At 29.3% G+C, this 60,948-nt stretch overlaps 6 protein-coding genes and 2 non-coding genes across 11 annotated transcripts; 7 read left to right on the top strand and 1 right to left on the bottom strand.

The window, feature by feature from the left end:
- Positions 1-3,474: 3,474 nt before the first annotated feature.
- Positions 3,475-10,814, bottom strand: LOC115708998 (beta-adaptin-like protein A). The gene is made up of 11 exons (XM_030637018.2): positions 10,603-10,814; positions 9,759-10,275; positions 9,005-9,129; positions 7,895-8,093; positions 7,280-7,508; positions 6,964-7,130; positions 6,541-6,750; positions 6,060-6,170; positions 5,753-5,929; positions 4,318-4,773; positions 3,475-4,216 (listed from the first exon to the last, which is right to left on the bottom strand). Exons 1-11 carry the CDS (start codon positions 10,653-10,655, stop codon positions 3,917-3,919), a joined length of 2,544 nt encoding a protein of 847 aa, XP_030492878.2. The 5' UTR covers positions 10,656-10,814; the 3' UTR covers positions 3,475-3,916.
- Positions 10,815-11,942: 1,128 nt separating this feature from the next.
- Positions 11,943-15,391, top strand: LOC115708999 (tRNA (cytosine(38)-C(5))-methyltransferase 2). The gene is made up of 10 exons (XM_030637019.2): positions 11,943-12,102; positions 12,198-12,308; positions 13,119-13,212; positions 13,334-13,452; positions 13,539-13,661; positions 13,760-14,081; positions 14,203-14,297; positions 14,438-14,503; positions 14,617-14,681; positions 14,778-15,391. Exons 1-10 carry the CDS (start codon positions 12,025-12,027, stop codon positions 14,854-14,856), a joined length of 1,152 nt encoding a protein of 383 aa, XP_030492879.2. The 5' UTR covers positions 11,943-12,024; the 3' UTR covers positions 14,857-15,391.
- Positions 15,392-16,772: 1,381 nt separating this feature from the next.
- Positions 16,773-20,814, top strand: LOC115711671 (N-acetylglucosaminyl-phosphatidylinositol biosynthetic protein gpi1). 2 transcript variants are annotated; one of them, XM_061111499.1, is made up of 9 exons: positions 16,773-17,189; positions 17,647-18,009; positions 18,134-18,274; positions 18,359-18,444; positions 18,636-18,770; positions 19,163-19,657; positions 19,740-20,155; positions 20,304-20,397; positions 20,508-20,814. In XM_061111499.1, the coding sequence occupies exons 1-9, from the start codon at positions 17,013-17,015 to the stop codon at positions 20,617-20,619; spliced, it is 2,019 nt and encodes a 672-aa protein (XP_060967482.1). In that variant the 5' UTR covers positions 16,773-17,012; the 3' UTR covers positions 20,620-20,814. The 2 variants fall into 2 exon arrangements, with proteins under 2 accessions (XP_060967482.1, XP_030495906.2); XM_030640046.2 differs by having other exon boundaries at positions 16,774-17,189; positions 18,549-18,770.
- Positions 20,815-23,360: 2,546 nt separating this feature from the next.
- LOC115711432 (pentatricopeptide repeat-containing protein At4g32450, mitochondrial) lies at positions 23,361-28,501 on the top strand. 3 transcript variants are annotated; one of them, XM_061111502.1, is made up of 4 exons: positions 23,361-25,835; positions 26,350-26,418; positions 26,522-27,544; positions 27,668-28,501. In XM_061111502.1, exon 1 carries the CDS (start codon positions 23,622-23,624, stop codon positions 25,821-25,823), a length of 2,202 nt encoding a protein of 733 aa, XP_060967485.1. In that variant the 5' UTR covers positions 23,361-23,621; the 3' UTR covers positions 25,824-25,835; positions 26,350-26,418; positions 26,522-27,544; positions 27,668-28,501. The 3 variants fall into 3 exon arrangements, with proteins under 3 accessions (XP_060967485.1, XP_030495631.2, XP_060967484.1); XM_030639771.2 differs by having other exon boundaries at positions 26,517-27,544; XM_061111501.1 differs by having other exon boundaries at positions 26,517-27,544; positions 27,650-28,501.
- Positions 27,337-27,547, top strand: LOC115711843 (small nucleolar RNA U3). Its single transcript, XR_004010712.2, has one exon. It is a non-coding gene; the product is annotated as a small nucleolar RNA U3 (small nucleolar RNA).
- On the top strand, positions 28,276-28,487 carry LOC115711846 (small nucleolar RNA U3). The gene has a single exon (XR_004010714.2). It is a non-coding gene; the product is annotated as a small nucleolar RNA U3 (small nucleolar RNA).
- A 2,737-nt stretch (positions 28,502-31,238) lies between the features above and the next one.
- On the top strand, positions 31,239-32,850 carry LOC115710205 (gibberellin-regulated protein 6-like). Its single transcript, XM_030638551.2, has 4 exons — positions 31,239-31,401; positions 31,504-31,572; positions 31,692-31,725; positions 32,428-32,850. The coding sequence occupies exons 1-4, from the start codon at positions 31,342-31,344 to the stop codon at positions 32,607-32,609; spliced, it is 345 nt and encodes a 114-aa protein (XP_030494411.2). The 5' UTR covers positions 31,239-31,341; the 3' UTR covers positions 32,610-32,850.
- A 3,873-nt stretch (positions 32,851-36,723) lies between these two features.
- Positions 36,724-38,401, top strand: LOC115708842 (uncharacterized). Its single transcript, XM_030636861.2, has 2 exons — positions 36,724-36,827; positions 37,777-38,401. The coding sequence occupies exon 2, from the start codon at positions 37,788-37,790 to the stop codon at positions 38,100-38,102; it is 315 nt and encodes a 104-aa protein (XP_030492721.1). The 5' UTR covers positions 36,724-36,827; positions 37,777-37,787; the 3' UTR covers positions 38,103-38,401.
- The last annotated feature ends 22,547 nt before the right edge of the window (positions 38,402-60,948 follow it).

Genomic DNA, 60,948 nt, shown 5'->3' with positions numbered 1-60,948 from the left:
CCAACCTATTGAAAAAACTTCTAATTGAAATCTCCATAACCGATCTCTTAAAATAAAAAAATTAATGGTAAAATAAATAGAATTCAATAGCTGTTAAGAGTAATTTATTATTAACCCTAGATAATTAAGAAAATATTGTAGCTTTGTAAATATTTATATATAATATATAGTTAGAGGTTTCAATGGTTACTTTCAAAATGTAACTATGATAATACATTTTTCTATAATGAGTTGTAATAGGTGATTATTAAAAAAAAATTCTATTTATAAAATTAAATTAATAATTAATTATGCAATATTTAACCTAAATTATTATTTTTTATTCAACATATTAAATAAAATTTTCTTAGCAATTAATATTTATTTTTAGGTCTCTTGATATTTATATTTTTTTAGTTTTTTTTTTCCTTTTCTTTTTGTCTATGTGTCTACATAATATAAAATATTAAAATTAGTGAATTTCAATTACAGAACCTCAAACTATCGGCAATGGTTGTGGGACTTAAATTAAAGGAAAATGTTAATACAATTGTAACAAAGTGAATATTCAGTCTTTTTTGTTCAAAATTCATATTATTGAATAGAACTTTTTTTTTTTCAAATTATTAATAACTTTTAATGTTATTTATTTCACTAGTGTTTTAAAGTTTCTAAAGGGAATAATTTCTTTGTGATGCTATTTCATTATGAATGAAATATAAATTAATGGAGATATTTGGAATGGACTATGGAGTGATAGTCAAGCCATATTTGTCTTTGCTGTAAATCAAATTAAATGGTACAATACGGGCTGGCATAGTTTTTGAAAAAGTTAAAAGCTCCTTGGCACATTGACAAATTTATTTGGCACTTAACAGCTAAAAATTAACGGAAGGAGTATTGATCAAAACGATTATGGAGATTAAGAAGTTTAGCCATAATTTTTCTAATATAATGGTTAAACCATACTAAATTTAAAAGTCTAAGAGTTTTGACCACAAATTACTCGTTTTATATATTAGGCTAAATACTAATTTGATACATTGGGTAGTAATATAACATTATACATCACTCCTACATGTATAATTTAAACTAAAAATGTATATTTTTAAAGATATAACTTACAATAAAATACTAAAATTAAATTAAATGTTTAATAATCTAAATTATTATAAAAGAATTGTCACTAATCTATTTTCTTTTTATTTTTTCACTTAACCAAAAAAAAACGATTTAGTTATTTAAGAAATCTCCGAAAACACATAATATATATTACAATCAAACATGTGAATTCATAAAAAAAAAAAATTACATATTAATATAATGAAAAATAAAAGTATTCTTCTTTGTTAAATTGACAAATTAATAAAGAAGAATAAATATAATCTAGACAATGTCTAAATTATTATGATATTTATTAATATTCTTCTCAATAACCCAATCTTTAACCTTATCATAAAATTCATCAACTAACAAAAATAAACCCGAGACGAAAAATAAAGTAGCTGAGATTATGAAAAGAACAGCGAAAATCACTTGATGACTTAGCTCCAATCCACCATTATTGAAAGCTTTAATCACCATTGTTACTAACAAAAATGTCAAACCCCAACACATGATTATGTACGTTAGAACAACTAGCAAGTAGTTCTCTAACCGACCCAAACGACTATTTCGCGCTTTTACCATTTTGCTCACGAATGTCATCAACTTATCGAAAAGGTCGGGATCGTTTTCTTCTTCATTTGTTGAAAAATCCATTACAAAGTACTCCAAAACAAATACAATAATTAATTAAATTATGTGAGATTTAATATTAAATTATACTATTATCGATGTTAGGTTATATTAGGTTATAGATGGCTTATAATAATATTATGAAGTAAATATATAAAGAGTTGTAGTTGTCTTAATTGAATTAGAATTAGGATTCTAATTTGAACGAAAATTAACTCTACTTTCTCTATATTATATATCATTTTATTAAAAGATAATCCTATTTTATTTTTAAATTTGAAAAAAATAGGTTTTTTTCTCAATTTTATTGATATTTCATTTTAAATTAAGTTTATTTAAATTGAAAGAATACTACGTTTGAGATTTTCTCAAATGAATAAATAAATAAAAATGATTAGATATGGCTTTTATATACTAAATTAGATTAATTATATGAAATTAATACATAAAATCTGTATTATATTAATTAAAATTTAAATATTTTCTCATTAAAATGACCAAAAGATATTTTAGTGGAGTCAGAATTCGTATCACTAGATTAAAAAATTAAAGAAAAAGAAATTGCCGACATTAAATTTTGGAGATACATATTAATATATTAGATTAATTAAATCTAAATAAAAGGCAGTGATCAAAATTCAAAATTAGAAGAAAAGCAACAAAAATATATATTATTAATTTCTTCCAAAGATAATATTCCGTAATTAATACAACTCATTAATATTTATAATCGATAAACATATAATATGTATAAAAAAATTTATTCACAAATCATATAATAATAATTAAGTCTATAAAAAGTAAAATAACATCAAATTTGATCCGATCACAATTGTATTTCTAATATTTAACGGTCGTTTCGATTGTAATTGAATCAGTCGGTATTGGCCACATATCCGATCACATATTGTCCTTCAGTCGGTATTGTAATAAATAAATAAAAGGATGGATTCAATTTAATTCAATACATATTGAATTTAAAATATTGGATGGATCCGATCCGATCCAAAAATACTAGTCTAAAATATTGAATAAATTCAAATTGAACCAATAAATATATATGAAATACATCCAATGGATAGAACCGATCCAATCCAACATCCAATGGATGTTAGATCGATTGGATGACTGAAATCAATTGGATCGGATCGGATGGTAAAATCTAACATCCAATATATAATTGGATCGGATCTGGATGGGCCTAAAAATATTGAATGTGATCCAATGAACACCCCTATCTCTAAGTGTACTTTCCAAATTTTAATTAAAAAAGAAAATTAAAACAAAATCATTTTTATTATTATTGTTCTAATTATATATTTATTTAATTATTTTAATAATATTTTATAGTTTAAATTTTTAATTTAATAAATAATAAAAAAGTAATAATACTTTTAATTAAAATACTATCAAAAGAAATTTAATAAAATAGTAAAAACTACTTACTAAATATACTCCTTTAACTAGAGAGAGCTCACTCATTATTTTAGTTAAGGAGTATATTTAGTAATTATGATTGAAGATGCTCTTAAAAAACAGAAATATTAGGTAAGAGCATAAAATACAATATGTTCAGATAATATATGCTATTATTTATATATATATATATATTTAAAAATGCTATTATATTTTATTTTTCTTACTTTATATTAACCATTTTTTTTACATAAAGTTGTTTATTTAATTAAATTATTATACATTATCTAAACAAATTAACATGTAACTTTTAACATAGTATAACAAAATAAATCAAAATAATAACAAAAAAAAAATATACTTTTCTTTTTATTTGTCAATTCATTATTTAAAAATGAATTGCAATGACGATTCCTTCAATTCACAAATCGAGCTCATTCAGACAACCTTGCCAACTTGGGAAGTAGGGTTAAAAAAAAACACAAACACACGCCACCGAATCTTCGCGATCATGAAGTACCGAAAACTATAGTGAAGTGAAGATAAATTAAACAGTTGATTCATGTTTGAAGATGAATCAGTGGATGTTGAAAGAGAGAAGAGTACAAATTATAATGTGGGGAAAAAAAATTAAGGAACCCTAATCTACATAAACTTATTGTACACCAATCTACAGCCATCCAATCGAAAAAGAAAAGAAAAATTGTTGTGTCTACAGTTTACGCGCCTCTTTTTACTCGATTTGATTTTTCGAAATTAATCATCAAAGAACACCGAAGGATGCTTATCCCCGAGTTTGAGAACCGAAGTTGGAGAGTGCTGTTTGGAACAAGGACGAAAATTGCTGAGATGCAGTTTGGTCGTCGGCTTTGATCTTGATTTGAGCTTTGGAAGATGATGTGTTGATTAAACACTCCACAAGGAATGTAGAAGATTCTTCAGCCTTTTGTGCGTAGAAGAAGAACTTCAAGTTCGGGGATTGGCCACCGGATGCAATGCAGTGGATGGAACTGTTTTGCATGTGTCGAGGAAGCGTTTGAGGTGTTGTCAAGGCTCTAACTCCTTCAGAGCTTAAGGAATACTCCTGAAACCAGATTAAGATATTAGGCACGTTAATACAAATGATTTCAGCTGAGATTTAAAATTAAAATGTAATAATCATAGAACAAGTATGTATGTATGTACCTGAGATATCGATATAGGCAGTTGGCGCCACTTCTGCTGAAAAGTGCTTGGATCAAGAGAAGCTTTCGGGTTGAGTTTCAGAGAAGGTGGTGGAGGTGTCGGTGCAGGTTCAGATACTGCTGTTATACTTAGGCCGAGGAGGTCATCAATTGCGAAGCTGGATGTTGCAGTTACTGACCCAGTGATGCTTGAACTCATCAAGTCTGATTGTCCTTGTGAAGCGGCAATGGAGATCAATGAACTATCGTATGCCGGGGCGCTAAATGTATCATTATTACTAGGAGCTCTAGTTTCTTCCTTCTCTGAGGTACTAAGAAGAAGGTCTTTGTCATTTGCAACAACACTGTGACCCGGAACACCGGTATCTGTAAGTTCTGTTCCAATAGACAGATTTCCAAGCTCATCTGAAACCTCAAATAGACCCCTGTGTTCTCTGTCCGTGAACATATAAGATGGCTGCAAATATATTTATGTATATATATGTATATCCATTAGTATCTCAATTCCAACAAATCTATTGGTATTCAAAACCAGCTCAAAGAACATTCAAGTGTCCGTGATCTGTTGACTAAAGCAGATTAAAGGTGTCTAGACTAATTTGTATATCAGGAGTAAATTAATGTGAAACAAAGATCAAGCGTAAATGACTAATTTACACACTCGGATAGACATCAAATGAAAATATCATTATTTGATTAAGACACTCCGCTCCCGTGAACTATAAGGTGCTAGTTCATTGAGAACGTCACAACGAAAAAAGAAAATTCAACATTATTTTGGCCAAAAGGTCACTGATGCAACCTCCACAAACTCGGTAGCCAAAAACAACAGATGAAATTTCACTTCTAGAAGCTATACTTAACTTTTACTTATTTTATTTAAAATATATAGAAGTTTGATTTATTTAATCACAGAAAAGACCATACAGTGTGATATGTGCAAGAAAAAGATACTAAATATCTATTCTTGGATCAAACATTCTCAATAAGAATATGGTACAGATTCTTTAAAGAAATTAATTTTCCGTGGTGCATCACAAACAACTTTATTAAATCACTAGCAAAGGCAAAAAAAACCAAAAATAGAGGACAGGGTTGTGGCTATTCGCATTATGGCTAGAAAAAGGAACAAGAGAATCTTTGATGGGGTTGAAGATGATGCAAAGAAATTATGGGAAAGGATTAGACATTGGGTAGTGATTTGGATTTTAATGTTAGGGAGCTTGACGATATATTTAGAGAATTGCTACCTATATTTTATGTAGTTTTGTTTTGTTTAGTTTTCTCGTTACGATTTTATCCTAATGTTTGCTTGTACTGATTATTATATTAATACAAGTTTAAATTTGTTTCAGAAGAAAGGCCAGTTATCCAATAAAGGCTGAAATTTAGTTACCAAAATCTTAAATGATCTAAAAGAAGAAACTTAAACTTACTTTCTGGTAAACAACAGACAAACTGTTAAATTCATCAAATATGCGATCTTTTATTTCACTGCTCTGTGTATCAGCAAATACAGAAACAGCTTGCTTTGGAGGGTTCACCACACGTTCTGCTACTGTTATGTTGTGCTGCAAAAGCCTGTAGTAGAATACGGCTCTGTCATGAACATCCTGCAACCAACTGAAACTTTTGATGAAAATTCCCAGGCAAAATGCTTCCACAAAACATGAGTTAATAAAATCGGAAGTCTATAAATCGATAACCTAACATGGAAATGAATTGATATGTAGCAACATGTACCTGGTGAAAATCAGCAAGCCCTGCAGCCAATGCAGCTCCCAAGGCTTTCTGAGTCTCTGGCGACCTTTTGAAAAAGCACTTCATTACTGCTGTTAGAAGATGTAAGCGAACCTGTGCAATTACAATGAAACAATCATGTCATGTATAATAAGGTGGAACATAGCCCAAAAATCGGACGAGGAATCTTGTTCGCGTGACAAATGATAACCACCAAAATCATCTATTTCCCTTTTTTAACTTTCTTATTCTTTTCCCTCTGTGAGATTTAGGCATCAAGGGGAAGATGAGGGAATCAACGAATCTCCACATCACAATAGAAAAGCGTTCCAGCCAATTCATGGTTAACTTTGTTCATTGAAATGTCAAATAAATTTATTGTGGTAACTTAATAAGAACAGTTTAAAAAACAAAAAAGAAAATGAGCAACTGTAAGTCAAGTGTAACCACAAAGTTTTAAAGAGGCCAGAAATTGGTTATTTACCTCAGCAGAGTGCTCCTCATCCCAATTTTCAATTAAACCCTCTAAAACATACGGTGCATCCTGCATGTCCTGGGAATATTCTCCCAACATCCATATGAGAGCTGCCTTGGCCTTGGGTTCTTGAATATTTTTGCTGCTTATATTACCAACAACTGCAATGCAATCATGACTCCATTGTGGATATTTCCTAAGTAGATCTTTTACGAGGACCTGCGTAGAATTCCAAACTTATATCAAATAGGCTAATCACTGATATTGGCAAACATCATGCTTTTATTGTACTTTATTATTATTAATTTTTCCCACTTAATGAAAAATAAAAAAGGTCGTTGACAATGAAAATGTATTCCACAAAATAACGGACGATAAATATTTGAGTTAGATCTCAATCCAGTATCTAACAGGCATAGGCATGAAATTTACCAGAGCTTCAGCAGTCACATAGTCCTTTTCCATCTCCAGAAACTGAAGAAGTCGATCCACTATTGCATTTACATCATACTGCTGAAGTGCTATTTTCCCAACTGCACGAATTGATTCTCTTGCAATAGGAATATCAACATTTGCAGCATATTCACATAATTCCGTCACTGAAATTGGCACAAGAAGGCCATGCATTAGTCATAATAAAAAAATAAAACTAAAAGAATATCTGCACCTATGAGTCTGTGACCAGGGAAAGGTCACCTAACATAACAGGATGCAGATTCTACATGTCATCCAAATGTTGTTTGCTTACCAATTTCATAAGTGTTGCTCTCATTTGCCACTGCAGTCAACATGTCGAGCTTCAATTTTTTTACATAAGTTGGCTCATTGTACTGGCAATAGAAATGCTTGTAATCATTTGAAAATATATATGGTGCTCGCATCACCAAGAGATGCAAGTGGCTTAGAACTGCATAAGATTGCTCTGGACTACCCGAACTCACTAGTGTTAGGAGAGGAGCTTTAATCCGTTCATACACCTAACCAAAAGATATTTTCATTAGTACACATGTTCGTTTTATAAAAGGAACATATTTAGAACAAGACAAGACTGCCATATCACTGAGATAACACTTCTACTAAAGTAAACATCAAAGCAAACCAACCATGATGTCACAGCCACACTTAAATATTTTCCCTAAAACCATATCCTAGTCATAAATGTCTTTTTCAGCCAGTTATCCCATAAGAACTTTTCTAATCCAAACAAAAAATATAGCTAACTTCCAAAAATTGTTTAGCATTCACTGTAGAACTTCTATGACTAAATTCAGCTTGTAATACAAAGCTCAGGCACAAATTCTTACACTCTAAATTACAAGACATGAAATGTAAGAAATTGGTATATATATATATAGGAACCTACCTGTTGATGCACATCAGTCATGGATAAAGTCAAATGTAGAAACACTTTGGTAGTGGCCAAGACAACAGCACCATTTGCATGCTGAAGTCTATCTTCAAGAAGATTCATGATGTCAAATATATCATTGCTATCGGAAGGTATATATTTCGCAACCAACTCGAGTACAAGACATTGAGCCCATTCGCTAAATTCCTTGATTCTGTGTTGTGATAGCAGATATTAAAGCAAGTTGGAGATTTAAAAAAGTGACTAACATGTCAACTCCGCACTTTTTAATTCAAAATTTAGCTACAGGTTACCTTTAACTCAATTACATGGTTTTCATTGGTTTTTGCAAATGTAGTGGCATGCAAATATTTCACAAATTAACATTTCAAAGTTGACCAAAGCATCAACAAATTACAGCTACATATATCCCCCCTTTCCACACATAAAAAACAAGATCCTTCAATATATGCATGTTGTTGAAAATGAGCTCGAACCGACATGTGAAACTAATATGATCAAATCAACATGTAAATTATATCAAGCGGAAAAACCTCAACCACTCCAGATATTATTTGGAAATATTGTTTACAGATGTATATATCCCACTAAAGTCAGGAATGATGCGTGAAAGCTTAAAAATATTCCCTATAATACAGAGTCAATACACTCACTCTAGTAAAAGAGAAGAGTGCCTTTATTGAAACTGCATAATAAAAGAGAATGACTAAGTGGGTGGGATATTACCTATCTAGGTTCGAATCACTATACATTTTCTTCTTTCTTTATAGTCTTATTTACAATTGCTCTCAAGCATATATCTTTACAATAACACATTTCTGCCATCAACATTTTCTTGATGATGAGTTTTGCCGTCAACAACTGCTAAAATCTTTTTCAGCAGGCAAATGTAAACCATAACGACACAAGCGAAGTAAAGCATATATTGCATGATTATCCAAATGTGACAGCCTAATAAGCACATAGAAATTAAGCCAAATTTCCACAGTTCAACGTAACACAATATTATTATGACCTGAAAAGACTGCCGTGGGAACAAAAGAATAGCTAAATGCACTACAACTTAACGTGTAATAAAAAAAGAGAGCATTTGCTGCTTCATACCGATTCAGAAGATAGTAAACAATTGGCTTGCTAAGTAAAGTTTCCCTCTCCCTAGATGCTTCCTCAGAGGTGGTCGCTTCTAAGGTCCAAATCTCTTGCAAGGAAGAAATACAATTTGCAACTACCTGACGTAGCAAATTTGAAAGTCATTAGATTGAAAAAGGCAACCTTTTCTTGAATCATCTAGAGAACAAAAGATAAATAATATTGAACTATATAAAACAATAATATGAATGAATAGAAAGCCATTCCATAGCAAAAGCAGAATATGAAATATGGCTAAGAAAAGAAAAAGAGGGGAAAAAAAGATTGATAATAGCAAATGATAGACAAAGAACACCCAAAACGTTGAACTTTTTTTTTGACCTCCATAGACTTTGTTATACTTATATGTTTCTTTATAACCATAAAGGTCAAGAAAAAGCATAAGAGTTCATTTCTCAATGGTATGCCATCTTGCACGAATAACAGTATCAGTGTATCAAAATCAATTATCTAAGTCAAATATATAGGTACTAAATACCTTAAATTTTGTAACTGGGAAGCCCTTAAAAATGAAAAAGAAAAATCAACTTAGCAATGCATACTATCATCAATTAAGATTGCCAATTTTTACCAAACAAAGGACAAAGAAATCAATGAAAATATACATGATTCTTTTTCACCAATTAATCCTACTAAATAGAGCATCCATTCTTCTCGAAAGATTGGTTAGCAAGGTACAGAAATAACCACTTAAGCAAGATATCCCCACCTGAGTATCCGGATCATTAAGCAACAAATGCTTAAGAACCGATGGAAAATCTGCATCAATACAGGTTGAGGCCGAGATATAATACAATTTCAGAACCCCCGTGACAGCAATCATCCTGACATAACTATTACCATCCTTCAAACCAGATCCCAATGGCCCGACCAGATACTCCACCAAATTCGCCACTCGCAGTGAACACAAACTCCTCAAAGCGAGTCCGCGAATCATAGGATCTTCATCCTTACAATCTCTTTGAAGAAAATTGATCGTCAAAAGTGCAAGATCAGGATTGACCTTGGCATAATTACCAACATATAGATAACACATTTTCTTTAGCACAATATCTGATGCAGCCGAGCACATCACCATCTCTCCAAAAAGAGAAGAGACATCAATGCCAATTGTCATATAAGATATAACCTTCTTGAAAAGCTCACGCTTCGAATCATCAACTCCAGGAGCTCGACTACCAGCTAGCTGCCGAAGCTGTGATTTAAGGTCGGAAACTTCGCTTTTCCTAATTGAGAAGTAAATTTTGAGTTAATCTTCGTGTTCTTACAATCAAAACCGAATTCTTCCATACAAAGTATCATCAATGAGTATGAATTAAGTTGAGCTCGGACGCCGAAAGTAGAAAAGAAATACAAAATACATCAAATTAAATTCAAATAATTCTTGATCATCACTTCATTTCAACTGAATCTATATATATTCGCAATTAGAAAATCTAAGCATGTAGTTACCCTACTGTTTGGCATCCGAGAAAAACCGAAGAAGAAAAATACTAAAACCACAAGAACAGTTCAATGTGTTAGGGTTTTAAGAGAGTAAAAGTTGTACTGACCCTGAAGGTTGAGACGGCGAAGCAGATCGTTGAGACTGTGCCGGCGGAGCCATGGCCGATCAGAATTCTGGCTAATGAAGCAATTAATCTCTTAAACTACGCCGTATCGATGAGATCGGAGATCGAATCGAGGAAGAAGAATCGGAGTTTGGTCTTCTGATTTCACAGTGTTGTTTTGTGTTGATAGAGAGAAATGTTAACTTCACCTCATTGTGTCAGATTTTTTTTTCCCTCACGAGTTAGAGATGTCGTTTTTCTAAAGTTGTGTCGTTTTCAAGAATATTGTCGTTTTTAAGAAAGTTTACCTTTTTTTATGTCGTTTTTATAAAGTGGTGTCGTTTTTAAGAAAGTTTACTTTTTTTTCACAAGTAGATGTCGTTTTTTTTCAAAAACGTTATGTTTAAAGTGGTGTTGTTCGCAAGAATATTGTGGTTTTTATGAAAGTTTATGGTCAATTTGTCATAATTCTGGCAAATAATTTCTCACTCCAACATTAAGATTTTTGTATATGAACTTTCACATGCATAATTACATAAAATAATATAGTTTATAAAAAATTTATATTTTTATATATTTTTATTTTTATGATATTCTATAAAAATAACAAAAAAAAAATACATAAAACTAATAGGAAAATAATATACAAACAATATCAAAATAACAACAAAGAATAACATACAAATATTAAAAAATCAACAATAAATTAACAGAAGTATAATATAAAAATACAGTAAAATACCATATTTTCTGTAAATAATAAAGGAAATGCATACAAGAATCTATACTTTGCAAAAATGCATAAAAGCACTCCCAACAACTTTTTCCTCTATCCTTTAAAATACATCACAAAAATTAATATATTTTTACATGACACTATGTATAAATTTTTTAAAATATATCACTAAAATTCTACTTTTTAAAAATTTTAATACATTTTATTTATTTTAAATATATAATACTAATATATACATATATCCTCATAAAAAAGATAATTACTATAACTCAAAACAATGAATAAAATAGTTCAAAGCAATAAAATAGTATTTTATAAATGTAGAACATAAATAGTAAATTTAAAAAAAAAAAAACTTAAAAATAAAAAAAGAGTTTACAACATGTTTTTAATACAATTCTTTAAATTTATAAAAATTTATCTATTTTAGAGAAGCTGTTGTGACTGCTCTAAGCACCCCGAAAGCACAAATTCATCCGTGTATCAAGTATATTGTCGTTTATCTTAAATTTTGTCGTTTTATTAAATTCCTTTCGTGTCAAGTATTATTGTCGTTTTTATTATAAATATGTCGTTTTAAATCAAAGATGTCGTTTGTCGTTCTATAGTTACTCTCTCTGTACTCCATTTTCCTTGTTCTGCCAAAAACCAAGTCTTTGGGTTGTCGTTGATTTTCCAAGACGACGGCAATGGAGGAGAACAACTCCGCCAAACACCCAGACCAACCATGGCGGATCCTTGAGTTCTACAGCGGCATCGGAGGAATGGTAGTTGTTGATTCTCAAATTATTTGAAAATTTTAGGGATGAATTGGTTTGGTTTGGTTTGGTTTCTTTACTGTTCTTTTGTGTTTTGTTATTAGAGGTACTCACTGACTAGGGCAGGAGTGAATGCGAATATAGTGGAAGCTTTCGACATTAATGACAAAGCAAACGATGTGTATGAATTCAACTTTGGTCATCGTCCTCATCAGGTTTTTTGTTTTCTTTGTTCTTTGAAGTAAACTTAATCTGTTTATAGCATTAATACTTGTAATTTTGGTTAGTTGCTTTCTGAAACTATGAAATTTCTGGTTTGAGGCAAATCTGTAGTCTTCTGCTGTTTGTGTTCAAAATTGTATTGTATTAATTTTAACTCATTTTGTAATTGTTAGAAAATCATAAAATATCATGATACAAGGTTTGATATAATTTAGAACACAATGATAAATTGATAATAATTAGAAATACATGCATGAGTGTGATGAAATAATATGAATTTATAGAGTTTGGCAAAGGATTTGATTTGCTATATAATCTTAGTTGTATTGGGCTTTCTCATAATAGGTTTCAGTTTAACTAAAAAACTCATACTTTTACTTCGATTTAACTTCACATAAATGCTAAATCCCATTAACTGTAGATCACCAACTATCTGAGCTAACCTATATTTTTATAAAAACAATTAAAACGTTAATGTAAGCTTAAATAAAGGTTTTACAATAACAATAAAATTTACACCTTTTTCTTTTTTAGAGGGCTTTCTTTGTTAATTTGTTAGGCATGATGGGTGTGCTTCAGTTCTTATGTTTTGTTGTTTGGGTTTTGAGCATGTTATTAGTTTTTTTTTTTTTTTTTGTAAGTGTAATAGTCACTCTTTTAGTGGAGTACATATATCAAGCAATTAAGATTGAAGGATGCAAAAGAATGAGAAATGGAGTTTTGTTAATTCACCCCTAATCTTCTCTATAGAGTATAATATTATAAATAACCACTAAAATTCTAATTTCTGGTGTTATGAATAGGGTAATATTCAGAACTTGACTGCTACTGATCTGGACAGATATGGAGCTCATGCATGGCTTCTTTCGCCTCCTTGTCAGCCATACACTCGACAAGGTTACACATTTCTTCTTCAATCTTCAACTCTTTCTTTCTGTTACATATAAACTATTTTGTAGAACTCTACTGTAATTAATACATGTTTTTTTGTAATGACTTTTGAGCTACTTCTTCTTAGGTCTCCAAAAACAATCCAATGATCCTCGTGCGTTTTCATTCCTCAATATTCTCGAATTGATTCGAGATACTTCACAACCTCCAACAATGATATTTGTAGAGAATGTTGTTGGGTTTGAGGTTTGCTCATAAAAGTTTGCTCAGCTCAATTCTAATAAGACTTATGGACTCATCTTTTAATGGAAAAATTCTTTTTTTGATTGCAGACATCTGATACACATTCGAAAATGATAGAGATATTGGTAAAAGCTGATTTTGTCACACAAGAGTTTATATTGACTCCTTTGCAATTCGGTGTGCCTTATTCGAGGCCACGCTATTTTTGTCTGGTATCTTCTTTTCTCAGAGGTTCCTAGTCATTTTGAAAAGTTAAAACTACAAGACTTGTCTCGTAAATCATCTCAACTTGTATGAATTTCCAATATAGGCAAAGAGGAAACCTTTATCCTTTCAAAGCCCACATTTTGATAATCAACTTCTTCATTCTCCGAGCCCACTATTTGGGCGTGGCGAACTTGATCAAACACAAGAGAGCTTGGATAAGTTGATCCAATCTTGTAAGCCAATAGAAAGCTTTCTTGAGTTCAAGAACCCTTCCCAGCAAATATCCAGTTCTATGGAAAGTACAAATACAGTGGATGATTTTGAAGCTCCAGAAATAGACGATAAAGGAGATGATCACGATATTAGCTCTTTAGAACAGTATTTTGTTCCTTTAAATTTGATAGAGAGATGGGGAAGTGCTATGGGTATCCTTATTCTTCTTTATGATGGATAATACTTTGTAGTGCTAATTTTCAATGAATACTTCTGTGCTAGACCTCTTTATACACGCATACAATATGTTGCGAAATTCTTAACTATGATTAGATATTGTCTATCCTGATTCGCAGCGCTGTTGTTGCTTTACAAAAAGTTATTATCGGTATGTTAAAGGTACTGGCTCCCTTTTAGCAACTGTCCTGGTAAGATTTCATTCCAGTCAATTAATAAAATTATGTCTGAATTTCCACAGTTCAGTAAATCATCTTTTACTAACTCATACTTACTGAATTCATGTCATTGTTTACATTTTCCATTCATTTACATGATAATGGTTTTGCAGCCTGAGAAAAAAGGTAAAACATCTCCATTGAAGAAACAATGTCTAAGATATTTTACGCCTAGGGAGGTATATTCATACATAGAATCTCTCACCTTTTCAGATTCATTTGTTTGTCTCTTGTTTTCTTTTCAATCAAGTTTTGGTCAAACCATTCTCTGTTTCTTTCCCGGACATATCAGGTTGCTAATTTGCATTCTTTTCCTGAAGATTTCCACTTTCCGCAACACATAAGCCTTAGACAACGGTTTGTCCTTTATAACTAATTGCTCCTTCATCCAAACATTTTTTGTTTGTTTCAGTAATCAAAACATTTACTAATTTGTTGTTCTCCATGTTTCAGTTATGCATTGCTTGGTAACGGTTTAAGCATAGCAGTGGTGTCTCCTCTACTGCAATATTTATTTGCTGAATCGTCATGATTATCGGTTACATGCCTTTCGCCTTTTAGTGGGCTTAAACCGAATCTCAGCTTCTCTACCATGGCGTGAGTCTTCTCTCGATTGAAATCAAAGAGCCAAAGGGCATCTAACTTGTACTCAAGGTCAATTTTCGATGGATTTATTGAGGTGCAAGGCACTATACTCCTATCACCCGAAAACCAACCGTAGCTGTGGAACAGAGATGAACTTGAGATGTTTTGTGGGACTCTGTAACAGTAAATAACTTTGGTGAAGTGGGCAGCTTAAGCAGAATGATGGGTAGAGAGATTTCACTCTGGCCTCCAAGTTGCATTTTGTTGCTCTATTTAGCCTTTCTTTTATAGGAGTGAAATACTTGCAAACTTCTCCTACATGTTAAGTATAAAACTTCTTTTACATCCTACATTTTCCAGCAAGTTGTGCTTGTCCCACATCTATATATTCTAACAAGTTGTCTATGTCCCAGGTATACCAAGTTGAATGCTATATTTGTAATTAGTATTTAGTACATAAAAAAGAAGAGGAAAATCCAAAATTTATGGCTTTTTATATATATTTTTTTTTGGCAAAAATTGGTTATTTTTTTGAAAAAAAAGTTATTTTTTGGGAAAATTGAGGAAAAAGTAAAAAAAAAATATATGAGAAAATCAGATAACAGTAATCAGGTATCATAAGAGGTAACTAGATACTTTATGTTATTTTTTTTTTTCATATTTTTTAATTTTTTTTTTAAATTTTTCTCATAAAATAATTATTGTTTGAGAAAAAGTTATATTTTTGTAAACTATACTTTAAAAACCATATAAATGAAAATTCCCTAAAAAGAATCGTTTTTTTTACATCTTTCGAAAGTCGGCCCTCTAATCTTACTTTGCATCAGAAATAATCCCTCATTTGTAAAATTATAGAAGATTTCCTTTAAGATCAAACGGTCTCCAACAGTGGAAAATGAAACGAAGGTAATCTTTTTTTTTACATTTTTATAGATTTGTGATATTGTTAAAGGGAAAAATATGTTGTTGAAATATTATAATATATTTTCGCAATGTATGAACAATAGTCTTTCTTAGTATAGCCTAAAAATAACGGTCTATAAGAAAAAAAAAATCAGTAAAAAAAAATTATTTTGTAAAAATATAAATTTATTTGTAGTTTTCCATATTCATAAAATGATTCCTAAAACAATATGTCAAAGAATATGTATTTAACAAGCTAGATTTTGTAACAAGTTTGTTATTCAGATTTAAAGGAGTGTCTATAATTTATTTTTGTTGAACAATTAATGTAGCTGCACATAAATTAGTTACATATTTTTTGGGATAAATAGACAACTTGTTTAGTTATATATTTTTGGAATAATTACATAAGGCACTATTTTTAATAAAATATTTATATTTTTAAGTTCAAAGAATGTTTTTTTACATTTTTACGGTTTTTCAAAAAATAACACGAAAACAACATAAAATCAACAAGAAAATAACATAAAAGTAACATGAAAATAACAATAAAAAAACAACAAAAAATAACATACATATAACAAAAAATTAACAACAAATGAACAAAATTTCAACATAAAAAGACCGTATTTGATGTAAATAAAATCAAAAAAATCGTAAAAATGTTTAAAATTCCGTGAAACCGTATTTTTGTTGTTTTTTTTGTTGTTTTGTGCATTTGTGAAATTAACCCTATATTTTTCCATATTATCTTTAAGGTGTTTAGTTGTTGAACATTGATTTTTAGTTCAATGATATATTCATTACTTTCCAAAAAAAATTATATATTTAAAATTTCTACTAAAAATGGGTATAGATCAAAAATCATTAGAAGTGGGTATTCTTATCAAACGGGCCTAAAAAAGCCCATGTAGTAATACGTAGAGAAGGAAAGCTTCTCAAAAACGCAGCGTTTTGTTCATCGTTGCAGAGAAGCCAATAGTATCCAAATTCGAACTCCACACACACAGTAAAGAAAACTTGTCTTTACCTTCTTCTTCATCAAATCCATCTGAAACTGAACCAGAATTTCTTCTCTCCATTCTCGATTCCCGATTCCCTACCATTTCTCTCTACGCCGTTATCTACGCTGTCACCTAAGCTTTACTGAACTACGGCAATGGCAGCGATCGAGGTTTCGTTGTGATTTGACGGTGAGAAATGAAAAGGAAGTGTAGGGTTTGGTGGCCTAAGGAGCTTTCCCTAAACACAACTTCGTCCTCTACTAAATCCTTCTTGTTCGGCTGGTTTGTTTCTTCTTCTTGTAATTATCTCGACGTTGTAGTGGCTTTTGCGACCAGTGATGCTTCGCTTTCTGGTTTGGAATCTGAATTCGAGGTATTAAATTCATGGAAATGGCTAATTATATGCTTTTTCTTTTCAATAAATTTGAGACTCAAATTACTTTGTTCCATGTGTTTGATAATTTATTGAATTCGTTTTGTTCTCTAGTTTTCCTTTTTGGTAAGAGTAAGCATAATCACAATTTGTTATATGATTCATGTTGTATTATTATTAACATTCGAATCAGATTATATGACATTAAGTGAAAATGTACATGTTCATTTGATTAATCTAGTTTTCTAAGAAGCCCCAAGAATAGAATTTGGTTCAAGCTTAAGGTTCTCTTGAAAAAGAGATTGTGGATTATAGTTTAGCTTTGATTGACATATTTACTGTGTGCTGTTTTTGTTGGCAAAATAATTGTAATTGTATGATTTTTTTTGTTGGCTATGTGAAGTGGGATTTTAGTTTTGTGGACTATTTTGTGGTACTGATGACTATTTTCTATCAGGGAATTCTACATGAAACAAACGAAAAAATGCCAATGTCATTACAGGATAAATCAGAGCTCTCTTTATTAGGTCATTTTGCTGTTGGTGTTAGCAACAATGGTGAATTGTCAAGAGTTGGAATGGGAGAAGATGATGAGTTGAAATCTGGTCCAGGTTTCAATGGAAATAACTCTGGACAATGGTCTTGTGAGTGTCATAAACTTGATCGGTTAGTTGAACGAGATAGACCGATTTCTAAGGGAAATAGTTGGATCCAGGTTGTTGCTTATTCGCGTGAAAAGTTTGGAAGAGACATTTTTCGCATTCCTAAATTGCATCACATTCATTGGAATGGTCAGATAGTATCGCATTGTGATGTTCACGTATGTAAGTCATGGATTCTTCTGAAGATCTTTTTCTTTGACAATACTCCTTCATAGAAATAATTGTTTGTTGTTGTTGTTGACCGGTTGCTAACACAGTTATTTTTGCCTTGAACAAATCCAGTATATATTTTATGAGACACCAGCATATGGATCTCACCATTTCTCGTCACATTCTTGGAGTTCATACGAACAAGTGAAAGCTCCTCTTAGAAAGCCCAAATGGGTTGAAAAACTTCACCAGAAGCAGCCACTTTGTGACTTGGTGAACAACCTTTCAAATTGTTATTTTTTGGGCAGTTCAAGACCTACATTTGTCTTTTAATATTCCTTTTTATTTTAAATTCAGGACACTACCATTCTGGCCATTAATTGTGCCACTGCTGCTAAGGTCTTATTCAGTAGACATTTGGATGCGAAGAGATCTGTTTCCTGGTATTATTCCCTTCTCATGTTTTTTTAATGAATGTCACCTTTCTGTGTTCCCGTTCATATCCTGTCAATCTACGAGTGATGCCTACATATTGTGTCATTTTCAGGAATTTTGCATTCTTGTGGCATCTATTTGCTATTTCTGTGGCTTCAGTGTCCACTGTACTTTATATCATTCTTCAGTCCCTTTACAGGCTCTTGAGTTACACATCAAGCTCATGGATATACATTACATCAACCAAGGTATTCCACACAGCTGGGTTAAATATTAGAATTCGATGCTCTCAGATCTTGTACTGGCCAATCTTCCTTCAAGATAGGGGCATTAGGTAATAACTTCTATCATTTAATGTGTACTTTGATATATCGAGATCGGATGCCATGTTAATTTACTGATTTTTGATGAAATTAGAAACTTGAATTCCAGATCTTTACCATTTGATGAAGCATGTGCATAAGTATTGCTCTGAACAAAAAACTCGTATGCTTATTGTTTTGTTGATGAATGATTTTCATCAAACAAGGCTTCGTGGCTATTTGCTATGAAAGTGCTGGAGGGAAAATAATAAAGATTACTAGGAAGTCTTTTGATGACTCTATAATTATTCTGCTGGAACTGTGTTCAATGTTTGATTTTCAATTTTTTTCATGCTCTCACTGTAATTAATTTTATTTTAATCATTCCACGCATTGACTAATTACTTCTTTTCTATTAATCAAGGTCTTTATCGTGTGTGGAATATGCTGAGAAAGCTGCTTTGCAGAGGCATTCATTGTGGTCAAGTTTAGCCACCGATATATTTCTTGGAAATTTGATTGGTTTTGTGCTGCTGTTTCATGCTGAATCTGCCAGCTTCTGGGTACTTAATTTTGCTGATGATATTACGAACAACTTATTACGCTCAGGTTGTGTGTGGTTGATGGGGGTCCCTGCAGGTTTCAAGTTAAACACAGAACTTGCAGCGGTACTTGGCATGATTTCACTTAATGCAGTGCAGATTTGGTCAACTCTTTGGATCTTCATGGGTTTCGATGTCACTTTCTTAGTTAAAACCCTTGGTATCTTGAGTATCATTTTTGGTGTGACTCTACCTGCTGCTTTGATCATAGATTTAATTACTCTAGCAACATTACATGTCTCGACTATCCATTGCGTGATCTCACTTTTGTATTCAACTCAGATACAAGCAATAGCATCTTTATGGCGTCTTTTCAGGTACTTTCTTGTCACACCCTTTCTTGATATAACCATATCTTTCTTAGGCACAATTAGTTAAGTTGTTCTTTCTGTTTTCCAGGGGTCAAAAATGGAATCCTCTCCGAATGAGATTAGATAGCTATAACTACACTGTGAAGCAGCACATTGTTGGATCGCTTCTGTTTACACCACTCCTGCTTTTACTGCCGACAACTACTGTTTTCTATATCTTCTTTAGCATTTTGGACACAACCATTAGCCTTGTATGTATGCTCACTGGAGTCGCTATTTCAGTTATTCATGCTACACCATACGTCAAAGTTTTCCTTCGGTTGGTTCAGCCAAGAAGGTTTCCTTCTGGCATATGGTTTGATATCGTATCATCTCAGTGTGATACCAGTGATCCTTCAGAAAGGGTCGACTTTTCCTCCGAGAACTTGCAGATGAAAAAGGACATCACCAAGGAGAAAACTTCGTCTATGATTTCATTTCTCCACAGCAACTTCATGACTCTAGGTAAGAATTTTCTTTTCACCCTTCTGTTTTTTTGGAAGAGAGTTTATTATCTTTCGTAATAGTTTGTTCATAGTTTATTATCTCATTCTCTACCACATTGCAGCCCACCTCCTTAAGCTTTTAATGGGACTTTTATTATATATTTCAGGACAAGTAATCTTGCCTCACTACAAAAATATTTTTTCTGGCATTTCTCGATCGTCTATTGCCGCTTCAGCGTACGGGATCCTCACTGGGAAAAGGTAACTTGACATTTTCTGCTTAATTTTTACTGTCTTGTGAGTTCTGACTCTAAAATTTTCCATAGTCGATTAGAAAATTTTATGATTGAACTTTTTATTTTTATTTATAGAATGGGATCTACCATGTTGGCTGATCTTCCTTCACCAATGCCATGGATGTTCATCCCCTACAAGCAGTATTGGTTCCTTTGTCGCGATTCGATTTTGGCAATGTCGTCGTAGACATGATCTAACCGAAAATTTTGCTTAAATTTAACCATTCTCATTTGGTAAATCTTCCCCACTTTTTGTTTTCTTTGGCTGTGATTCCTACCATTCAGTTTTGAAGTCTATTTATTATAGGTGTGAGGCTGTGTAGATAATATAATTTGTTCTTTCTACAGAGTGATTTAACAAAGAAAACTTCTGAGGTTTTATTATTGAGCAATTTGCGGCGAAACCCCCTTATGTTTTGATTTTTATACACTTAACCCCCTTATCTTTATTTTTGGTGGCAAAACCCCCTTATGTTTTAATTTTTATACACTTAACCCCCTTATCTTTTTTTTTGTGGTAAAACCCCCTTATGTTTTAAGTTTTATACACTTAACCCCCTTATCTTTTTTTTTGGTGGCAAAACCCCCTTATGTTTATTTTTCTTTGCAAATTTGACACGCCAGTTAAATATTACCGTTAAATATCAACTGGATGACCACTGTATACACCTTTGTATATGTAACGGTAAAACCTCGAAGTCGATACAGTAGTAATCCAGTTAGTATTTAACGGTAATATTTAACTAAAACTTTAAATTTGCAAAGAAAAGTAAACTGAAGGGTTTTGCCACCAAAACAAAAGATAGAGGGGTTAAGTGTATAAAAATTAAAACATAAGGGGGTTTTGCCACCAAAAAGAAAGATAAGGGGGTTAAGTGTATAAAAATTAAAACATAAGGGGGTTTTGCCACCAAAAATAAAGATAAGGGAGTTAAGTGTATAAAAATCAAAACATAAGGGGGTTTCGCCGCAAATTGCTCTTTATTATTTGCTTTTATATTTTTGGATGATTCTAATTTGTAATGTTAAGATTTTGATTTCATCTTGAATTTGAGTGTAATTACTCTTGACACAAATGACCAAAAAAAATGTGTGCTATTAAGAATGTCACCTCTAGGGATGTGTGAGAGGGCACAGGGCTAAAATGAATTTTAGTTTTATTTTATTTTTGTCAAAGAATTTTAATATTTCAATTTATGTCAACTATTTTTAAAGTTTAAGCATATCTACCAACTTTAATCAAATTTTATTATAACTATTATACACAATGTCAAGAAAATTCATTAATATAATATCTATCTATTTTAGCATATTAATTTGATACATGTATAGAGTTGTAAAATTTATCATACTTATGATTTGATGTTCAATTATGTTGTATTTATATTTCGAGCAATTAATATAGGAGTTCAAGAAGGAATATATGCCCCAATAATACAATAACTAACAAAATGAATACAAGAAAGTATACATACAACGCCAAACTTAAAGAGTTCAAAACCAAATAATATGTGATCAAGAATTTCTTAAGTAGATGTGTTATTGGCGAAGAGAAGAAAGCCAAACTTATTGCGGGATTAAAACGCATTCAACTTAGTTTGCACAAGAGATGCAAGTTGAAAATTTTACTTATGAGAAGGTAAATCTTTCACCCACACTTCACTCTTTTGGCGATCAACGAGAAAGGTTTAATTTATTCTAATGATTCACGAGGTAGTTTGCATTCAGTATACATCAATCATTCGGTGTATTCTTCGAGGAGTAAAATATTAAGATGAAGTTGCTCGGTGAAAATGTAATAAAGATCCAGATCATAAAATAAAGATTATTTATTTTAAATGTTGGTTGTAAATCGTTCCCACCCATTTGTGAATAAATGAAACGCGAGGAATGTTCACGTTCATAAACAGTTACATAGATAAAATCAAATAACTGCTATCTGATTCTTATAAATAGCAAGTTCATAGAGGTAAAAGACACGACTAAATTTCAGACTTAAAGAACTTCTACCAATTTGTATCTCTATTCATAACAATCTTAGACATAACACAAACTCATGAAATGTATAACTTTAACTACAAAATTACATTAAAAATTATGTCTTTTATTCAATATTAGAATTCATTGCTTTATTCTAGATTATATACCTTTAAAGGATTAATTATCTAGCATTAATTATAGGTCTAAGTCAAAAAAATTTATTGATGTCAATCTAATTTTTTTTTGGCATATTATTGATATGTACATAGTTGTAAATTTGCAAAGGTCGTACTTATTATAATATTCAATTATGTGTCCAATGTCAAGAAAATATCTTGATGCCAATGTAATTTTTTGGCATATTGCTTTGATTCATGTACAAATGGCAAAATTTATGATACTCATTTTGTAAAATGACTTAAATAACTACAACATACATAGTCATAAAAAAATATAATTTTTCCTCTAAACCATTACCACTACTATATTGTGTCCTAAACTTTTCACGTTGTTAGAATCACTCTCTCAAACTACCGTTGTTGAGTTTTAGTCCTTCTGTTACTTTTTCGACGAAATAGTTCGAGAGATAATTTGGGCACAATATAGTAGCGATAATAATTAGTTTTGGAAAAAAAAAAGGTTTTTTCATTTTTACACTTCAAAATAATTTTTTTTGCATTTTTACAAAATTCTACATTGAAACATCTATTGCAACTAGTACTGTAACCTAAATTGCAACAAAAAATTGTATAAAAATCCCTACGGCAACTAGCGCTGCAACCACTTTAGAAACTCAAACCGTAAATTTGAAAAAAAAAATTAAAAAAATAATACATGAGGAAATTCTAAAAAAAAAAAACAAATCATATTCATTCTTTTTAAAAAGAAAATTGAACCAAATTATATTGAGGTTTCTTATATTATTTATTGTTAAATTAATTTTGATCCACAAAATATGTTTCATCCAAACCCAATTAGGGTTTAACGATATTAGGACTGGCCATTATCACTGTCGGGGTTTAAGCTTCAACTACTCTTTCCGCCATAGTTTTTCTCTTCCAAGCTTTCCTTGTCTCCATCCAACTTTTCAGGACAAACGAGAAATCCTATAGATCTTCCTCCGATTCATTTCTGGCGGAAAATTTCTCCTTTTCTCCTTCGAAGTTTTTTTCTGAACTTTGAAGCAAGAAAGGGCTCAAATTTCCTCAAATGTACACAAAGAGAGCCCTAATTCTCAAGCTCAATTCTCTCACGGCATTATCAAAGGTATGCTATCCACGATACACTTCAAATTTTCTTGAAAAAAATTATCTTTTGAGAAATTTCAGCACTGCCGCTCGAATAGCCGATTCCCAAATCGACAATGGCTATCAAAATGAGGTTTCTTCTGAATATTGTCAAAACCCTAGTGGGTTTCAGAGTGAAAGACGAAACTTTACTGATTTTGAGGACAAAGTGAGGGGACAAGGCTCAAATCCATATGGGTTTTATGATAAAGACCCTAAAAATGGTTTTGTGGAAAGTACAAATGGAGATTGCCAGAATCATGGCAGGGGTTATAGGGAGAGTTCTAACTTGGGAAGTTTTAACAATCAGTCTGGGGAAAATGGAAACTTGAGTGGGTTTTATGGTCAAAATAATGGTGGAAATGGAAATATGCAGAATTCAAGTACTTCTTATCAGGTGGGATCGAGTGAAATGAGGCAAAACTTAGGTGGGTTTAGTAATGGAAACAGTAGTGGAGCTTATGGGAAAAATGAGAGTGATTTGTTGCAAAACTCAAATGGGTTTTACCAGAATCATGGTGGGGTTTCTAGGGAGAGCTCTAACTTTGGAAGTGTTAACAATCGGTTTGGGCAAAATGAAAACTTTAATGGGATTTATGGTCAAAATAATGGAGGAAATGGAAAGGTGCAGAGTTTAAATACTTCTTATCAGGTGGGTTCGAGTGAAATGAGACAAAACCCAGGTGGGTTTAGTTCACAAGGGAATTTAGGATTTCAGGGGGCTCAGAATGGAAGTTATTCGCAATCATTTTCGCAGTTTCAGCAAAGCCCGGATACTCAGTATGCAGGAAACGCTGGACCTGTTTATGGACAATATCAACAGAATCATCAGCCAAATAATAATTATTATCATAATACTACGACTGGTCCTCAAGTACCGAGTTACCCTGTAACTGAAGGGGCATTGGTTGAAGCATCCGAAAGTAGCCCAAATGTTGTGAGTCTTCAGGATTTAGATGGTTTTTGTAAGGAGGGTAAAGCTAAGGAAGCTGTGGAGGTTTTGAAATTGTTGGTGGAACAACATATTCCTGTGGATTTGCCTAGATATTTACTGTTATTACAGGTTTGTGGAGAGGCTAAAGCACTAGAAGAGGCCAAATTTGTCCATGAAGATATTTTAAGGTCACAATCTTCTCTTGAAATAAGAGTTTATAACAGAATCCTAGAGACTTATTCAAGATGTGGTTCTATGGAAGATGCATTCTTGGTATTTAACAAGATGCCGCAGCATAATTTGACATCGTGGGACATTATGATAACATGGCTTGCTAAAAATGGTTCGGGGTGGGATGCCATTGATATGTTTACTGAGTTCAAGCAAGCTGGGCGGAAACCTGATGGTCAAATGTTTATTGGGGTTTTCCACGCTTGCAGTGTTGTTGGGGATATTGATGAGGGAATGTTGCATTTTGAGTCAATGAGCAAAGAATTTGGAATCGTTCCAACGATGGATCATTATGTCAGTATAGTTGATATGCTGGGAAGTGCAGGCCATCTTGATGAAGCTTTGGAATTCATTGAGAAGATGCCATTGCAGCCTAGTGTAGATATTTGGGAAGCCTTGATGAATTTGTGCAGAGTTCATGGGCACACAGAGCTCGGTGATCGTTGTGCTGAGCTTGTTGAGCAGCTAGAACCTTTGCGCTTAGATAAGGAGTCAAAAGCCGGCCTTATTCCAGTGAAATCTTCTGATTTTGCAAAAGAGAGGGAGAAAAAGAAAGATCCTAGTCTTTTAGAAGTTAGAAGTCGAGTCCATGAATATAGAGCAGGCGATACCTCTCATCCCGAGAATGATAAGATCTATGCCAAGCTTAGGGGTTTAAGAGAACAAATGAAAGAAGCTGGTTATATACCAGAGACTAGATTTGTGTTACATGACATTGATCAGGAAAGCAAGGAAGATGCTCTTCTTGCTCACAGTGAAAGACTGGCTGTTGCCTATGGCCTCCTTAGCAGCTCAGCTCGTTCACCTATTAGGGTGATCAAGAATCTCCGTGTTTGCGGTGATTGTCATAATGCACTGAAGATTATTTCAAAGATAGTTGGCAGAGAACTCATCATGCGTGATGCCAAGAGGTTCCATCATTTCAAAGATGGCGTGTGCTCCTGTCGGGATTATTGGTGAACAAAAATTGAGGTGCTATTCTTATCTTAGTAATATGGCTTTGCTTGTTGTAGTTTGTCTGAATTAAGTTATTGCATAAAGCTCAGACTTTAAACTCTAAAGAGAGTAATCAATAATTTGCACACACAAATGCTTGAAAATATTGCTCTTTATTCTTTAGTGCAAGGCCTACAGAAAAGACCACATAGAATAGAATCAAGAAAAAGTTTGTATTTTTATGGAGATTAGATTATTTGGGAAGTTAGATACTGAATTGTCACCCTGATATAAAGTTTGGCTGGGTTGTAATTTATATACTGATATGAATGTAAAAAAAATTCTCTTATTTAATGAAACGTTAATGACTCATAAACTGAAAACTTCAACTGTGGCTTTTGAGCTTTAATGCCCATTATCCATAGTATATCTGATTTCTTGTTGCCCCTTTAAATCTAAGCATGATGTTTTATGGAAATTTCTGCCTCTGCAATTCCCAATTCTCAATTTCGATTTCGTAATGTATTGTTGTTTGTCTGTGAACCTTCAGGACAATGTTTTGGTACATCTTAATCATCTATTTTGCTCCTTCAGTTAGTGGAATCCTTACCAGAAAAATGTGAGTAGCTGTTATCTGCTTTGCTATCTTATTAGTGCTAAAGATTTTTCCTCATTAACTGGAAGATCAGAAGATGCTGATTTCTCTCTCTTCTTCAGATTAGGATCTACTATGGTGATCGTTGGCTCTTCGCAGAGTGTCAAGGCATATGCAGAACATGATTTTTGTAATTTTTCTTTCAAAAGATCTCTTCGGCTAACTATTCTTGCCGCCCGCCATTGACGGTTATCCACCATACCATATTCTTATTCATACAAAATTTAGTTTTGTTACGAATTGGATGTAGATAATATACCATATTAGAGCATGTAACAATGAGAAACATGGTTGAATTTTTGAGCTGTCTTGACTTAATAAATATATTTCATTTCATTGTTGATTCTATTTATCTATATTCACACAATTTCTGGACATAATTGTTCCTGTTATTATTGTAGCAGAGGTTGATAAGAGTTGTAAAAACATGAGAGGTTTCAAACTTATTATTTCTGAAGAGAAGACTAATGTTCTAAGTCACAATTTTACTATGAGAAAGTCAATGATTTTGGAACATTAATTATGAATATCCTTGATATCCCCTAAAAATTACTACCTCAAAATTAATTATCATTAAGCAATTAAATAATTTCCAAGTGTTATGTGTTTCTATGTTCTCTGATGTTAAAATGATTATATATAACTTAATGAACATTCGAATATTTTTCACAACCAAAAGAGATTGATATATATATATAATAATCCAAGTGGTTGCATTTGTTTTATGTGAATTAATATAAGTTAGTTGTTTTAAGAAAGAGTCATCACTTAATGACACGTTTGGGTGCTAAGCTTAGTTGTCAAGACTGAAGTAGAGTCCCACATCGACCATCTGAAAGAAATATTTGATTTATTTATAGTCCAAGCTGTGAACTTCAGTGCACGACCTTACTTGAACAGGATCTGTTCTATAGGCTCGTACCTCTGTTTCCTTGAGTTCTAAGGAGACAGGAAACCAAACCTGGTCGATGAATCATGGCCGTCCGATCAGAGCGTGATTAACGGCTAGATTATCTTCGGATCATCATGGCTGTAGAGGATCGTTCTCAGCTAGTTCTCTAGCTGGGGTGGTCGGTCGGTTGTCTGACAGGTTCCAATCTTTTGTTCTTTTTTTTTTGGGCATGTTTATTAGTTAATTTTCATTGACAACTGATGATTTAAGATGTTGTTCTTCTGATCTTAGCTGGTGTTTGAGTGTAAACTGTTATTGCAGGTTTGTGGAATAGAAGAGGCCAAATTTGTGCATGAAGATATGTTGGGGTCACAATCCTCTCTTCAAGTAAAGAGAATCCTTGAGACTTATTCAAGTTAAGATGTTTCTTTAATTAAACACTTGTGTAACAAACAACAACAAGTAAGTATCAACAATCCCACAAAAAAAAAAAAAAACAACTGCAACAGAGTTTGAGGTGGTTGGTGATGCTTCTTCATTCAATCCCATCATAAAAATGTTCCAACATTGTCTACAACAAAATGTTCCAACTAATCACCAAACTAAAGGAAAGCAACGGTTGACATTGGAATGCTCAAGATATATAAAGAAGATTATTAAGGATATTTAACTCCAAATCTAGCTAGTTTCATCTTTGCCTCATCATCTAACTAAAATTCCAACTCAGATTTTCGGATATTAAGACCTTCCATTTCTTCAAACTCCTATCACACTAAACATTAAAACCCAAAACAGAACAGCTTACTACAATTGAAAAAGACAAAAGAGAAACCCTTTTCTATTGCTGTTTACTTTGTTATTTTATCCCACATCGATAGGCTCCACAAAATAAATAGTATTCTTATATTGAAGCATTGACTGTTCAGTTCACGACCTTACTTGAACAGGATCTGTTCTATAGGCTCGTACCTCTGTTTCCTTGAGTTCTAAGGAGACAGGAAACCAAACCTGGTGGATGAATCGTGGCCGTCAGATCAGAGCGTGATTAACGGCTAGATGATCTTCGGATTATCACGGCTGTAGAGGATCGTTCTCAGCTGGTTCTTCTAGCTGGGATGGTCGGTCGGTTGTCTGACAGGTTTCCCTTCTCTTTTTTTTTTTTTTTACTTTTATTTGATTTAATAGGTTCTTCTTATCATAGGAACAATTCATTTGATTTCTCTTATAATCCAATAACTTGTTATAACTTAAAGACAGATCCTATCACCCCAATTGAACATGTTTAAGATTAGTAATATAAAAAATACAGTTTCAGTTTCAATAACAACAACTCCTCCTCTAATCATGATACCATTACAACTTAGAAACTCAAAACATTAGTGACTAGTAACTAAAAAGTAGAGAAACCAGTTATATGACACACAAAATATAATAATTAGCAATCATATAAGAAAACTCAGAAAAATTCACCAAAATATGTAATCACATATTCATTCAGAACAAACTATATATTATAACTATACATATAATGTCAGAATACTAATTATGATTTAAGGTATAATAAATTAGTTCCTATTTAAGATTAAGATAATTCTCAAGCTGCAAAAATGTTACCAAAAAAGTCCTTGTACCAAAGAAATAAAGAGCAAAGCAGAGCAATGAATTATATAATATTAAACCAATATTAAATTATCATTAAATAAAGACAAAAGACAAAAATTCATTTTCTATTGCAGTTAGGTTGATATTGTATCCAGGAAACCTAACCTGCTGGATGAACCATGACCGTCCGATCAGAGCGGGATTAACGGCTAGATCTTCTTCGGAAGATCATCTAGTTTCTTTATCTGGACAGGTTTCCCTTTTTTTTTTGTAATGGATTTAGTTTAGACAGTTCTAATCCTAGTTAAATGGTTTAATTTTGTTTCATTAGCAACATTTTACAATATTAATGGTTTATAGTGTTAGGACATTTTATTCTTTGTTGGAACATGAAAACTTAGGTGATGTTTGATTTGATGTAATCTAATAGTAATAATAATAAAAATTGATTACAATATTTAATTTGTTGTTAAAATAAATGATAAAAAAAGAAGCATTAAAGTCATTTTACTTTACATTATTTAGTAATTTGTAATGCAATCTTCATTATATAGCTTCTTAAATGTAATGAAGATTCTCCAAATCCAATGAGAAAAGGTACTAACATGTTTCACTATACTAAGGTTTATTGTAAAGTAATATATAACATGTTTCACTATATTACTGTACTAAGGTTTTTTTACATTGAGACACGTCATGATTTTTCTTAGAATGAAGCCAAAGTGATATATAATAGTTCACGAGAGGGAAAAACCAACTGAAAAATACCTAACACAAATGGCTTTTATGAAAAGGTTTCTCTCTTACATTTCCAAGGCTATATAAGTAATATATAAATATATATATTTATGCATAATTCTGAATTATTTAAAAGAAGCATTTTTTATTTGTTTTAGTATTTGAGATAATTTTTTAGTTTAATTTTCTCTTAGTCATTTACGTTGTAGTTATATTAAAGACATCTTGTATAATTTCGAGAGATTTGAAAAAAATTAACACACTGAAAATAAGGTTTAAATAGTCTGTTACACGGGAGATTTTTTTATTTTATACACGTGTTAAATAGGTTGTTTGAACTTTATTTTTAACATGTTAAATTTTTTCGAATTTCTCAAAATTCGCAAGATATTCTAAATAACTATAACGTAAACGGCTATAAAAATAAACTAAATTAAAAAATTCTGTCAGATGTCGAAACAGATAAGAGATGTTTATGTAAATTTTTTCTATATTTATTTATTGATCACGGGGAGGGAATAAGCTTAGCTATACATACTAAAGAGATTGGGCTTTGAAACTGTATGTAGTAGTGGTACTGATACAATTGTCTTTTTATGAATAAGAATAAGAAAAAGACAATTATAGATAAAAATTGAGATGTGAAGTGTATGGTTGATAAATTCTATGAATTAGTTTCTTTGTGTTTGTTGGGTTATATTTACAAAGGGAACATGAAAATTGGTAATTTGCATGTGAATGCACATGTGAGATGGTTTCTTAGCTCTTCAATCACTTTCAGTGCTACCTTTTCTTCACATGTGTTCTCAGAAACTTAACAGAAAAACAGTTTAATAATAAGTTATGTTTTTCAGTTCATGACAAGATTCTTGCTTTTACGGTTTCGGGGTTAAACTACCCTTTTCGATTGGCAGGACGTACCTACTCTTGTTTTGAATAAAAATCTTCTGTTTTTAAATTATACGTCTCCTCTCAGTCTCGTCACTTAAAATATAATTGGTGAGACGAGAAGAGACATGTAATTTGAAGACAATAGTTAATTTGTCAAATTTTAAGTAGCAATAGGGCTGATTTTGAGATTGGATAGGTCTTAAAAAAAGAAAATTTATTGGACCTTTATCAAAATAAAATATGTAGTATTTTAAATAATTACTGAAGAATGTGTATTTTTTCAAGAAAATAGCTTTTGGGTTAGGTGGACTCTTAGTACAGACCTAGTCTGCTTTAGCCGAAGCCTAACTCTATAGCGAGACAAAGAAGAGATATGTAATTAACAAAGAGGATACTTGTAATTTGAAGACATAATCAATATATAGCTACATCCCCTCTTCTTACTTAACATTGCTAATTTTGTCTTCATATAATTTATTTTGTGTATACATATAAGGACAAATAGTAGAGAGTACTAGTATTGAGTTAAAAAGCATAAGAGTCTCAAAAAGGTGATAAAATATACCATTTCCATGCATAGTTAGGACAAAGTAGATTACATTAAAATCTTGAGTCACACATAATAATAACTTTGTGAATGTTATAAATATAGACCTCATCTCATAACATAGATACCCATCCAAAAAGCACTTTTTTTTTATTGCTCTCTTTTTTTTTTCCTCTTATCTTTTCAAGTTTTTAGTCCTAATAAGTACAAGAACATTATGGCAAGAGAACTAATCTCTTTTCTTCTACTTCTTTTGGTTGCAAATTATAATACTCATGTAAGCTCTATAGCTAACACAACCTCAATAAAATACACAATATTATTCTCACACTTGTTTTTGACTTCATAAATAAAAATTATTGTTGATTTTTCTTTGCAGGCTACTAAAATTTCTGAGGCTCCATCACCACAGCCTCAATTGAACACTACAACTGGAAAACCTTACATGGTAAGAGTTGAGTTTTATACCATTTTAATATGTGACTAATTGGTATATATAACATTACTTTTATTTTAGTAATGTCATTGTTTTGTGACACTAAAGTTTCTTTTACTTGAAAAATTCAGCATGGAATCACAGAAGGAAGCCTTAAACCTGAAGGTATGTAATTGTTAATTTACACATATAACTAATATAAGAGTAATGATATGTGCATTTAAAATTACTCTTTTGGTATAACATAATGTTTATGTATAACAAAATTACTCTTTGTTACATGGAAGGGTATAGGTAGGTAGGGTTGGCCTTAAATATAGGTTGGCTAAGCTCATGTTTAGGGGCCCAAAATAAAAATAAAAAGTCTTATTAGACTTTTATTTAAGTAAATTATAGATACTGTAAACAACAAATGTTCATAATTTAGTTAATTGAGTTGTATTTTAATCTTATGACACTTTTTATTTTTTTTAATATTTGTGTATATATATTTCTGAAAGTCAATGTCTCAAAATTTAAATGGCTTTTAGGCCCATATATGTTAAGGGTTGGTCCTGAGTATAGGAGCTTAATAATAAATTATTAGTAGTGTTTAGTTTAGCATAAATATGTAAAGTCATTTCACAAATGGATAAGGAATGAAATGAACGAAAATTAGAAGTTATATATCCTATTGGAGTTTGGCACTAACTCAAAGAGTGTGTCTCGATACTCTTAATGAAAGTAATGATACCAGTATTGAAACACACTCTTCTAATCAGTCTTAAACTCTAATATTAATCCTAATGTATTGTGATCATGTGACTGTATGTAATACTTTGATGTATATTTTAATGAAAACGAAATAATTGTGTTAAATTTTTGCAGAGTGTCCACCTCGATGTACGGCGCGGTGTTCGAACACGCAGTACCGGAAGCCATGCATGTTCTTCTGCAAAAAGTGTTGTGCAACATGTCTGTGTGTGCCTCCTGGGACTTATGGAAACAAGCAAGTATGCCCTTGTTACAATAATTGGAAGACCAAGAGAGGAGGCCCCAAGTGCCCTTAATTAATTAATTCAAATTAACTAAAAAAACCCTTCTTCTTAATTATATTACACTTTCTATTTTTAGATGTATATGTAGTGATATGTTAACTAGTCCATTTTCATTTCTAAAGCTTTTATATCTTCCATGTATTAGTTTCCCTTAATGGAAGAATTTGCATATTAGGCCAGAGCTCATTTGAAGAAGCTTTATTATTTACTAGATGTAAACATTAATAACATGCAATTATATATATTTATGTAATGTCCATGTAATAATTATAGTTATAATATATTTATTTCCATTTTATTATTTTCAATCAAACACAATTTAAAAAATTTAAAAGAACTTTTAATTAGAAGTGTTCATATTGTTTTTAGTTTAATTCTTTAAATATTTTAAAATGTTTTTATTTTAGGGCACATGATGAAAGTGCTTTTACATTGATATGACACAAACCCATTAAATTGACCATCTACAATCCTATGTTTAATTGTTTATTTATTAAATGTTTGATAAATTCCCATGTAAACTCATCTAACTATACATTTTTTCTATGGGGTACATGCTCCGAAAGGAGCAGAGATTTTCTGTCTATTTGGGGAATGGGGCGGGGACAGAGATCATTTTTTATCGTCAAATATTAAATGGGACTTAGATAGGGATGACACTCCCACAGGAATCCGTTTAATTTATTAATATTTTATATTTTACAATGTATTTGTAATATTTTTTATATTAGTGTCATTTCTATAATTTATTTAGTTGTGTTATAATAATTATTATATTGAATAATAAATAATATGTAATATTTTAATTTTTATGGTTTAATAATTTTATACATTTAAATTTTTAAAATAAACTTTATTTTTACATTAAGACACGGATGGAGATGGTGGAATCACTCCCCTCAAATTTCTTGCCCTGTGCGCATCACTAATTCTGACTCGAGACCAAATCATTTTTCACAGTGAAGTTAATTTACAACAAGCTTAAAGACTCTTAAAATCAATTACATTCCAGATCAACTAGTTCAACTCTCAACTACCAAATCAGTTTCAACAAACAAAACTCAACAAAAATCAATTACAATCCTAAGCCAACTCAAATTGAGCTCTTCCTTATACCTGTAAAAGCTAAACTCAAGATTGAAATTTTAACCTTAGAATCATTCTGCATCAGTTGGAAAGAGAAATGGGGAGAGAGAGAGAGGGCCTTCGTGCCAAGTGTGTTCATGTAAAAGAAAGAAAAGAGAGTGAGTCACTACGTAAAAGAAAAGGAAGAAATCGAGAGAAATTTAGGGTTTACTAGTCTTATCTTTGTGGCTAGAAATCCAAGATTTTACCAGGTGTTAGCACCATTGTTTATAGTGGAAATCAATCTCTTCTCTAAGAAGAGCTTGACAGAGACATAGTCCTTAATCGGGGTGAACTTTGATAATTGATTTGTGTTGTGTGTTCAGAGGTGTTCGAAGCTTGAACACGCTCTGTTAGTGTTTGAATGTTCTAGATTTGGAGTCTTTTGTGCGATTCATGAGTAGGTGAACATGCTTTGTGTTTCTTGTTTTTTTTTTTTTTTAATTATTATCAAAACACAATGTAGTTTTGTATGTATGGAGTGTTGTTTTTCTTTTTTTTGATTTTGCTTAAAGAGAAATGTCAAAATTAACCTTATGTTGGATTAATCTTTTGAGTTATTGGTGTAGGTAAATAGGTATTTTTTCCTTACATTAGATGTAGAAAGAAATTTCTTAAAATATCCCACATAGAAACACAATTAAAGCAATGTTTGATTTATGTAGTTAAAATGATGTGCAAATAATAATTATAACAGATATGGTCAATAAAAGTCATCGTTCTTAATGAATTGTCTCTTACAGTAATCAAAATATAAAGGGTTCAAGTTCATCCACTTCAAGTCGTGAGCACTCCATTGATAATCATCTCAATTTGCTAAATCCAACACCAAAACATTATGCTCATTCAGCCAAAAACATTATGCTCCAAATTATTCTCAACAATAACACTCCTCATAAAGGCTAATGATTGTAAAAATCGACGAAACAGTAAAGAAGGACTTATGATAAGAAATAATGAACTATTGCACACGATTCAAGTTTTTAAAGAAATTTACCAAAATAGTATGAAACATATCACTATTCTACTATAGTTTTATTAAGCGTTTCCTTTTCAATTTACTTAAAATTTAGTTCGTCGAATAGGATAATTGTCTAGTGTTGTTGAGATAGTTGGAAAAAATCTCAAATTTTACCATTAAATGTAATATCTTATAAATTTAAATAAATAGATAAAAAAAAAGATTCCACTTGGTAGATGTGAAATTCATATGTATATTTATTATAATTTGATAATATTGTATAGTTTTGTAAAGATTTTTTTGGTTGCTTAGAGACCATTTTTATTGGATTTTTACAAAAGTATCATAATTTTTGGTGTAATTTTTAATATTTATCTGGTCCAAACAAATTTTCACATTTTAAAAAAATAAATAAATCCATTTTATTTCCTTCAAAAAAAAAATAAATTCATTTTATATGTTTTTTTTTTCAATTACAATTTTAAAGAATTCTATAAAAAAACATAAAAACACAATTTAAAAATAATAATATATGAATGGAATCAGGTGGTTTGTGCACATCCTATCCTCAATTCTTTCGGCTTAATAGAAATCTAAGAGAACCGTGGCTTAATTGTAAGTTGGGGCTTATACACTTTAAGATGATTGCCAGTCAAGACCCTCCTATACACGAAACAATAAGGCACACAGATACTCATTGCTCCTAAAATAGCGTAATTTTTAAGGCTCAAGATAAGTGTTACTATGGGACTCAAAATCTGAAAAAACAACTAAATAAGGAACCTTATGCAAATCCTTCTAGCCAATTACACCACACACTCGGTGGTGCAATTAATCAGTCATTTAAAAAATAAAAAATAATCTACTTTTGTAGAAAAAAAAACTTATAATCCTTAGAAATATTTAAAAATAGGATAAATTATGTGACTATGAGTCCCCATAAATTATGTAACTTATAATGAGTACTTTTGTCTCTTAAATTATGATATTTGTAGAGTTTCATCCCTTAATTTTTTTTGTTGCAAAAAATTTCTTGAACTATGCAAATATACCCTTTTGTTATATTTTGCTTATTTTTTTTTTTTTTAAAAAATAATTTGCTAATGTGACTATGAGTTACAAGTATTGTAGTCCAATAACTTAATTAATAATTTTAAGCTACTTGAAATCTAGTTTTTTTGACACTAAACATATGGTAGCTCCAGAAATCTAATTGCATTCTCATTGTAAAATTCTTTATTGGCATATTTAATAAAATAGACAAAAATAATATTTTTTGTATTTTTAAAATTGATTTTATTTGTACATCTATTATTTTTGAAAATATGTTTTCTTTTTTTAGTGTGAAAAAGGCTTTCAAATCAAATTCTATTCAGTAATTTTTTTAAAAATAAATATGAGTTTCTTTTTAAAATTATTTGATATTATTTTTGTATTTTTAAGAAAATTCTTAATCATATTTATTTCATGTTTACTTAATTTCTTAACCCAAAAAACTGTATACAAGTTGCCTTATTTATTTATAAAAAGGGTAAATACCATTTTGGACCCTCTGTTTTGCAAAAGTTACCAATTGGACCATGTGTTTTGTTAAATGACAAAATGGACCCTGTATTTTCTAAAATAATACAAATAGGACCCTGAATTAATTTTTTGTCAAAATAAAGTTTAATAATAATCTGATCTAAAAGTGCTATAACAAAACTGTTTACATTTTTTGTATCTGTTCGTATTAAGCATTGTCTTCAAGTTAGTTGTATTAAAAAAAAAATTGTCAAAAATTCAGCTCAGGGTCCTATTTTTACTATTTTAGAAAATACAAGGTCCATTTTGTCATTTAACAAAACACAGGGTCCAATCTGTAACTTTTGCAAAACACAGGGTCCAAAATGGTATTTACTCTTATAAAAAAGACTATATAGTATAAAATCCGAACAAGAAAAATTGCCCAGTTTAGAAGCTCAGCCCAATTAAACATCTGTTTAGACCCCGGCCCAAATGAAGAAAAGCCCAGCCCAAACATGAAAGCCCATAAACAATAGGCTGGCTGCTTCCTTTCTTTGTTGTCATTCTGTACTATACTTCCATAGTTCCATCACAGCCTCAACAACCTCTCTCTCTCTCTTTCTGGTACACTGACTGAGGTGAGGTTCTTACTTTCTTCATTCCATTTATTTTCTCGATTTACTAATTGTATTCTTCGATCTGGGTTTGTTTATATACTGTTCAATTTTGATCCATTCCCATTTGAGTTCTTTGTGTTTGATTCAAATTAGGATATATTCTTTCTGTTGTTTCGTTGCTGAGAAATATGTTTGAAATGAAATTATACATATTTTATGGTGAATATTGATGTATTATAGTTTGGTAACTGATTATTTGAAGTGATAATTCATTTTGGGGATTTGGGTTGGGCATTTTTTCTGATAGTAAATGCTGAATTTGATTACTTAGATTGTTGATATTGGAATCATATAGCATGTTTATGACACTGTATATTGATTTATTACAACACATGTATTTTAATTACCAGAATTATCTTTTGTTTAAGCTGAAACATAGGTTATGTCAAAAGTCTTGCTTAGTAAATGATTAGGGCTTTCAAGTAGTTAATAGACCATATGTTCTTACAGTCACAAACAGTAATTTAAAATTTCAGGCAATGGGTTTCAAGTAGTTCATAGAACAATTGTTTACATACTCTATATATACACTGTTTATATATACTGTGTATCTCTACTAAAGCCACTAAGGCTAGGTTAGTGGTGAGAGAGGGATGAGAGAATGGGAGAGAGCATAGGTTTGAACTCAAGATGCCTGAGTTATTAGTTGATTGTAATACTATTACGCTACACTCAAAAAATATATCTCTACTGTATATCATTTTTATCATCTATATATATACACACAATTATATTTACATACAGTTTTGAGTTGTAATTCTTTTCATTTATTTATATTTTGTACTTTGGGATTGTAATTCTATATTTAATCTATTGTGTTTGTAATATTTTGCTTAGAGTTGTAATTTTCTGTCTTTTATTCATCTTATTTTATTCTTCCATTAATCTCTCGTATATTTCTAACACTCAGACCCATCAGTCATGGCGTCTTCATCTTCCTCAGCTTCACCCCTCCAAAACCCTAAAAAACTAGGGCTTGTGGCAAATGCATTGAAGCGCAAAGACAAATTCATTCAGTTCTTCGCCATGACTGGAATTTTACTCTTGAGTGTTAGATCTCTCGGCCAAAAGTATCGGATGCATGATCTTCTCGAAGACACTTCAGCTCTCAAACAAGAAGAAGAAACCCTAACTAATCGCATCAACAACATTAAGCAAGCCCTTCTCCATGAAGCCTCCCTCGAACCCACTGGTATTTTCGCTTCAAGACTCCGCCTTTTATTTGGTGAAGACTAATTTATTTTCTTCACTTTCGTTTTCAATTCGAATAATTTTGTCTGAATTTTGTAAACAAAATAGTTGCAGAGAACATAAATTTATCTTCTTGGTTTATGAATTTGATTAATTGCCATGTTGAAGATTATTAGGGCCTATTGATTTTTAGGTATTTGTTTCTGTTTTTGGGGTAATTCTTTAGTTGGGTATGTGAAATATAAGTATCACTCATACTTAGATATATTTTAATTTTCCACTTGTGTAGACTATAAAGAGTTCATTTTGATTTTTGATGAAGTGAAATTTAGCTCACTCACTCATTTGAATACATACTTTATTTTTCTACTTGTGTAAGATTGTAAAGATTAGATTTTGATTTCTGCCATATCAAATAACTGAGAACAACAAGAACAGTAGAGTAGAACTAGGAAAATAGAGAAATTATACTCTAGAGTTTGAGAGCCACTGAGCCAGGTTCTCTCCCCACTTGGGTTACAACTCTTACCAATTTCTTCACACCCCACAAATGAACTCTACCCTACCAAATGCCTATAAAAGCTAAACTCAAGACTCAGATTTTAGCCTGAGAATCATTCTGCATTAGTTGGAAAGAGAAAGGGGAGAGAGAAGGCTTTCGTGCCAAGTGTGTTCATGGAAAAGAAAGAAAAGGAGAGTTAGTGAGAGAGTGAGCCATTGTGTAAAAGAAAAGGAAGAAATCCTGGGAAATTAAGCTCTTCTCAGAGGATAGCTTAACGGAGACGTAGTCTTTGATTGGGGTGAACTCTGAGATCAATCTCTTGTGCCTTCTTACTCTCTGTTTGCATCTCTAACCTATTTTTTTTAATCTCTCATTTTTGGTAATTGATTCGTGTTGTGTGTTCTTAGATCTAGGCTAAATCAGAGATGTTCGAAGCTTTTGTGTGTGATTGGTGAGATTTTGTGTTTCCTGTTTTGTTTTTTGATTATTATCAAAATGCAGTGTAGTTTACTAGTTTTGTGTGCATGTAGCGTTTTTTCTCTTTTTCGATATGCTTTTTTTGAGTTATTGGTGTAGATAGATAAATATTTAAATGTAAAACGAAATTTCTTAAAATATCCCACATAGGAACACAACTCAAGAACTGAAGAAATGTTTGATTTATGTAGTTAAAATAACATGTAAATAAACAATTATAATACATATGTTTAGTGACTATTTTTCACAAAGAGCATCTCCAATGTAGGTGATATAAAATTTGTGTCAAATTTAGACACAAAAAATAGCATGGTCTAAATTTTAGCTCACAGTAAATAATTAAATATTACCTTTTTTAATTATTTATTTACTACTTATGTAAATAAAATTAATTATTTTGTATATTTTGAGTGAACATTAATATTAATATTGACTTTTATAGTTAATTTGCAAAGAATAGGCTAAATATAGCTTGATGATATATTTTGGGCTAAATTTAACTTAAAATATACACCATCCAGGTCTAATGACTTAGATTAGATGTAAAATGAAATTTCTTAAAATATCAACAAAGACTCGATAGTCAACAGTGAATGTATTACTTAAAGCAATAGAATTTGCCAATTACATACTGTTATACTTAAAATTTGGTTGTACTTCAAAAAGTGGCACGTGTCAATCTCGTGGAATATGAACCAACAGATATAATGATAATTATATCATTAAATGTGAATGGAATAACTCATTAAATATAGAATTAATATGGTATATTCATAACTCGTTGACTGTATGGTCTAGGCGAGACAAGGATACACAAACTATCAATTCATGTATTGACGAGAAATTATCTCGTCTCTGAAGGCATAATCCCGAGGGAGCTACGGACAATGCATAGCAAGACATCTATCTTGCTACCTGTAAGGAAGTATTGACGAGGCAAATCAGCTGTTGAAAAACTTAGCGTATAATTCACGTTATAATAACTAAGTGTAACTACTTGGGACAATGCAGGAGATGATTATCTAGTCTGCGAGGCCTTATGGTCAAAGAGCAGCTCTTAAGTTTGCTCAGTACACTGGTACTCATGCCATTGCTGGAAGGCATATGAATAAACCAAGTCATTCATCTATGTACAAAGCGAGATGCCTCTAGCGAGATGCTCCTATCCCACGTCCATATCCACTACTTCAGAGATAAGAATAACAAACGGTTATGCAAATTTTTAGCTATACACGTGTTAAGATTGGACGTGGTCAAAGCCCACCTTTCGTGAAAACAGTTATGTATTTCAAATTCAAATGTAAATATTTGTCAGCCTATATTCCTATAAATACAGGCAGATTATACAGAAAAAGAGAGAAAAAATCTTTGAGAGAAAAGAGATCACGGATTGTAAAACTCTTAATTCTGTATCCAGAAATATCTTAATAAGATAGACTCGTAAATTATGCAGAGTTAACTGCAAAACCACGTAAAAAAAATATGGTGTCATTATTGCTACTATTCTTCTTCTCAAATTTCTTATAGTTTTTATGTTTAATTTATTATAATAAAGACTTATTAATTAGTTAACAAAAATCTGCGTTAACACATAAATCTGCGTTAACACATACGATACATAATTTTCCAAAATTGATATTTTTCTAAAAAGATTTGAAGTCTAAATGTACTAAAATCCAATAAAGAAGAAAAAGGATAATTTGCTAAAAAGATTTGAAGCCCAAATGCCCTAAAACCCAATAAAAAAAAAAAGGAAAATGATAATTCGGAATATTCTTTTTACTCTAAATTATTTATCCTTTTTGTCTATGTCTAACAAATTATTTGGAATCTTTTACCAAAAAAAAAAATTAATAGGAAAATTATGATATGGGGACATAATTTAGGAGAAATTATAATTTTTATATATATAAGAGAAGAACATCACTTTTATCTTTATTAATAGGGATATTTATATTTTTGGCATTTTAATAAATTATAATTTTTTATGTATAACAATTTATATTGTAGTTATATGGGTATTTTATCTTTTTTTGATGTCAAAAAAAATTCAAATTTTATTTTACGCAAATTTTATTATTGATACTATAAATTATTCTTATTTGTTTAAAAACATACGAAATATTTATTATTACAATGTACATAGTTATGTAAAAAAATCTTGCTAAAAATAAAGATGTCCTTATCGGAAAGGACAAAAAGATATTCTTATGATATATTTTTTCTATATATATAAAACATAAATTGCACTTATATATAGTAGGTTTTCATTTTGAAATTTTTTGTGTATTTACTATGTTAGAAGATAAAATTTCAATAATTAATTGTACTTACATACTTATATACTTTTCCTAAAAACTAATGGATGATTTTTAAAAATATATTGTATATCATTATGAATAAATACATATATAAAATTATAATTTTTCTTGATACCAAAAACAAAAATGTTCCTATTGAGTGGAAAAGTGATAATCTTAATAAAGAAACTCCCTAAATTGTTATACTTTAAATTATATTTTTATTTCACTTTACAAAAAATATAGTTTATAATTTCTCAAGATAAGAAAAATATTGTTTTGTCACTATTCATATATAGATGTTATCATTTTTAGATGAATAATTAGTATTTTTACCCTTTAAATTTTCGACATTACCTGATCATATCCTTTAAAATATATGGCTTGTTATAAATTTTCTCTAAAATATAACAATTACATAATTATACTCATTTTGTTAAATTCTATTTCTTCTACCGTTAAAAATTAGTATTTTTACTCCCTCAACTTTGATCAAAATAAAATTTTAACCAATTTTATCAAAAAAATAATTTTAAAAATTATAATATTTTATTAATTCTGAAAAAATTAATAAAAATTATCTAAAACCTGATAAAAATATTAACTTTCCTTAAAAAAAAAAGATAAAAATAATTAATTAAAAAATACTAAGTTTACTTAAAAAACTTAAATTGTTCTTAAAAAAATATTTTCAAATTTTATTTTATTTATAAACATGTATCTAATTGGATTTTTCAATAAAAAATAAAATAATTTTTTAAATCGCTCGATTAGTTTTAATTTTTTTTTTTTAATTTTCTCAATCATTTAAAATAATTTTTTTAATGATCTAAATTATTTATTTTAAGATTTACTAAAAAGAATGTTGAATCTTTTTTGGGTGTATGATTTAATAGTTGTCAAAGTTTAGGGGGAAAAGTTACTAATTTACAAAGACACGACAATATTTAAACGTAATAATGAGACAAGATCTAAACAAAAAGACTAAATTTCTGTAAAGGCTAATTAGGATTTTTGCCCCCCGAACTTTGACATGTACCATATCATGTCTCCTGAACTTTTCTGGTCATTAAAAATCCCCCCTGAACTATTGAGATTGTTGGATTTAAGGATTTTTGTCCAATTTTAGTAAGAAAAGTATAACATGGATGAAGTTCGGGGGGTATGATTTGGCACACATCAAAGTTCGAGAGGCGTCATTTTGTAGATATTAAAGTCTGAGGAGCATGATTTAGTACATAAACAATCACTAAATTAGTACAATTGAATGAAATTGGACAAAAGTCCTTAAATTCGATAATCTCAATAGTTCAGGGGGAATTTTTAATAGTCAGAAAAATTTAAGGGACATGATTTGGTACATGTCAAAGTTTAGGGGGCACAAATCCTAATTAGCCTTTTGTAAATGTAAAGTTTAGGAGAGATTTTTAACAAATTATATATTTTAGGGGAAAGAATCAGCATTGTTGAAAGTTCAGGGGACAAGGTTTCTAATTTACAAAGACACATTAGCATTTAAATGAAATAATGGGACATAACCTAACAAAAAGATTAAATTTTTGTAAATGTAAAAGTTCAAGAGAAATTTTTAATAAGCTGTATATATTAAGGGCCAAAATCAGTATTGTCAAAAATTCAGGAGAAAAAATTCCTAATTATTCTTCTTAGATTATTATGTTATTACTTAAGACTAATGAATATTCATATCCATTAAAATGAAAATAAAAACAATTCTAATTAAGATTCCAAACAAACACTCCCAATTAATATATGATAAGTAGTTATGCAACAACAAATGTATTATTTATTTTTTAATTCAACATTTATTTTTTATTTGTTTGGTTTTTTTTTAATGGTGATTCTAGAACTTTTCAAAATAAATAAATAAATGTTTCTAATTTCTCAATAGGGGACATTTATGTGACCTGACCTGCAGTGCACTCCAAGGCATCTCTACAATCAAATAAACTTGTTCAAAGTTGACTATTTGCTGTCCACAAACACAAAAGTCAAATTTAATAAAACAAACAACAATATTTTTTATAATGGGCAAATGGAATTTGGAATACACAAAAGGCTGTTTGACATTTTTTATTTCTTTTAAAAAAATGTGAAATAGTTTTTGTTGTTCTTTTATTAAAAAAAATAATAATAAGACTCAAGTACACAACAAAAGACTTACATTTTCAATAACTTTCTTAATTACCTTTCCTTCATATTACAAAGCATGAACAACATGTGGGTCTAATATGGTTCTTGGATGGTGGGATATATATCTAGAACTCTTTGAATACTCCCATAAATATATGTGGGTCCTTAAATAAGTATTATTATAAATGGCCACTTTCTTTCTATAGCATATACACTTAAGTTTTCTACAAGGAAATATTAACCTTGAAGTTCAAAAATATTGAGAGACACAACTTGCTTTATTATTAAAAGAGAAAAAAAAAGCTACTAAATTCCACTAAACCAAGTTTCAAGTAATAGCCTTCAATATATTACTATAATATAATTGATATTGATTCAACTTGATATATATAATGACATGAATATTCATGAATGTGCATATATATATGGGTGAAAGGGCATTGGACTCTTTTCAATGTAATAAAGTTTGATTCACTATATGAGGTTGATGTGAACTTCTTTATCCTAATAATAATTATATACATCTTTCTTCATATAATCAATCAATTAGTTTTTCTTTTTTTTTTGAAATTTAGTTTACTGTATAAATACTTAAATTAAAGTTTTATTTATAGATAAATATTTAAGTTTAATTTTTAATAATAATATTACTAAAGTTATAATTTTGTGGAACGTACCTGACCTATAAGTGTCAAGTAAATTACTACGTTGTAGTTCTTAGATAGTCCAAATTATTAAATTTTTATTTTTATTTAAAATTAATCTAAATATAAAATAAAAAATATACATAAACAACGGTTAAATACCTACAAAAATTCTACAAATATAACTTTAGTTTTATTAACATTAATAATTAAATTTAATTTTTTACGTGTAAATTATTTTTTTTTTTAAATAATATTTTGGTACACTTCAAGTGGACTTTATAAGAGATATTAACTCCATGTGTAGTTGCAAAATAATATTATTTAGTAGGTTATTTTATATTTATAGATGAGATGATCGATATTATTTTGTTAGGTATACACGTGGCAGCATATTGTCCACAAATATTATATATAAGCATGCTTAAGAGCATTGTTATAAGATAACATTAGTGTCTAGCACCTTCTCAACATGTCACGTTGCGATTGGCTAGCGATACTCCTTAAAAACTATTATATTAAATTATATGGGACCCGATACTTAGTTGAATCAATAGCGATACTGACACATAGGAAGGTGCTAGACACCAGTGGTACCCTATAGCATTTCTCGCATGCTTAATTATATAATCTCTCTCTTAATTAAACACCATTAATCACGCTTCAAACACATGCAGCTCATGAATTAATGCATGACAACATTAACAGGCTTCATTAAAAAATATAATAAGCTTTGGAATGATATATAAGACAATCAAGTTTCCAACTAATTAAATAAACTATAATTAATATAAAAAAAAAAAAAAAACATGACCCATTACTCAATATATTTTTGTTATTATAATTACAAATTATTTAGATAATAAATACATATGTTTAGAAAAAAAAAACGTTTATAAAATGAATTAATTATTGGAATTTATACTGTATTGTATACGTACCTATTACTTTTCAAAAGATCCACCGCACATACGATTATTTAATGAGTTTTTTTATATTTTTATTTTTGTTTTATATCATGCTAATAAGAATTTTTGCCCCCTAAACTTTGAGATATACTAAATTATGCTCCCTAAACTTTTAAGGTCGTTAAAAATACCCCATGAATGGGCAAGCTCATTCAAGACAATGCAATAATTGGTTTCGAAAGCCTTCATTGTATGAAGACAAAAAGGTTTGGAAATGGAAAGAAAATGACTTTGAAATTGGATATGTCAAAGACTTATGATAGAGTGGAATGGAACTTCTTGAGAACAATGATGAGGGGTCTGGGGTATGAGGAACAGTGGATTGGAAAAATCATGAGCTGCGTGGAAAGTGTATCATTCTCGGTCCTTATTAATGGTGAGAAACTTGGGAATTTTCAACCTACCCGGGGTCTTCGCCAAGGTGATTCGCTATCCCCATATCTTTTTTTACTTTGTTCGGAAGGCCTTTCTTGCCTTATCCATGAAGCCGAGAGGGTTGGAAGTATTAATGGGGTGCAATTTGAGAGTGATAGGGTCAAAGTATCTCATTTATTCTTTGCAGATGACAACTTCGTATTCCTTGATGCGAAGGAGAATGAATGTGACACCATGAAGCTCATTTTGCAAAAACACTCAAGGCTTTCGGGTCAACAAATCAATCTTGATAAATCCGAGGTGAGCATGGGTAAGAGAATTTCTTCCATTCAGAGTCAGGAGTTAGCAAATAGATTGGGGGTTTGCCTTGTTTCTCATCATGCTAAGTATTTGGGGCTTCCGAGCTTTGTGGGGCGAAGGAAAAAAGAGGTCTTTAAAGTAATTAAGGATAAAGTTTGGAGTAAACTTAAAGGGTGGAAGACTTCGATGTTCTCTCAAGCCGGTCGGGAAATTTTAACAAAGCAGTTGTGCAAGCTATTTCGAGCTATGCCATGAGTTGTTTCCGTCTTCCCAAGAAGCTCATCAAAAAATTTCATTCCTTGGCAGCTAATTTCTGGTGGGGGGATACAAAAGAAAATAAGAAACTCCATTGGAGTACGTGGGATAAGTTATGTAAGCCTAAGGAGGAGGGAGGCCTTGGATTCCGGAGCCTCACTGAATTCAACCATTGGAGAGTACTTCCATCCTATGACTACCATTGGAGACTACCATTACAGTGTTTCTCCATCTTTGCATCTCCATATAAACTCATATTGCAACTCTAACTGAAACTCAAATCGCAACCCACTGTCTTGTTCTGTCTTTCTCTTCACCTGTGAGTTTTTCTCTTTCCTTTACTTTGGTGAGATTATATTCTTTGAGAGCACAAACCTAAATTGTAACTTAGATCGCAACCCTATCATCCCAACCCTAACTTACCATCGAACTATTCGTCATTGCTACAATATGTCCACGGCGTTCCAGTCCACTCCCCTTGGTTTCGCTGACAATGATTTCCCAAATCAAAATTCAAGTCGCAACTCAAATTGCAACTCAAATCACAATCCAAATCGCAATCCTAAATTACTATAAACCATTTGATGTGCTAGTCACCGTTTACGGCGTTCAAGACCACTAGGCATCGCAAGATATATGATGTCATTTGCTTAAGTTATTCTCTAAAATCAAAACCCAAATCCCAATACAAACCACAACCATCTAGACTCTAATCACAACATTTAATTTTTATGGTTTGCAACTCAATTCGCAACCTAAATTGCAACTATCTAATTTTATTTTTACTGCGTGAAATCCTAATTGTGAACCCCTTTCTTTATTAATACCATAATTTTGTAAAAAGTAAATTTGAACTGTATTTTTGCACAAATAATGCACTATAACTTTATATATAAGAAAAAGTTCTAATTTTTATATGTTGTTAGAATTTATGTTATCATAAATTTTTTTGTTTGATGTAATATAACTTTTATGTCACACACAACATAAAAAAGAATATCTAATTTTGATCGAGAATGCTAAAAGATAGTATTGGTGCCTAACATCTTCTTCAGTACGTATTATATTGTTAGTTATGCAATTAAGTATCATATCTCATATAACTTAACACAATAGCTTTTAGAAAATATCATTAACTAATCGTAAGACGTCACTTATAAAAGATGTTGAACACCACATGTGCAGAATAATGATACTCTTAAAAAATTATCAACTAATCAATGTAAGGTTCCAAATCAAAAGATATTATTAATTTTAGTTCAAAACAAAATAATTGAGTGCAGTTCATGAAATTCCTAAAAAAAAAATTATTAGCACATTTGATGCTCAATCAAGACAATCTCATTTATTATGTAATTAATAAAATTTTAAAAAAAATACTAACATTTAAAATACTTATTTTTGGCTAAAACTCTAGCAATTGAAGATTAATCCAAAAGTTAAAAACTTGTTGTAACGTGTTGTCTCTAATTGCTTACCAACTTGTTGTAAGTTAGTCACAAAACACATACCAATCTCAACAATGTGTCGAATGTGTAAAACTCATGCCGAGACCACCACTCATGTCTTGCTCACATGCAATTTGCTAAAGTTTGTTGGTACTCTTTCAGTACTTCCTTTAACATCATCATCTTCTTCACTATGATATGTCGTGCTACTATGATATGTTGGGCAATTTGGAAGGCCCGTAACGATTTTGTTTGGAAGAAAAAAACTTCCTCTATTGAAGAGATTATAGAACTGTTACACTTGATTATTGGCGAAAGGCTCAGGATAAATTAAACCTTATTATCACTGTCTTTAGAAAGCAATGGTGATGGGTCTGAGTTTTAGATTAAATTAGTAATAAATCAAATTAAGATCAATGTTGATGCAACTCTATTTCAACGGAAAAGTTCGTATGGCTTTGGGTGTTGTGGCAAAAGATAGTTCGGGTAGGCTTATAGAGGCTAAGACATGCTATCAAGGAGGTGTTTTTCCAGCTGAGATTGTTGAAGCCATGAGAATAAAAAGAAGCCCTTAGTTGGATTAAAAGTAAGAATTGGTAGAATGTGGAGATTGAGACAGATAGTATACTTTGTGTTCAAGTCATTCGCAGTAATAAAACTATGGCCTCTATCTTTGGTACTATTCAAGACTGTCAAACTTTGTTATTCTCTCTGCTCAATGTGAATTTACATTTTATTAGGCGATCAGCAAATCGTGTACCACATATTGTTGCTAGATACTCTCGATTTCTTTTTAGTTATAGAATTTTTGAATATAATATTTGGGCTGATTTACAAGTTTGTTTGTATTAATTATTTTAATAAAATTGTTATTTTAATAAAAAAAAAACTAATTTCAGAATCTTAGACACATAACTTGCAAAAAAATAACTAATAAGGACTCCATATATATATAATATAAGAATTATATACAACAAATATCTATGATCACCTAAATAGTACTATTAATTAATATTATTTTTTTTTTTTTTTTTTTGAAAAAACTATTAATTAATATTATAAGTTATAACACATAATATATAGAATCATGATACAATTCGTCATGATATAGTTTTTTATTTTTGAAAGGTATACATAATAAGTAGTTTGGCTTATACAATACTTAATTTGATTAATTATGGGGTCAAGGCTAGGGCATCATCGTATCACATGCAATGCAACTATAAATAATATTATTTTATTACAATTTGTTTATAATTAATTATTTATTTGTTTGTATTATTCTTGGTTGGTATATAATATAGACAAAATTTAGGGATAATTTTTACATTTTAGATTCAAATATTTTTTTATATATATTTTTACAGTATTTTATAAAAAAGATACAAAACATACAAAAAAATTACATAAAAAATAACATACAAATTAATAAGAGTACAATATAAAAATATTGTATTTTCTGTAAATAAAATCGTAAAAATAAATTTAAAATTCCATACAACCGTATTTTTATAATTTTTTTTGTTATTTTTATATATTTATGAAATGATCTCAAAAATTATAGTACATTTTTATATTTTATAAAAGGTGTTTGAGTAGACCCATTAATCTATTTCAACATTCAAAAAAAAAAAAATAATCTAATTTTTTATCATTATATATGTGTTGTACTTATTTAAAATTACTGTAAATTTTAAAAAAAATCTATATAAAAATATAACATTAAAAATAAAATTTAACCAATTATTTATCATAAAAATAAAAATAAAATAACTAATATTTGTGCAATAAAATAATATATGAACTTTATTTTAATAAAATTTTCTCATATATGCCAAAAAAGCATATTCGAACAAATTTTTTGTGCAGTGTTTCAATGACGTGCACCAAAAGGCTTTCTACAATATAATGATCATTAGAATATTCTTTTTGGAAAAAAATTATTCTCATTCATTATTGTCTCATTGTTGACTCTTTATTAATTTCCACAAATTAATAAATTGTTATGAAAAGTCAAAATCACATCAAAATTAAATAAATAAAAATTAAAATTTGGGAATCAACACAACTAATTATACTCTGAATTAATATAGACTCTTTTCCTAAAAAAAAAAAAATATATATATATATATAGACTCTTGCATCATTTAGTCAAGCTATTTAAAATTTTTATCCCCGAACTATGATATATATTGTTGTATCCTATGAATTTTTTAGCTAGTTACAAATATATAGTCTTTAAATTATTCAGAGTATTATAAATTAATCATTTTGTCAATTTTTGTAATACGTCACAAATAAAATAATAATATAATTACTTAGCTCATTGCCACATCAGCTTTGTATACAATTTAACATTTAAAAAATAAAAATTATGTATTTTTAAAAAATTATTAAACTAAAAATCAATTAATGATTAAGAAAATTACCTACGTAAACCTAAATTAAAAAAAATAATAATTACACATGTGACGATAACATAATACTGACATAGCAACTGGCTAAGCAATCATGTCATTATTTTATTTGTTACGTGTGACAAAACTTAACAAAATGACTAATTTATAACATTGTGAATAGTTCAGAGATCATTTTTAACAGTCTGAAAAGTTCAAGGGTACAATAATACATAAATCATAATTCGGGGAGTAAAAATCTTAAATAGTCATTTTTTTAATAGTGACACTTAGGTGGCGTTTGGTTGGAGGTAATGGAATGGAATGGAATGAAAAGAAAACAATTTTCATTATATTCCTTTATTTGGTTGCATTTTAAAGTATCAGAATGCTCTTTCTACTATTTTGGTGGAATGACTATTCTATTTTAAAAAGAAATGAAAGATCATTATATTATAATGTAACAAGAGAAAAAATTTAATAATTTTTTTATTAATTTTTTTTATGCATTTTAAATTTTATTCCATTCCTATTCTTATTCTCATTCTCATTCTCATTCTCATTCTTATTCTTATATTTTTATTCCTCCCAACTAAATACCACCTAAACTCATAAATAATTAATAAATGGATCACACATGTAAATAAGTTGTTAATTAAGGTGGCGTTTGGTAACACTTTTTTAATCAGTTTTCTGTTTTTAAAAGTAGAAAAGTGAAAATATTTTTCAAAAACATGTTCTATAAAACTGTTTTTACTTTTCAATTTTATAATTAGAAATCAAAATTTTAAAAACAACAAAAATCACTTTCAATATTTTTTTAAACAGTTTTTTTTTCTTAATCAATCTTTTGGATTACGACCAGACCCGGACCCAAATCCCCTCCCCACGGCCCTGGCGCTAAACCCGGCTTTTGACTTGAACCCGAATCCGACCCCGGACCTAGACCCGACTTTAATAAAATCAAAAAATAAAAATAAAAATTAACTTTACAGAACACACTTTTGTTTTCTGTTTTTAAAATTGAAAAACAAAAGTAGTTACAGAACGCATTTTTGTTTTTCAAAAATAATTTTTTTAAAACAAAAATTTTACTTTCATTTTGTGATTAAAAAATTAAAAAACAAAAGTGTTACCAAACGGCACCTAAATTAGTCAGATGAGTTCAACCCCCATTGAATGAAGGATTCATCTACTTATAAGTAGTAGATAGCGGTTACAAATTGTGAATTATGATGATAGACTCTTACAAATAATAATAATAATAATAATAATAATAATAATAATAATAATAATAATAATAAGTATTCAATTGTACTAATTACAACAGTTATAATACATATAACACATATATATTTTATGCTAAATTTTACCTAATTTTTAACATGGGTTAAATTTAACAAACCTTTTATCGAAGTTCATTTTTTTTTAAATGTACTAAAATATAACAATAAACTACTTTTATATAGCACATAAAAAATAAACTCAAAAGCAAAAGAAATACAAATTACAATGACAAATTCTAATTAATATTAATACTCAGTTACATTTACACCAAACCCAACCTAATATATAACACGAAAGAACAAATAAAGTGATACAATTTTATTTATTTAGAAAAGAAAAGTCATGAATTGTGGCTGCTATGAAGATTAATTTTATTATTATTATTATTATTATTATTATATTAACGATAATTAATTCCATGAAATGTTTGGTAGATATGTGATATTTTTCAAACATTAAATATTGTGTGAAAATTTTACAATGCATTGCGTTTAGGAGTATATAATAGATTGCTTCAATATAAATTTTCACATTGTAAATTATTTAAATTTTTTAAAATTTTACAAGATATTTTAAATAATTAACATACATAACTATATATAGAATTACTCCATATACTATTTTTTTTAATTTTTTTTTCTAAATTTACGGTTTAGGTTTCTAAAGTGGTTGCAGCACTCGCTAGTTGCAAAAAGGTTTCTATGTAGAATTTCGTAAAAATACAAAAAAAAAAAAAACCCTATTTTAAAGTGTAAATAAAAAAACCTGTAAAAATAATTAGACTCAAATTTTTTTAGGCTAATTAGCAATTTTTCCCCCGAACTTTGATATGTACTAAATCATGCTCCCTGAACTTTTTTGGTCGTTAAAAATTTCCCCTGAACTATTAAGATTGTTAAATTTAAGAACTTTTATCTAATTTTAGTAAAAAAATTCTAACATGGATGAAAGTTCAGGAGGGCATGATTTAATACATATAAAAGTTTGAGGGGCATGATTTGGTAGATATCAAAGTATGGGGAGCCTGATTTAGTACCTGAAACAGTAAAATTGAATTAAATTAAACAAAAGTCCTTAAATTTAACCATCTCAATAGTTCAGGAAAATTTTTAACGGCCAAAAAAGTTCAGGGGGTATGATTTAGTATATGTCAAAGTTCGGGGAGAAAAATTGCTAATTAGCATTTTTTTTAAGATACCAAAATAAATAAGAGTAAATAAATATACTCTCTTTTTAAGAGATGCATTATGGACGCACGTACATAATATGATCATATGTGTATTAGCATATAGTTAATACCTAACATTTTTCACAAGCTAATTAAATTTTTGTTAATTACCACCTATTTTTTTCATTACGTACTATGTTTTTGGTACACAAAAATATATTTTTATTTTAAAGTCATGCTTCCCTATCTATCTATATGGTTACTTAATAGTAGCCTAAAACTCTATATAATAATTCCTTTCATTTAAAAAATTAAATAAATAAATTATATGGACACACTATTTTGACTAAGATCATAACTACCACTATAATTTTAATGTTTCTATTACCTAACATGCTCTAATTTTATTTAAGGGTGGGAAATATTAAGGTGCCGTTTGGTAACACTTTTGTTTTTTAATTTTTTAATCACAAAATGAAAGTAAAATTTTTGTTTTTAAAAAATTTATTTTTGAAAAAATAAAAATGTTTTCTATAACCACTTTTGTTTTTTAATTTTAAAACAGAAAACAAAAGTGTGTTCTGTAAAATTCATTTTTATTTTTATTTTTTGATTTTATTTAAGTCAGGTCTAGGTCTGGGGTCGGATTCGGGTTCAAGTCAAAAGCCGAGTTCAGCGCCAATGCCGTGGGGAGGGGATTTGGGTCCGGGTCTGGTCGTAATCCAAAAGATTGATTAAGAAAAAAAAACTGTTTAAAAAATATTGAAAGTGATTCTTTTTGTTTTTAAAATTTTAATTTCTAATTATAAAATTGAAAAGTAAAAACAGTTTTATAGAACATGTTTTTGAAAAAAAAATTCACTTTTCTACTTTTAAAAACAAAAAACTGATTAAAAAAGTATTACCAAACGCCACCTAAATATATGCAACTTATGTTTTAATCAATTTTAGTTAGAAAGATTTGCTATAATTACTCAAATAAATAATATTACAAAAACATCTAGTAATTAACGCTAACAAATAATTAACTTTTACTTGTAGACCAATAAAAATATCAAAAAAAATAAATTTTATTTTAAGTGCCGTTTGGTAACACTTTTGTTTTTTAAATGTGTTCTGTAAAAGTGTGTTCTGTAAAGTTTATTTTCATTTTTATTTTTTAATTTTATTTACGTCGGGTCTAGGTCTGTGGTCGAATTCGAGCTAAGGTCAGAGGACGTGTTCAGCGCTAGGGCCGTGGGAGGATTTGGGTCCGAGTCTGATCGAAGTCCAAAATATTGATTGAGAAAAAAAAATTGTTTAAAAAAATATTAAAAGTGATTTTCTTTTATTTTTAAAATTTTAATTCTCAATTAAAAAATTGAAAAGTAAAAATAATTTTATAGAGCATGTTTTTGAAAAATATGATTAAAAAGTGTTACCAAACACCACCTTAGTAAATATTATTAAATGTTTTTACAATACACACTTTTGAAAATAAATTAAATTATTTGAACTATATTTTTGCCGAATTAAATTTCTCTAAATATCACAAAATTTTATAAAATATTTTAAATAACTACCATTATAAAAAAAAAATTAAAAATTCTCTTCAATATTGAAATAAATAAAAGGTTGTTTTTCAATATTATTATAAGTATAGAATTAATTTACTAAACTACATAATCAAATTGAGCTGAGTAAATAAATTATTATTTAAATTTTTGTAAACCATTTACCTAACATAAATTAATCCCTAAAAACATATAATATTAGCAATGATTCTATTTCTGAATTTGAAAATTTATTATAGAACAGAGAATAAAAGCAGAGATTTCACAAATATCATCTTCTCTTTCTTCATAATTATATATACAAATATAAAAGTTACATATACTTAAATTCGCAGATCCAATCTTCCAAAATTATTCAAAAAAAAAAAGATATATACTCAGTATATCATTAATCAAAACTGGAGAATAAGAAGAAGAGTCAGGTTGATCGGGAAACAGAGATGGAATTGGCCGAACCTTTGTGGTTTCGGTTAATAGGAATAATAATACTACTCTTGTTGATCCTCTTCAGTTGCTGTAAACTGAGGCGGTGGTGGCCATCGACGGTGGAAGGAATATTAATATCGTCGGTGGTGATGACGTCAGGTCTTCTGATCTGTACGACTGATGTAGGAAGTGGTTCTGCGGTTGCAGTGGAGGTGGAGGCTGGACGAGGGTAGAAGAAATCGGTAGGGAAGAAGTTATACTGAAGACCCGCCATTAAAGACCAAACAAAGAAACAAAGAAAGAAAAGGGATTGGGAAATTTGGAAGTGTCGAGAATTTTTTGTGTTTTGGTTTTGGTTTGTTGGAGAAGCAGTGTGTGGTTTGAGGGGTATTTATAGACACCAAAGAGGTTTAAGTATATTAGTAATTTTCCCCCAACTTTGACTAAATCGTAAATCGTGCCCCTTGAATTTTTTGGCCGTTAAGAATTCCTATCGAACTATTGAGATGGTTAAATTTAAGGATTTTTGTCTAATTTTAGTAAAAAAAATTTTAAAAAGTTCAAGGGCTATGATTTAATACATATTAAAGTTTGAAGTGTATGATTTGGTAAATATGAAAGTCTAAGGAGCATAATTTAATATATAAATAATCACTGAAACAGTAAAATTGAATGAAATTAGACGGGTCACGATTTAGTACATGTCAAAATTCGGGAGGAAAAATTACTAATTAGCCTTATTTATTTATTTTTATTATTAGTCAAATAGGTGTAGGTTGATCGTTGTGGTTGTTAAGGCGCGTGGCTTGGGTGGCTTTCTTTTTTCTCCATTAATAAATTAAATAAAATTTAATATATTTTTACTGCCTACTCCTTAAAAAAAAAGTTGATTAGTAATTTTTCTCTTCGAATTTTGATATATATCAAATTATATCTTTTGAATTTTTTTACCATTAAAAATTCTTCCTGAACTATTGAGATTGTTAAATTTAAAGACTTTTGTCTAATTTCATTCAATTTTACTGTTTCAATGATTATTTATGTACTAAAACATGCTCCCCAAACTTAGATATTTACCAAATTATGCCCCTCAAACTTTGATATGTAGTAAATCATGCCCCTTGAACTTTCATCCATGTTATAATTTTTCTTACTAAAGTTAGACAAAAGTTCTTAAATTTAACAATATTAATAGTTCAGGGAGAATTTTTAACGGTCAAAAAAATTCAGGGGCATAATTTAGTACGAAAAAAAAAATTCGGGAAGATTGCTAATTAGTCTAAAAAAATTACATATATTATTATTTTAAATAAAAAATTTATATTTTTATACTCAAAGTTTTTTTACGGTATTTTATAAAATAAATAAAAAAAATTATATAAAAGTAACAAAAAAAATTAAAATAATATATAAATAATAAAAAATTAAAATCCAGTTTTTTATTTAAAAAAATATTAATCAATTATTCATTTTAATCCTAAATAAAGTATGATCCACTATATGAGGTTGATGTGAACTTCTTTGTCCTAATAATAATTATATAAATATATATGTATCTTTATATATTAAAAGTGTCTATCTAACGGCAATTTTTGGTTTAAAAGAATATTCTATTAAATTTAACGATTAGGTTTGATCTCCCGTTAACAAATAAACCCAATAATTAAACCCAAAAAATTAAATAATCTTTTAAATATTAATAATCTCTTTTTAAATTAAAAAAAATAATCTTAGCCACATATCTCTCTAACAAACCTATCTTAGGAGAATATTAATATTTTTTTTTTTTTTTTTTAAAAAAGAAAAATTTTTATATATTAAAGTTAACCTCACGTTATCTAATGTTTTCTCTGGATAAGCATAGGAAACAGAAATACCACTTCTATCTTTGTGTGATTGCAGATATACCACTTCTGTCATTGACCCACTTTTTAGCTTTATAAATGGAGATGTTTATATAATAATTTGGTACACTCCTTAATTACTCCTTAGTGGACTTTATTAGAGATACAAGCTCCATGTGTATATAGTTGCAAAAGTATATATTATTTGGTAGGTTATATCACTAAGATCACATGTACTCTAACTATTATTTATATATGAGAAATGCTCAAAGATATTCTCGATAGTTAGTAATTTGGTAAGATATAACAAATTACTATTATGGCATGTTTATTAATAACTAATGAGAATCAATAGTAAGGTAATCATTCCCTTACATTTGTTTACTTGCATTATTAAAATTAGGAAATGGAGAAGTTGATTAAATAAGGGAGAAAAGAAAGGGAGAACTTCTCCCACCAATTTTGTAAGGAATGCCATTAAGGGTAATGGATTTTTATTATTTTTATTTTATTTTTTAATATTAAATGTATAATGATAATTTTGTCCTTTATTATATGTATTGCAAAATAACTACCATATAATATAGTTTAACTCAAAAGGGTAATTTAGTCAATTTAAGCATTCCGATTACGTTTCCTAATAAAGTAAACAAGATAAATCACAACTATTCTATTTCTAAAAAATTTTAGTAAACAACATATTACAAATATTGATTCCTATTATTTTTCATTTATTCCGTTACATTTCTCCATTAATTTATTCCGATTCTGATTACTGTATAGTAAACGTGTCATTAGTGTAATTAAGTATCGAATTTTATATAATTTAAAATAATAATTTTTAGAAAATATCGTTAACCAACTATAATTATAAGTCGTCATCTATAAAAGTTTTAAGTACTAGTTATCTAATAGTAATATTTTTTTTATATATAGATGAGATGATAGTTTATTTTGTTAGGTATGCACGTGGCAGCATTTTGTCCACAATATCATATATATAAGCATGCTTAATTATATAATCTTTCTCCTAATTAAACACCAATAATCACGCTTTAAACACATGCAGCTACCCATTTAATTTTTTTTTTTAAAAAAAAAAAAAACATGCACCTCATGAATTGTATGACACCATTGACACTTACAAGCTTTATAGAAAAATATAATAATATTTAGAATAATTCTACAATACACTCTTTAAAAAAAAGTCTACTAATGTATTCTTATTTGTTTCGATTTTTGGGAAGATTTAACACGCTGAAAAAAAAAGTTCAAATAGTCTATTTCACATACATATAAAATAAAAGAGTCTTGCATACAATAGACTGTTTGAGTCCTGTTTTTTTTTTTTAAAAATTCAAATCTCTCAAAATTTTATAAAATATCTTAAATAATTACAACCAAGGTCGGCCCTAGGTTAAGGCGGGCTAGGCCCGCGTCTAAGGCCCACTCATTTAAAGGTCAAAAAAAAAAAAAAAATACCTTTTAAAAAATATACATATATTTTTAATAATTTTTAAAATTATCACTTTTTTTTATAGTATCGGTCTAAATTTTTTTTACCTATAACCCATTTTAACTTAAGACCGGCCCTAACTACAACGTAGATACCCATAAAAAAATTAAACTAAAAATTTCTCTCAAATATTAAAATAAAGAGTGCATTATACAATCATCCTAAGATTTGTATATATAGATTGATCAATATAAGACAATCAAGTTTTCAACTAACTAAACTATAATTAATATTAAAAAAAAAAACATGACGAATTACTTAATATATTTTTTATTATTAATATAATTACAAATCATTTAGAGCCGTCCACCTTATTATTATATACAATGAACATATTTTTTTTGAAAAATAAACGTTTATAAAATGAAGGTTAATTACAATTTTTTTCCTAAACTTTGACATGTATTAAATTGGACAAAAGTCTTTAAATTTAGCAATCTCAATAGTTTAGGAAAAAATTTTAACGGTCAAAAAAGTTCATGAGCCATAATTTGGTACATATTAAAGTTCGGAAAAAAAAAATCCTAATTAACTTAAAATGAATTATTGGTTGGTCTTTTTCTCAATTACAAATATAATTATCAAATTAATCATATGAAAAAATCATATAGTAACTCATAGAATATGATTTTAAAATGAGAAGAGAAAATAGTTAAGTGTAGTTCATGAAATTCCCAAAACTTGTATTGTTTTATCATTAAAACATTTGATGCTTAATCAAGACGATTATTTTGTGAATTATGTAACATAATTAATTCTTTCAGAATATTAGACACTAATTGGCAAAAAAAAAATTAAAGTTTTTACCTTTTAAATTTTTATTTGTACTAAATCATGTCCCTGAATTTTTAAGATAATTAAAAATTTCACTCAAATTATTGAGATTGTTGAATTTAAAAATTTTTGTCCAATTTCATTCAATTTTATTAATATGATGATTATGATGTACAACATTATACTTCTAAACTTTAATATCTACCAAGTCGTATTTTACAGTTCAAGTTAGACGCTCCCTATAGTAACGAGGAGATCAATGCCGTACGGGGTGAGTTGGCCGAATTTGTGAAGCCATTGATTATAGATTAAGTACTTAAGGTTACTACACTTTTGATATAATACATGAGTAACAAGTTTTATGATTATTGTTATCTTTTGCATATATTATTAGTTTATATTTAGTTTACGATATACATGGAATTTAAGTTTTAGAATCGATTTTATTAACAATTTTGGTATTGTGTGATTAGTTAATAGAATCGATTACTAATTTAATATAAGTTTCAAAAATGTTATTTTAATTTTTTTTTGTATTATGTATTTACTATTATATAGAGTTATTCTAAAATTTGATAATGCAGGTGGGGAAAATTGCATGAAAAGTTTGCAATTTTCCCTTATTTATATTTGTGCTTCATTTTATAAGTGACGCAATAGGTAAAAAAAAAAAGTTTTTTCGAAATAGATATGACATTTTTAAACCGACGGAATAAGTTATTTGTGACAATTTTAAAATGCCATGACACATTTAGCGTCACTTTTTAACCGACGCTTAAAATAAAATAGAAAAGTAATTTTTTAGCGTCGGTTTTAAAATGACGAAAATTGTATTTTGCGTCTTTTTAAAAACGACGCAAATAAAACACTATTTACGTCTACGGATTACACGTCGGTTCTGTAGACCGACGCAAAATCTTTATATGTCACTTATAAAACGACGAAAATACCCCTTTTTGTAGTAGTGTATTCCTAAATTTTCATACATATTAGATTTTTATTGATAAATTGAACTTAAATCTAATAATTTCAATAGTATCACCATTGATATATAGTTTTTTTTTTTTTAAAAAAAAAAAAAGTATAGATAATAAGTAGTTTGGCTTATATACAATATTATAATTTGATTAATTATAATATTGTGTCACATTAATAATGTATTATTTTCTAGTTGTCGTAGGGGCCAAGGCTAGAGCTTCACATTATATACCATCACATGCAATACAATTATATATAATATCATTTTATATTACAATTAATTATTATTAATTAATCTGTTTGCATTATTAATTCTTGGTTGGTATATTATTTATATATGAAGTTTATTTTAATGAAATTTTCACTTATGCCAAAAAAGCATATTCGAACAAATATTTGTGCAGTCTTCCATGACCTTCACTGCACTCAAATTAATTTTATGTTTTATAGCATATTCTCCATTATTTCTTTATTTATTCCCTTAAATACATAATTCTCTCATTTATTGACAATTTAATTTCCACAAATTATTACGAAAAGTCAAAGCCACAAATAAATAAATAAATAAATAATCAAAATTTGGAAGCCAAGATTAAAGGGGATCAACATTTAATTAATCTTCCTTTTTCTTTATAAAAAAAAAAAAAAAACACTTACAAACCAATTCCAGTAGGGTATGAGTAAAATAGTTTTCTTTTTCTAAAATTATTTTAATAATTAATTCAGAAATACTAAAAAATAATAAAGAGTGTACATTTTTACACATTTTTTGAATTTTTTTTATGGATTTCTTAATCCTTTCATACCGCTATTTTAGATTGTTCCAAAAAAAATCAATATTTATTTTTTTATATATATTTATTAATTATTTTTACTATACATAGTTTGTATATAAAATTAAAAATATGTTTTTCATAATTGATAAAATGTATAATAAATTGTAAATAAATTTTTATGTACATATAGTGTAATTAAATACTATAAAGTACATAAAATTATAAATTTTCCTTATTTTCCATATAGGTGAGTTTTTATTTTTTTTTATTTTTTTTTAATGTTGATTTTGTTAATATATTTTAAATTTAATAAGAATTTAAATAAAAGAATTATTAAAAATTTATTCACTAAATTTAGTAAAAATGTAAAATTTTGAATTATCATACATAAACTTTTAAAATTTAAAATAATATTAATTAAATAATAGTTACTTAAATTAATTCTAAGAAAAGTAATATGACAATAAAATTATATATTTTTTTAAAATTACTAGAAAATTTATATCGATATTTTAGAAATTAAAATTTGTATTAAATTATTATTTAGCATAAATAATTTTATATTATTTAAGTATTTTTTATATTATTATTTTAATTATTTATTAAATAAAAATATGATAAATTATTTTATTATATATTTATGATATATATTTGATTATATATGATATATTATTTTATTTTAATATTTAATTATTTTAATTTTTTTGCTGCAAATTGTTCACTTTTATTTATTTATTATTATATATTTTTATT

This window comes from Cannabis sativa, chromosome 3, assembly GCF_029168945.1.
Source record: "Cannabis sativa cultivar Pink pepper isolate KNU-18-1 chromosome 3, ASM2916894v1, whole genome shotgun sequence".
NCBI classification, from domain to species: domain Eukaryota; kingdom Viridiplantae; phylum Streptophyta; class Magnoliopsida; order Rosales; family Cannabaceae; genus Cannabis; species Cannabis sativa.
The sequence above is the reverse complement of the archived record's forward strand: the minus strand, read 5'-3'. Positions and strand labels throughout refer to the sequence as shown.

What these genes read in the sequence shown, in the direction of transcription:
- LOC115708998 (XM_030637018.2), bottom strand. Translation starts at nt 10,655, where the DNA reads ATGGCTCCGCCGGCACAGTCTCAACGATCTGCTTCGCCGTCTCAACCT. An exon ending in TCGCCGTCTCAACCTTCAGG is followed by an intron (nt 10,276 to 10,602) that starts GTCAGTACAACT and finishes CTTCTCAATTAG; the next exon opens with GAAAAGCGAAGTTTCCGACC. An exon ending in GGCTTGCTGATTTTCACCAG is followed by an intron (nt 5,930 to 6,059) that starts GTACATGTTGCT and finishes AGTTGGTTGCAG; the next exon opens with GATGTTCATGACAGAGCCGT.
- LOC115708999 (XM_030637019.2), top strand. Translation starts at nt 12,025, where the DNA reads ATGGAGGAGAACAACTCCGCCAAACACCCAGACCAACCATGGCGGATC. An exon ending in GAGATGGGGAAGTGCTATGG is followed by an intron (nt 14,082 to 14,202) that starts GTATCCTTATTC and finishes AACTATGATTAG; the next exon opens with ATATTGTCTATCCTGATTCG. An exon ending in CACATAAGCCTTAGACAACG is followed by an intron (nt 14,682 to 14,777) that starts GTTTGTCCTTTA and finishes TCCATGTTTCAG; the next exon opens with TTATGCATTGCTTGGTAACG.
- LOC115711671 (XM_030640046.2), top strand. Translation starts at nt 17,013, where the DNA reads ATGAAAAGGAAGTGTAGGGTTTGGTGGCCTAAGGAGCTTTCCCTAAAC. An exon ending in AGCAGCCACTTTGTGACTTG is followed by an intron (nt 18,275 to 18,358) that starts GTGAACAACCTT and finishes TTTTAAATTCAG; the next exon opens with GACACTACCATTCTGGCCAT. An exon ending in CAGCAACTTCATGACTCTAG is followed by an intron (nt 20,156 to 20,303) that starts GTAAGAATTTTC and finishes TATATATTTCAG; the next exon opens with GACAAGTAATCTTGCCTCAC.
- LOC115711432 (XM_061111502.1), top strand. Translation starts at nt 23,622, where the DNA reads ATGTACACAAAGAGAGCCCTAATTCTCAAGCTCAATTCTCTCACGGCA.
- LOC115710205 (XM_030638551.2), top strand. Translation starts at nt 31,342, where the DNA reads ATGGCAAGAGAACTAATCTCTTTTCTTCTACTTCTTTTGGTTGCAAAT. An exon ending in TTGCAAATTATAATACTCAT is followed by an intron (nt 31,402 to 31,503) that starts GTAAGCTCTATA and finishes TTTTCTTTGCAG; the next exon opens with GCTACTAAAATTTCTGAGGC. An exon ending in AGGAAGCCTTAAACCTGAAG is followed by an intron (nt 31,726 to 32,427) that starts GTATGTAATTGT and finishes AAATTTTTGCAG; the next exon opens with AGTGTCCACCTCGATGTACG.
- LOC115708842 (XM_030636861.2), top strand. Translation starts at nt 37,788, where the DNA reads ATGGCGTCTTCATCTTCCTCAGCTTCACCCCTCCAAAACCCTAAAAAA.